Source organism: Arachis hypogaea, chromosome 12 (genome assembly GCF_003086295.3).
Source record: "Arachis hypogaea cultivar Tifrunner chromosome 12, arahy.Tifrunner.gnm2.J5K5, whole genome shotgun sequence".
Lineage (NCBI taxonomy): Eukaryota > Viridiplantae > Streptophyta > Magnoliopsida > Fabales > Fabaceae > Arachis > Arachis hypogaea.
In genome coordinates, this window is record NC_092047.1 from 119,932,192 (window position 1) to 120,003,262 (window position 71,071).

A 71,071-nucleotide genomic window follows, 5' to 3' on the forward strand; every position below is an offset into this window, starting at 1 on the left:
CTTAGTTTCAATCTCAAAATACAAACGTATCCCTAAAAGAAATAACTTTGCAGGGCAACAAGTAGTCAAAGTCAAATAAAAGGCAAAAAAGAAGTGTGAGTAAATGGTGACTTTCTGGAATTGAATTTAAGATTTTGCCAAATAAGGTTGTACATAGCATATGTAGCTTGGCTCTACCATGTTATTAACAATACAACCTCTCTACTCTCATCTTCCATTGATGATGCACTTTTTCAACTCTCAACACTCTTCTCCCATCTCATATAACGTGACATTTGATTGCTCTCAGAAACTTTCTTGCATGCTGAGATTGGGGGCCTATCAAGCTTCTCTATCTATATGCCTGCACTTTTTTACTATAAATATTGTTTTCTACATATTTATACTTTTTTTATAAAATAAATATTCTTCAAAACTAATTTTTAACTTTCAAATGGTATCAAATATTAAATTTTAAAATCATTTTAGAATAAAATAAACACAAAATAAAATTAACAAACTTTGATTAGTCAAGTAGTGTTTAACTCACTAATATGCTAAAATAATTATTGGTAATTTAAATTTCGTTCTATATATATACGTAATATGTAGCAACTCATTAATTAGGACAAATTGAAAATTTTTAAATAAAATTTAAATTTGCGATAAATTAATTTTTGTTTTGTTGAACTAAAAGATATTATGCAAACTATGTAAGATGCTTAATAAAATTATGGTTAAGTACGATTTTGGTCCTTAAAGTATAGGACGAAAATTTTTTTTCGTCTCCAATATTTTTTTTGCATACAAAATTATCCCTAAGGTTTAACTTGGTTTCAAAATCATCCTTAACTCAAGGACCAAAATCATACGAAAGTGACGGCAGAAGTAGAGGTAGAGGTAAATCGTGGATAACTTCTTCTTTTTCCTTCCTCTCCCCTTCTTCTTCCCTTCCCTCTTTAGAGAAGCACAAACACTCTTTTTTTTTATTTTATTTTCTTAATAATTTGGTCCAAACTTTTAATATTTAAATAAAAGGACAATTTTGTATGCAAAATAAGATTAGGGACGAAAAAAATTTCGACCTATACCTTAAAGACCAAAATCGTACTTAACCTATAAAGTTAGTATTACATAAATCATATATTAATAATTAATTATTTATTTAATGAAAGAATAAAAAATTTGATGTAAATATTCAAAGCATAAACACTAAGTTAATATTAAGCAAGTTTAATAGGGAAAAATTTTAATTTCCAATAATAAATTAGATACTAATTAATAATATAAGGATAAAAATAGAATAAAATTAAAAAAATAAAAAACTATTATATCTAGAATAAACTTTATTAAGGAATCAAATCAAATGTACAATATTTTTTGATGAAAAATGTAGTGGTGATGCTAGTTGTCCCATTCCACAAGCCAAACCCTTTTTTCATGTTGGAGGACAGATACCCTAAAGTGAAGGGCACAAATCACACAAAGAACTGATCCTTAAGACATCACTGTACGGCAAACTTGAAGTGGGAGAAAGAAATCCAACACTTACCTTCAAATATATATTAATTAATTAATAATTTAATTTCATTAGTACTAATCTTTTTACTTGATCTCATCTATCTCCTAATTAAAAAGATATATTTTCTCTTTCAAAAGCTGGCATTATTCACCCTAAAACATACTTTCTAATTATTGACACAACGCTAGCACTAACTAATTTTAATTAAACAATTTGTTTTTTATTTTAAAAAAAATGAAAATTGAAGAGGAATTTAGGATTGTCAGAAGTCAGAACTATATAGTATATGAATAACATCATCCACGTTATTGGCTTTAAAATTTTAAATTAATTCAAAGCGTGATTAAGAAGGTGTGCTTTAATTTGCAGCCTCCGAAACAGATATTAGTAATTTAATAATGTGTGAAGATATATAAATTAAGCATGATCAATGTTCTGAACATCTTAATAAATTTGTCATTAATAAAAAATTTTAAATATTTTTATTTAATAAATATAAAATAAATATATTAAAATTTTAAATTTTTTATTTTTTAATATTTTTTAATTTATAAATTTAATATGTGCCATTAGGCCACAAAATAGATTTTTTTTTTAAAATACTAAATGGTTTTATTTGCTGTCATTTTCATTAAAGAATAAAATTTTTGGAGGAATCCCAAGATATGTCGACGATTTTGCCTGACAATCTTGCTGAATAGTAGTGCTTTGATTTCTTCAATTTAATAGCATAAGATTCTTAACATGTTACAATGTTTTAATGATGAATAATGAATGATGCTTGAAATTTTAGATTTGCAAATTGCATTCTTTTTTACAAGCGAATGACGTTTTCAGGTTTTTGACCGCATTTTTGCTGTTGGACTAACTAAATAATTAAAATCTTAATTAGTTAGCAAACTTTCATGTTCCTATGGATCTTGAGCAATAATTTTGGGGTGGCTCAATAATATAAATATTCCCTCTTGTTATAAATAAAATTTCAATTGTACAATTAAAAAGCTCTTGATTTGAAGTTTTTGAGAGAATTTTACTTGGAAGAGGAAATTTGTTTACTTTAGAAAGGGATTATATCTTTTATTCATGAGATTTTTTTTGGTGTCTAAACAAGGAAAGAAACAAAGCAAAAACTATCCTAAATCCGAGCGGATGATTCGTTGAAGATCAACACAAGGCTCAGACCAAATAACATGATTAGAGTTATTCTTGGCACTATATTTAGCCATCCAATCCGCAGCTCTATTTGCTTCTCGGGACACCCATTCAACGTGAACAAGCCAAGGACGAGATAAAAGCTCCTGAATCTTGTGAACCAAATCTGTTACTTCAGATGAATACCCACTTGTAAGCTCATGCATGATGGGCAGAATGTCAAGGCAATCCGTTTCACATATAATATCCCTCAAACCGCAATCCCAAGCTAAAACCAGCCCCCTCCAAGCAGCAAATAATTCACATCTGATTATAGACCAAGGGGGAATGCTTCCAGAGCAGCCCGAGATCCAATCTCCCTTAGAATCTCTAATAATACACCCAAATCCCGCTAAATTTGAATCCATATACAAGCTTGCATCACAATTAACTTTAAAACTATTACCTACCGGTGGTTCCCAACACAGGCAATTTCGGAGAGACCTAAAGGCATTGCTTCGATTCCTGTAAACCTGTAAGTCCTTGGCGGTAATTCTGGCCAAGGCAACAACCTTGTGGTCTGTCCAAGGGTTGTCAGTATTGAATATGTCATTGCACCTATGTCTCCATACCCACCAAAGTCCTGCACCAAAGGACGCCTCATTGTTAGCCAAGGCCTTCCGAAACCACTCTTCAAGAGCAGTACCAGTCGTCGAGTCCAGGATACTAGGATCCAACATATACCAAATTGCCTTTGATCGTTCACAGTCTCTAAGGCAATGCTCCATAGTCTCCTGCGCCTTGTTACATCTCTTACACATATCTGAAGAAGCTAAATGCCGCTTGAATCGAAAGGTCTCAGTTGGTAGAGCATCATGTAAGCCAAGCCACATAGTAAATTTGAACTTCTCTGGAATGTTTGTGTTCCACAACCAGTTCCAATTACTATTGGCATTCCAATTTAATGCTTTCTTTAATAACCATCTGTAACCCTCCCTTGCACTATACTTTTTTGATGCTGCAGGCCACCACTCCCACTGTGGCTCCAACTCAGTCGAACTAGGATATCTCAGACCACAAATAAACTGCTTAATCTCATGCGGAATAGGCGTGGTAAGACTATCAACCTCCCAAGACACCCCTTTCCACAAGTCAGCCACCATGAAATCTGATTCAGAAATATGTACATAAGGAACAAGGTTGCAAAGTTTACCAAAAGGAGTCCACTCATCATACCAAACTGATTTGTGGACATCTCCAATATTCCAATGAAGCCCTTCCTTGAGATGCTCATAGGCACTAACAATGTTCTTCCAGGTAGCCGATGAAGAATTTCTACTGTTTCCGTTCATACCAGATTGATTCCTGAGATATTTATGCTTCAAAACCTGCACCCATAACTTCTCACTATTGTTTAGACAATCCCATACCAACTTTCCCAAAAGCGCCATGTTAGCACAGGAAGTATCCCTAATACCCAATCCTCCTGCCTTTTTAGGAGTTATGGCGACCTCCCACCTGACCAGAGGCAGCCCTTTTCCAGTCGCTTGGCCTTTCCACAAGAACTGTCTCATTAAGGAATCAATTTTATTACATGCATACTTCGGGAGAAGAGAAATTTGCATTTCATAAACTGGGATAGAGGTCATAACCGATTTAACAAGACAAAGCCTCCCTGCCTTATTTAGTAGGCGTCCTTTCCAACTGGAGAGCTTTCTCGAAATTTTTTCAATAACCTCCTGAGCCGTCTTCCTGGAAGCTCTGGCATGACCGATGTTAATTCCCAGATATTTACCCAAATCATTGCAGAAACGGATGTTAGAGACCCCTGAGAGAACCTCTTTTCTCCTCTCCGACACCCTCTTGGAACACTGGGCCTTTGACTTATGAAGATTTACCTTTAAACCTGACGCTCTAGAAAACAAGTCCAAACAATGCATGACCTCTATTACTTGAGCTTTTGATGCCTGACAGAAAAGCAAAAGATCATCTGCAAACATCAAATGAGAGAGTCGTGGTCCGTTCCTAGAAACCGCAACTGGGTTCCACAAACCTTGGGAAACTCTATGAGAGATAAAGCAAGCAAGCATTTCCATACAGAGTACAAATAGATAAGGAGACATAGGATCTCCTTGCCTCAACCCTCTCTTTGGATTGAAATTTTGGAGCCTGTTCCCATTCCACAAAACTGCCAATGAAGAGGAAGTCACACAATTCAATATAAGATTAATGGTAGCCTTTGGAAACCCAAACCGGACCAAAGTAGCTTCCAAAAAACGCCAGTCTACCCTGTCATAAGCTTTTTCCAAATCAATCTTGAATGCCATGGTCCCTTTTCGAGACTTGGTGTTCCTCATGAAGTGCATAATCTCCTGAGCAATGATAATATTCTCTGTGGTTCCTCTTCCTGGAATGAACCCTCCTTGCAAAGGACCAATGATCTCCGACAGGAAAGGTCTGAACCTGTTAACTAGAACCTTTGTGACAATTTTATAAATTACATTACATAAGCTAATAGGCCGAAACTCCCGTAAGGAAGAGGGAACTTCCACTTTAGGAATTAGAACAATTAGAGTATCGAAAATAGCCGCATTCATTGGCTCACCCTCAAAAGCTCGCTTGACCAGTCCACACACATCGTTGCTAAGAGAGTCCCAGAACTCTTTGTAGAAAATTGCTTGAAATCCATCTGGCCCTGGGGCTTTAAACGAACTCATGGTCATCACAGCTCTTTTAACCTCTTCAGACGTCACCGGTTCCACTAACTTTTGACAAGCCTCAGTACTAAGAGACGGACAAGGAAAAGGCCCCATGGCGTCCAGGTCAATATCCTCCCTTGTAGAAAAGAGCTTTTGAAAGAAAGAATTTGCCGCCATTTCTAGAGTCGTAGTCTCCGTGGCCCAAGACCCATCCTCCAAAAATAACCCATGGATTTTGTTCCTCTTTCTCCTGATAACTGTCTGCAGATGAAAAAATTTTGTATTTCTGTCTCCACATCTCACCCATTGTTCTCTAGATTTTTGATACCACAACAGCTCTTCTTGAAGAAGGACAGCATTCAGTTCCTGATGCAAAACTTGCTCTTTTATCCTAAGCTGTTGATCCTCCCGACTCTCTAGAGTAATCTGGACGTCATTCAAAAGCCTCTCCAACTCCCTTTTCTTAACAAAAATATTACCAAAAACCTTTTTATTGAAGCTAGTTGCCTCTTTTTGAACCTCCAACAAACATTTGACTACATCCGGAGCTCCTCTATTCCAAGCTGTATCAACAACATTCCTAAAAAGAGGATGAGTCATCCACGCAGCCTGGAATCTGAACGGACGATGGCCCTTGGTAGCCCTCTTTGCCATCTTGCACCTAGTGAATAATGGGCAATGATCAGAGTGAAGGCGCGCCAGCACCTCAGTATAAGCCTCCGGAAACATTAGTCGCCAGTCCTGGTTGATGACTGCTCTATCAAGCTTCTTAGCCACCTGCACCCCACCTTTCACCTTCCTGTACCAAGTGAATCTTCTCCCAATAGCCCCCATATCAAACAGCCCACAATCCTCTAATATTTCCGCAAATTGTTCTGCTCTGGCAAGTCTAAACTGCCCCCCTCTAACTTCACTCTGCCACAGAACATCATTAAAGTCCCCTAACACAATCCAAGGTCCGTGGATCATATTAGCAATCCTTGTCAAGTCACCCCACAGTTCTTTACGCCGATGTATATGCGGATTAGCATACACCGCACTGCAGTAACTAGATGTATTGCCCATAGTGATTTCAAAACTGATACATTGATCAACTACATCCAATACTCTCACAGAAATATTTGAATTTGAACATAAAACCCAGATACCCCCACTATGACCATTAGCCTCAACAATACCAACACCCTGGTAACCTAGATTATTCCAAAAAGATTTCATCCTCTCGAAAGCAATATGGGTTTCAAACAGAATGAAAAAAGTAGGGTGAAATTTATTCACTAACTCCTTACTATGAACCCGGGCCAATTTATTAGAGGCACCTCTAATATTCCAAAATAGAAAGCTTAAATCTAAATAATCCATAAAACAATTTGTATTGTAAAATGACCAACCTCAGCTGAAGTCCCTAACGAGATGATGAAGATCCACCATTATATCCCCCTGAGACTTGCTTGTCCTTGTCCAGTTGTTGCCCAGTTTGTCTGTGTCCCTCCACTAACAACCCTTCCAATTCACCGATTTGCTGCTTGCTGGTGTCGCCAAGGCAGTCCGGAGTCGACGGCGAATTCTGCAAAGAAGAAGGGCGCAACCTCTTGTGTCCGTTTTTGATAATGGCAGTGAAAGTCGGCACCGCAACGGAGATAGCTTTGCCCTTCACCCCTTGCTGTTTGGAAGATGCCATGCGTGCCTTAGATCCGCTAACCGACCCGGTCTTCACCCCTGATTCGACTCCTCTCATACGTAGCCCAAAGTCACGGTTCTGGTCAAATTTCTGATTTGAGCGCACCGGCACTTTGTCCTTAGAGGTTTGTTGGACTTTATTTGATTGGCTCAATTTTCCTCTCCTTTTACCGCTGACTTTGGTCCAGCCAGCCTCATTTTCCAAATGCTGGGACCCCACTTCCTTCCTATGCAACGTATCATCTAATTCCTCCCCAATTTCTGCAACTATCACTGACTCTTTGGGATTGCATCCAAATTCAAAAATTTTCTCTTTTGAGGCTTCCTGTGGCTGCACCACTCGGGCCGCCGTCTCGGTCACTGATGTTTCCTTTCGATCCATCCTTTCTGACTCTATTGAGGTCATTCTGCAGTCAGTTGCTGGATGTCCGAAACAATTGCACTTGTCACAAATAAGGTGTAAGCATTCATACTCTACCTTATATTCAAACTCATCGACAATCACACTCCGGACCACCGGCAAACCAAGATTAATTTGCACGCAAGCCCGAGCAAATTTTCAACGTGAGATATTACGTGATAAATATGGGCTAAAATTTTTATATATAAATAATTTCAACGTAAAATACAAAAATATTTTATTATTTTAGTTTTATATTATTGTGATGATAGTATAAAACGTCAATAAAATTTTTTGTCTAATTATAAACGGATGTTTTATAATAAAAAATATTATTTTAATTATAAAAACATAAAATACCAATAATATTTTGTAAATGTCCATAGCAATATTTAGAGTAAAGTATTGTTTTTGTCTCCAACGTTTGGGATAAGTCTCAAAGTTGTCCCTAACGTTCGAATCGTTCTATTTAAGTCTCTAACGTTTTAAAATTGACTCAATGTTATCCTGCCGTTAGGATCTGTTAATGGAATTGACGGCAGGACGAAAGTAAGACGATTTTGAAATGTTAGGGACTTAAATAAGACAAAAACGATGGGGACGAAAATGATACATAAAAATAAATTTTAATTTTATCCTTCACTAATATCAATCTTTTATGATACATAGTTATTCAATTATTTTTAATCACATTTAAGTAAATTACACTTAATCACATTATTTTAATTCTAAATATTTTTTTATAATTTTACTCTTAAAGGTTTTCTCATCATGAAATATTTGTAAAATGACTAGAATCACAATACTTTATTATATATTTATCATTTTTTTCCCACAAATTTATGTACTAGTCATTCTACAAATATTTTATGATGAGTAAAAATTTTTAAGAATAAAATTATAAAAAAATAAATTTATTTAGAATAAAATTAATGTGATTAAGTGTAAGTTACTTATATGTGATTAAAAAATAATTGAATAACTATGTACTGTAAAAAATTGATATTATTGAAGGATAAAATTTAAATTTATTTCTATGTATCATTTTGTCCCCAACGTGTTCGTCCCATTTAAGTCCCTAACGTTTCAAAATCGTCTCAATTTTGTCCCGCCGTCAATTCCGTTAACAGATTTCTAACGGCAGGACAACATTGAGTCAATTTTGAAACGTTAGGGACTTAAATAAAACGATTCAAACGTTAGGGACAACTTTGAGATTTACCCCAAATGTTGAGGACAAAAACGATACTTTACTCCAATATTTAACACATAATTTGTTCATTATTAGAAATTTCATAAGGGCTATCACTACGCTAATGAGTAATAGCTCAAATGGCATAGTCTCTCCATATTCAATTAAAAAATTGCGAGTTCAAGTCTCTTATTTTTGGTAAAAAAAAGGGCTATGACTACTTATATATAAAGATAATATATTATATACAATATTTATTCATTTATCATATTTATTTTAATATTAAATTGTTTGTTATGAAAAGTCATAATTATATTTATCAAATAAGTCTTACTATTTTTTAAATAAATAATCAATAGAAAAATTAAACATGGATATGACTCATGTTATATTAGTATTTAAATTTGTAACGTTAACACTTAACCGGTTATATTAGAACTTAACAAAGTAAATAAATAGCAAACCGAAATAGAAATTCTTTAAATTTTGTTAGATAAAAAATATTTTATAGAGATAAAAAACTTATTTAAGCTAAATGCATATATTTTTTATTAATTAAAAATATCATATATTACATATTTTTGTTAAAGATTATATTTATACACATTTAAAAATTTTCATAAATTTATTTTTAGAAAAATATATAAAAAGATTCAAATAAAAAAACTTTAAACATAGATAAAATTTAATAAAAATAAATAAGCTGTCAATTCTTTCCATTTTCATTAATAAAAATATATCAAATTGGTAACTACATAATTTTATAATTAAAAAAGAAGATTGGTCATTTTAACATTTCAAAATTCTTTTCATCAATACCATAATCTTCCGTAATTTATTTTGGTAGTTTAGTGTATTTAATTTGTTTGATAACTTTAGGAAAACCTTTTTAAGTGGAGCTTTCAACCCTTATTTATAACTGTCAATTCTACCTAAATCTCCAAATTCAGTAATGGAAGGTACACATAAGAAAACTTAACAAGATACGTATGCCACATTGTTAATTACTATTTAATTTAAGTCAGTAACGAACTTGCTTGTTATGTATATTAAAATCTTACCAACCCACATAAATTCTTATATATTATTCTTTTGTTGAAATTCACATAAATTTATCAGTAATATTAGAGAAAAAAAAACTCAAACTTGTCTTATTTAATATTTATTAATTATAATTAATTTTTAAAAAATAATAAATAAGATAAATTTAAAGAATTTTACTTTTTTTTTTCTTCCAAGAAAATCAAGGACATGAAATAGATCATGGTTCTGCCAATTAGACTAAATTGACTGGTTTAACCTGATTAATAAAAAGTGATTACTAAATTAATCATATTCAGATAAAAAATTATTTAGTAATAAATCAATCAAAAATAAAAAAATCAACTAAATTTGTACATATTTTTATGGTTAATTAATTTAAAATAATAATAAAATATAAAAATATTATTTTATTTTATTATATTTCATTCAATTTTAATTAAATTTTTAATTTTTAAATCTCTACCTTTATCCATTTAATGACTGATTGGATGTTTAAAATTTGGTGGAAATTTAGGTGCAGTTGACTTCACGTAAAGTTGATAACTGAGAATCGTTAGATGATTTTACTGATTTGACTAAATTTTTATCTAATGACTCTTAGTTATTAACTTCACGTAAAGTCGACCGCACCTGATTTCACCTTAAAACTTTGAAATAGATTTCTGGATTGGGAGAAGCATAGTGTTGAAGCAAATGGTTTGAATTATATTTTTTGTATGAAAGAAAAAAGTTGTCTAAAAAAAGAAACTATGTTATGATGATATTTTCTTTTCTTTTTGTGAGTTAAGTCAAAAACTCATCTTCAAGTTTTGGCACAGTGTTGTTTGTCGGGAGTGTAATCAAAACTCTCTTTCTCTCTTTCTTCTCAAATTCCCATCTCCCATGTCTCAGAAATTTCTTCTTTTTCTCTGAGCAGGTTCTCATCACCATCTGTCACTTTCTTTTGTTTTCCTTGCTTTACACCAGAACCAAACCGAATAAACAACATTAACCCTCTCAAACACACAGTAACATCATATTCCACGTGTAATTCCATGTAGCTCTACCTTATACTTCACTTTTTTTTTATTATTATAGAAACATTAACCATGAGATATTAAAATAATTATATTATTATTTGTTAGTATTGTAAGTGTGAGTAGTGTATGAAGTTAATCCCACATAAAAAATTATAAAAAAAGCGAGAGATTTATAAGATGAAAGACCTATTAATTTATTATTTTAAAATTTTAAATTGGATGTAATGTCTTCTCATCTTATGTTCTCTTACTTAATTGAACTCTTCACGATGGCCCAATATTATTAAGGTAATAAGCAATTTTCACGTATCAATTATCAAGTAAACAGTAGATGAGATAATATAATAAAAAAAAAAATCTCTGATTTTATAATTTAAAGATATATAATTTTTTATTAATTAAAAATATAAAAATATTTTTTATTTAGCTTAAATGTCTAATAAAAAATATTTTTATATTTTTAATTAATCAAAAAATTATTTATCTTTAAAATAAAAAATCAGAGAATTATTTATCATTTTTTCGTATAATAATTATAATAGTTTCAAACAATAGAAATTCTTCCACTCCTACTCATATATCACGCACAACAAGAAGAATGAAAGAATAAAAAGTGAAATAATGGGGAGAGAGAGAAGGAGAAAGATCCCTTTATTATGAAGGGATAAAATAATAGTTTATTACCCAAAATAAAAAAAATATATTGAAAGAGAATATATAACAGAAAAAATGATATTTTTTATTTGAAAAAAAAGTTAGAAAGATGAAGCTCAATAAAAGGGAGGATATAGAGTTAGAGTAAGATAATAAAGGAAGGTGGGTGGGGTGTGTGTTACTAGCAAGAACTATAGCCATAGCTAGGGAGGGTGGTAGAGGTAGTGATAGTGGGAAAACTAAGAAGGTGGTTCATTAAAAGCTTATAATAATAAGAGAATTTTCCTTGTTTTTTAATTGAAAATGTCACAACAAGATTCTGAGGAAGAGATAAAGACCATTGAACATTGGAAATGGTCTGAAATGCAAGGACTTGAGCTTGTTCCAGGAGAATCACAACCACCACCACCACCAACAACAACAAGAACAGCATCAATGGAGCAAGAACAATACAAGGAGCAAGAAAAAATGGTGGGGAAGGTCACTTCAGAAGCAAATAGAGATGGTGGTGCTGCTACTAGTACTAGTGGTGGTGGAGAAAAAGGTGAAAGTGTTGAACCTGTTGGGTTTGGTGAGCTTTTCAGATTTGCTGATTCATTGGATCACATCCTAATGGGAATTGGAACAATTGGAGCAATGGTACATGGATGTTCATTGCCACTGTTCTTAAGGTTCTTTGCTGATCTTGTGAACTCTTTTGGTTCCAATGCCAATAATGTGGACAAGATGACCCAGGAAGTTGTTAAGGTGAAAAACCAGAAGCAAAGTCCAAAGTTTGATTCTTTTTGTTGATTCTGTTGTGAAGATTGAAGAGTGAGCTTACAATATTTTTGGTTGTTTGTGTTTGCAGTATGCATTTTACTTCCTTGTTGTTGGTGCTGCTATATGGGCATCATCATGGGCAGGTGAAGTTTCTTTTTTTCCCCTTTTTTTGCTCCAAATTGTTGGGCTAATGATTTTGTTTTTGTTTGCAGAGATTTCATGTTGGATGTGGACAGGTGAGAGGCAATCAACAAGGATGAGGATCAAGTATCTTGAAGCTGCTTTAGAACAAGACATTCAATTCTTTGACACAGAGGTTAGAACCTCAGACGTTGTTTCTGCAATCAACACTGATGCTGTCATGGTCCAAGATGCCATTAGTGAGAAGGTGGAGCAATAAAAGTTAAAAGCACTTCTTTTATGTTCTTGGAGTTTGGAATAATAATAAAAATTTGATTTTTTTTCTCTATTGTGCAGTTGGGTAATTTCATTCACTACTTTGGCACATTTATTTCTGGGTTTGCTGTGGGATTCAGTGCTGTGTGGCAATTAGCACTGGTCACTCTTGCTGTAGTTCCTATGATAGCTGTCATTGGAGCCATTCACACAACCACTTTGGCCAAGCTCTCTGCTAAAAGCCAAGAAGCTCTTTCTCAAGCAGGCAACATTGTTGAACAGGTCAATAATACACCAAAGTATTTATCTTGGGAGCTTCTTTTAACTTTTTTTCACCTGGGGTGGTGTTGTTATTGTTGTTGATTTTGTTGAGGCTTTTTTTTTTTTTTTGCAGACTGTTGTTCAAATCAGAGTGGTGTTGGCATTTGTTGGGGAGAATAGAGCACTGCAAGGTTACTCATCTGCACTGAGGATTGCTCAGAAGCTTGGATACAAAACTGGATTTGCAAAGGGAATGGGATTGGGTGCTACTTACTTTGTTGTTTTCTGCTGCTATGCTCTTTTGCTTTGGTATGGTGGATATCTAGTTAGGCATCACTACACCAATGGAGGATTAGCCATTGCAACCATGTTTGCTGTTTGTATTGGTGGATTGTGAGTACTTAATCAATTCTACTTTCATGTTCAAGAATATAACTTGTTTCAGAAAATGATTCCTCTTTATATGACCTTAGTAATTCAATTGTTTAACCATAGTGATTATTAAGGATTTTCATCCGTACAGGGCTTTAGCCCAGTCTGCACCAAGCATAGCTGCATTTACAAAGGCCAGAGTGGCAGCTGCGAAAATTTACCGTGTGATCGATCACAAGCCGGCTATAGAGAGAAACAATGAATCCGGTGTGGAGTTAGACAGTGTCACAGGACTAGTGGAGCTGAAAAATGTGGACTTTTCATATCCATCTAGGCCAGATGTTAGGATTCTCAACAATTTCACCTTGAGCGTGCCTGCCGGCAAGACCATAGCCTTGGTGGGAAGCAGCGGCTCCGGAAAGAGCACGGTTGTGTCCCTCATAGAGAGATTCTATGACCCTTCATCAGGTAAACTCAAAAGTTACAATTTCTCACTTAATTTGAGTGATGGCTAAGTAAAGTTGCATTCTTGTTTAGTATGTAGTTTACTTGTTTGTTAAAAAATCCGGAACTGAAGTTATGCATATTAATTAAAGGCCATATGATATGGTATGGTATGGTATGTGGCACTAATTAATTGAAGAAATTGCGTGTAGGACAAGTTTTGTTAGATGGGAATGATGTTAAGAGTTTGAAGCTAAAATGGTTGAGGCAGCAAATAGGACTAGTGAGCCAAGAACCGGCTTTGTTTGCGACAACAATTAGAGAAAACATACTCTTAGGAAGATCTGATGCTGACCAAGTTGAGATTGAAGAAGCTGCAAGAGTAGCCAATGCTCATTCTTTCATTATCAAACTTCCAGAAGGTTATGAAACACAGGTTAGGCAATGCTTTATCCATTTTTGAAGTGTCTTTTTAGGTAAAAAAAGGATTTTTGCATTTTGTCTCAAAGAAACAATAACAAGTAAATGCATGTTTGTGGTTGTGGTGGTTGTGCCATGTGAAAAGAATCACATTATTTGATTTTAAGATCTAACACTGGCATACAAGCATGGGTTGTTACCATCATTGCTAGTCCAATTCTAGAAGTTTTAAGTAAAATATATGGCTAAATAAAAATGAAAATGAAATTGCATAACAAAAATAATGATGTATCTCAAAATAATTATTACAGTAGGTAAAGATTGTTGTGCAAAAAGAGGATAATGTCTCTATATTTTATGGCAATTTTGCATGGTACAAGAGATGCATATTTCTCTAAATCTTATCATTGTAAAAATGTGAAACCCAAAGTCTACGGATCTTGATCATGTTTCTTGTTTGGTTAGTTATAGGAGTCAATAATTGCAACTCTTTTTTTTTCTTTTTTCTTTTTTTTTTTAAATCAAGGTAGACTGATTTATTTAGTCAACACAGCAAAGCTAATATAATTTTTTAAATCAATTTTGTTTTATTTTTGCTTAAAGTCAAAGCCAGAAAATGACTGGTCAAAATTGCATTTGGAAACAAGAGAGGGTAACATGCTTCAGTCAACAATGCATGTGCATGAACACAGAGAGGAGGTGGAATATATATTCTTAAATAAAGACTTACCAAACCAGGGATTCCTAGAACATAACAACAAAAGAAATAAAGAATAGCATCAACCTCACTGTGTAAAACAGATAAATAAATAGTTTATGTACAACTCTAAACTCACTAAACTATGAATTACTTAAGAAAACATATACTTTGCTATAGTATAATATAATATATGATCATATATATTGTTTGGATTAGCTTTTAGTATGCAAGTTAAGGGAAAAAAGTATCAGTAATAACAAAAAAAATTACTTAATCTGAAAGGCAATTTTATATGATGACTAGAAATCTAAGCCTGAACTAGTATCTTCATTCTTTTAACAACTCTTTAGAAAAGTACAGTTGTTGAATTGAACCAATAATAAGTAATTTGAAATGGCAGGTAGGTGAAAGGGGGTTGCAACTTTCAGGAGGCCAAAAGCAGAGAATTGCTATAGCAAGGGCAATGCTGAAGAACCCAGCAATTCTTCTCCTAGATGAGGCGACAAGTGCGTTGGACTCCGAGTCAGAAAAGCTTGTGCAAGAAGCACTTGATAGGTTTATGATTGGTAGAACAACACTTGTGATTGCACACCGCCTTTCCACGATTCGCAAAGCTGATCTTGTTGCAGTACTTCAGCAAGGAAGTGTATCAGAAATTGGAACTCATGATGAGCTTTTCGCCAAAGGCGAAAATGGAGTCTATGCCAAGCTTATCAGGATGCAAGAGGCTGCCCATGAAACTGCCATGAGTAATGCTAGAAAGAGTAGTGCAAGGTAGCTTATATACATTGATATCACTGGAAAAGTTCATTTTGTACTTCATATGAATTGTTTATGAAAGTATATAGATAATTTTGTATTGTAAAACTCAAACTTGTGAACTCATTTGCAGGCCTTCGAGTGCAAGAAACTCTGTAAGTTCACCTATTATTGCTCGGAACTCTTCTTACGGCCGGTCACCATACTCAAGAAGGCTATCTGACTTCTCCACATCGGATTTTAGTCTTTCCATTGATGCATCACATCCAAATTACAAGCTCGAAAAGCTTGCCTTCAAAGAGCAAGCCAGTTCCTTTTGGAGACTTGCAAAGATGAACTCTCCTGAATGGCTCTATGCTTTAATTGGTTCTATAGGTTCAGTTGTTTGTGGATCCCTTAGTGCCTTCTTTGCTTATGTTCTTAGTGCTGTTCTCAGTGTCTATTACAATCCGAACCACAGACACATGATCCGAGAAATAGAAAAGTACTGCTACTTGTTAATAGGACTTTCATCCGCAGCTCTTATCTTCAATACATTGCAGCATTTCTTCTGGGATATTGTTGGTGAAAATCTCACAAAACGAGTGAGGGAGAAAATGTTCAGTGCAGTGCTCAAGAACGAAATGGCATGGTTCGATCAGGAAGAAAATGAGAGTGCTAGAATTGCAGCAAGGCTATCTCTTGATGCCAACAATGTCAGATCAGCCATTGGAGATCGAATTTCGGTAATTGTGCAGAACACTGCACTTATGTTGGTTGCTTGCACTGCAGGGTTTGTACTACAGTGGCGCCTTGCTCTCGTCCTTGTAGCCGTCTTCCCAGTTGTTGTTGCAGCCACTGTTTTGCAGGTTTGAACTTTTCTACATACTTGTCTTTGGCATGTTTACATGCTCTTTTTAAACCCACATTTATTATGGTGTATGGATACTAATTGAACTGACTTTTATAACAGAAAATGTTCATGACTGGTTTCTCTGGTGACCTTGAAGCTGCTCATGCTAAGGCCACACAACTTGCTGGGGAGGCTATAGCCAATGTAAGGACTGTTGCAGCCTTTAATTCGGAAAAGAAAATCGTAGGACTTTTCGTCTCAAACCTTGAAATTCCTCTAAGACGCTGCTTTTGGAAGGGACAAATTTCTGGAAGTGGATATGGGATAGCACAGTTTGCACTCTATGCTTCCTATGCACTTGGTCTTTGGTATGCTTCTTGGCTTGTGAAGCACGGAATATCTGACTTCTCTAAAACAATCCGAGTTTTTATGGTCCTCATGGTCTCGGCTAATGGTGCTGCTGAAACTTTAACTCTGGCTCCTGACTTCATCAAGGGGGGTAGAGCCATGAGGTCTGTCTTTGAACTCCTTGACCGCAGAACTGAAATTGAGCCGGATGATTCTGATGCTACACCTGTTCCTGACCGGCTTCGTGGTGAAGTTGAGCTAAAGCATGTTGACTTCTCTTATCCTACTCGGCCGGATATGCCTGTTTTCCGGGACCTCAGTCTTCGTGCAAGAGCAGGTAAAACTCTAGCCCTTGTAGGGCCTAGTGGCTGTGGTAAGAGCTCAGTCATTGCACTTATCCAGAGGTTCTATGATCCATCCTCCGGCCGAGTCATGATTGATGGAAAGGACATAAGGAAATACAACCTTAAGTCCCTAAGAAGGCACATTGCTGTGGTGCCTCAAGAACCATGCTTGTTTGCTACTTCAATATATGAAAACATTGCTTATGGCCATGACTCGGCTACTGAAGCCGAGATCATTGAGGCTGCTACTCTTGCCAACGCGCACAAGTTCATATCCGGCCTGCCTGAAGGATACAAAACATTTGTTGGGGAGAGAGGAGTTCAGCTATCAGGAGGACAAAAGCAAAGAATAGCTATTGCTAGAGCTTTTGTGAGGAAGGCAGAACTCATGCTTCTCGACGAAGCAACAAGTGCACTAGATGCAGAATCTGAGAGGTCTGTGCAGGAGGCTCTAGACCGAGCTTGCACTGGAAAAACAACTATCATAGTAGCTCACAGACTATCCACAATCAGGAATGCCAATCTCATTGCAGTGATTGATGATGGGAAAGTAGCAGAACAAGGATCACATTCACAGTTGCTGAAGAATCATCCTGATGGGATCTATGCAAGAATGATTCAGTTACAAAGATTCTCAAACAACCAAGTCATTGGTGTTGCCTCAAGTTCAAGCTCCTCAACAAGACCAAACGATGATCAAAGGGAAAGCTAGCAATTCTTATATAGAGGACTATATGACATATAATACCAATGATAATTGTTTTGGTAATTTTTTCTTGTTTTGACCATAGTATAGTTTTGTGTATCATCCCTCTTCACCTTACATTAAAGAATGTATCTTTGTATTTGTGAATCTTACTAAGGAAGACTACACAATTGAAGATTGAAATAGATATATATAGATGTCCATCTTTATGAATTTATCCAAGGCCCCTTTGGTACAAATGTTAGAACAGAAATGTGAGCAGTGATATGTTATTGGTTACAACTATTATATGTTAATGGTTAATACAAATTTTGTCTCAGCAAGGGACTCTTCATTAGATTGACTAATATACAGTAAAACTCTTCTTTTAAATATATGTTCTTAAATAGTTAAATCAACATAGAGAACTTAGAATGATCACATTAACAGATTAGAGTAATGCTTTATGTATACAGTAATTCACTGGCTAACAACAAATTCGTAAATGAAACCTTTGACAGGTTAGTCCTTGTTATATCGGGTTAAAAATACTGTGGGCAAAAAAAAAAAGGATTGATCAATTAGTTACATTCTTAATAATAAAGTTTGGATATTGGTTAAGAAGCAGTTTTTTTTAAATAGCACTAATGATAAAATGTGACTGTTAGAAAATGTTGGGTGAGACATGTATTAATATTCTGCCAATTGCTAGTTTCCAACATTGATATAGCACTTAATGATGGTGGTGGCCTTAACTGAATATACCAAGGGTGCTAGCACTTTTGGCACTTGACAATTGCACACACGTTGCAATCAAATCTTGAAAGCTGATCCTGTGTCATCATAAGAGTTCTAAAATCTTCTGCTTATGATATCTCTCTCTAGGGGTGCAGGTGCATATATGTAGGGAAACACACTCCATTATTGAGTTTAACCGAACATAATTGTGGCACAAACATGCATGACATTAAAGATGCATATAATATATAAGAATTGTGAGAATCAGACAAGGATCTAAATGTGGGAAGAGTTGTGGACAAGAGTGGGACAAAATGTAAAAGAAGTAAAGGGATGAGAAAATGACAGAGCAAAATGGGACAGTGTTATCCGTTATTATGTGGAGGGTCCATACATTGGTGATTGGTCATTGTGTTTAAAAGTATCATGAATTTTGATTGGTTCAAAGTAGCACTATGTTACTCCAAACTCCAAAATTTGGTGAATGCTTTCACCTCTTGTAGTAATAAGATCATTTTGAATGGTGTATTTTTAGAGTATTACTTTTGATACTTTTAAAAAATAAATTGATTTAGAATTGAAATTTGCAATAGAATTGATTAATGAATGAAACCGATATCACTTTTATGGATAACCAATAAAATTTTACCATTTATATAATTATGTGAATAAAATAATTAAACATAATATAAAATTTTAATTGAATTAAAACTAAATATTAGAAAAATTATTTTTACTTTTAATTTTAAATCATTATTATAACAAATAGTCCTACAAATATTTATGTATCATTGTATATGACTCAAAAAAAAAATTGAAATTAGCATTAGAGATGCTCTAATATATCTATTTCATATTTTATGCCATAATCCACGTAACAAACTATCAAGATAATATATGGTTTAATTTTTTATACAATTATCTAATTAGACTCATATTTTATGTGTTTTCTTTAATAGGTAAATTTAAAAATTAGTTATTTTACTAATATTAATATGATAATATATAATTAATCAGAGTCTTCACATCCGAACAATTTTGGCATTCAAGTTCATCCAAGCAACTTTAGGTCATGAGTTTTTACTATTTTCTTCATTCCTCACGCTTATTCTCTTCTTCTTCTCTTCTTCTTCGCGCTTCTTCTTATTCGCATGCTAGTTTAGTTTTCTTCTTTGCGTTCCTCCTCCTCATTCTCCTCCTTCCTTTTTGCGTTCCTTTTTCTTCACGTGTTTTCTTTTTATCGTCATTCTTTTATTGTTGCTGCTGCTGTATTTTTTTGTCTTTTTTTTCTTCTCTTCCTCTTCCTGGGGAAGATGCAGTAGGTGAGGAGTAAGAGTTTTAAATTGTGTTGAACATGTTATTATGGTGAAACAATTATATAGTACTAAATGAATGTAACATTATCCATTATATAAATTCAAATTCGAATAGCTTTCTGTATAATGAACCAAACACGTATTCATGGTGAAACAATTTTATAGTATTGAATGAATTATATAAAATCAAATTCAAACACCTTTCTGCATAATGAACCGAACACGTACTTATGGTGAAACAATTGTATAGTACTTAATGAACGAAACATAATTCATTATATAAAATCAAATTCGAAACACCTAGAGAAGGAGGAGGAGAAGCAGAAGAAGAATCTGCGTGCGCGAAGAAGGAGGTATATGTGAATTTGAAAGAAGAAGAAGATGACTCATGTATTTGAAAGAAGAAGAAGCGGGGAGATAAAGCACGTGTAATGATGCTCTTTTAATGAGAGTAATTTTTGTTGGTATTGGACCTACTTGAATAAAATTTAAATGAAAAAATACTTGAATGTCAGAATGTGTAGCATAACCCAGATATATCTATAATTTTTTGTTTTTTTACATTGACAATATAAATATATGATAATTAGTATGGATAAAAAAGTTAATTTATTCTTTATTGGTGGTTTTTAATGTTTTTCTTTTTGAGCGCCAACTCTATTGTACTGTTCTTCCTGCAGCTTAGCTTAGTAGAACCCTACACTGAGAAAAAACCCTTCTTCTTTTAAGGGTTTTTGCTTCTTAGCTTCGAATTTCAAAATGGGAACTGATTCCACTCTCGCCGGCAAGGAAGTCCCCATCATCGGAACCGACGTCTTTCGGTGGATCGAACTCTCCGTCCCTTCTTCCTCCTCCAACATCCCCACCGCCGTCGACGGCACCAACGCCACCACAATTGCTCCTCCCACCGTTGACGACCGCGCTTCCTGCTTCGTCCTCGAAGATCCTTCAGCTTATCTAATTTGGTTCGATATCTCTTTCAATTTTGCTATTTGCATTTCAAAGTTAGATAATTTCAGTAACAAGTAGTACCAACGTTCTTCGTGGAGAAAAAAAGGTTCTGCAATTTACGCATTTGCATTAATTAATCTCAGTTAGTTAGGGTAGTTTCTGAGCTTGTTAGCATTGGTTAGAGTTAGTTAGGGTAGCTATAGAGTTTGTTAGCAATTGGTTAGAGTTAGTTAAAAGGATTCTGTCTCATTGTCGATCTCATAATGTACACAGGAGAATCCACAAGTTGCAGCCTCATGCTCTTGAGCTTCTTGAGCTCAATGCTTCGAAGGAATTACCCAAAGCCGGTCTCAGATTCATATTCCCTTACCAGCTTTGTCCATTTGCATTCGTCTGCAAAAATGAGGTTGCTTAAACTATTCACTGCACTTGTTATGTTTATTCCGCCTGAATGAGCTTTTGGATTATGTAAAGAAAGCATAATGTGAACATAATTAGTCTCCGCATCTGCGTGATAGGAGAAGCATCTAGAGAGCTTCTCATTTTCTAATTCTTCTATGTTGAATGTGTTTTTTTTATAAGCTTATTCAAATTCTCTATTTACCTGTAATTTAATTTGGTAGTTGTGTTTTTCTTTCTTTTGGATGCAGATTAGTAGGAATTCTAGGTTTCCTTACTTGTTATATGTGTTGACTGTGACTGGGGTGGCCTATCTTTTGAAAATTCGGAATGTTTCGGCTTATGCATCGAGTGCCCTCTTCCCAGCAGAGGATCTTTTCGAGCTTAATGTGTGCGATTATGTTTCTAATCATGTGCCGATAACTGCTGTTACTGCAACGGCTGGGTGTGTTGTTGTTGGCAGAAGTGATGGTTCTGTGTGCTGTTTCCGCCTTGGCGTGATTGACACAAGTGCTCCTGGTATGATTAACTTGGCTTGGCAACTTGATCTCCAGTTACTGTTACCATGTGTATGTTACTGTGTGTATGCTACTATGCTTCTTCCCTTTTCTCTGACCTTTCATAGTAAACCATACTTGTGTAATTCTCAAATTTCTCCAAGAACTTGAGGCTGCATTTTGGTGCAACTTTCAGTTTGCGTGGGCTGGTTGTGTGTTGTTTGTTGGTGGATTAGGGAATAGAGATGGTTTCAACTATGTTGCAACATAAGCATGGCTTTGATAATGTGAAATTTCTCTATTTGAAATTTGCCTGCTATTGATTTATCATTTCCTAATGGTTTGTGATGAATATGTTTTCCTTTAAAGGTTTTGTGCATGAGCTGAGAGATGAAGCTGGAGTCAGCCGTTTGTGGGGTTTGATGTCACGGTATTATTGTTTTAAATTCTAATAATAAATAGGCAAAATACTATATATAATATCACTTATGTTAGTTTTCTTTTGGAATTTCAGTTTATTCCCCTCCCTGCTCCCATGTTCTGAACTGTAATGTATTTGTTAAACATGTCTTCCAGGGGTAAAATGGTGGGTGCTGTACAGGACATGGAAATATCTGAGTTACATGGGAAAAGGTTTGTGTTTGTGCTTCATTCAGATGGGACATTACGAATTTGGGATCTTTCATCTCATAGCAGGGTCTTTAATCATACCGTAACAGGTATTTACTGTATATCAAATCTAGCTCCAACTTGTATGCTTTTCATATTTATGTTACGCCTTGGATGTGGGGATTGGAAATGGTAAGCATCATCTCATTTGTGCAATATATCGCATACAATTGATCATTGCCTTTCTTTAGTATCATGCACTACCGCATTCTTGTGTTTACTTGTATGCTCAAAATGACAGATTTGCTCTTCACTGACTTTGTTATGTAGGTGCTACCTTTCGAAGGTTATGGGTGGGTCAATTTGACCCTGATTCAAGTACAATTCCTCTGTCAATTTTATACAAACACGGTTTGGTATGTAACTGAAGACATTCTGTTTTCTGTTGCTCTTTTTTCTTTGTTGCTCCATATCTTTTGTGCCCCCCCCCCCCCCCCCTCTTTTCCCAGTTAAGATTAAATGATTCTTCCATTATGAACTTTGGTTGCATTCGGCAAATATTGTTTAATGTTTATACAATGCATATTGTCTTAAATACAGATTGATGTCTGAAGGATTTGTTTCATACCTGGAGTTGTGGAAAAAAAAATGCAGTTTCATTTAAAAGATTGTAACATCATTTGCAGTATCAGCTACTTTGTTGATGTAAATATCAATATTATACTCTAATATGCTATCTTGTATTGCTTCCTTTTGTAACTGGTTTTTTTGGGATTGTGAAGGATGAAGAGTTGGAGATGATTTCTTTACATAGTATCCGATATAATTTTGGGGAGAGAAATGTTTTTTCTATGGATCCTTCAGTGCAAAATATCACCTTGGAGGAGGTAATCCACTGGACTTAAGCTGCTTGATTGGATGACGTTTTTTTACCCCTTGCTCTGGATGTGAGACTGCTTTAGTTTTGTGCAGGGACAATGCCTTGACGTTAAAATAACACTGGATAAGATATGGATATTGAAAGATGATGAATTGGTTTCACACATGTTAACAACAAACGTTGAGGAGTAAGTAACATTCTCTTTGTTCATGCCAAGCTGTTCAGCTGATAAATTTTTATATTAGTTATAGTATAAACTTGGTATTATCTCTCCAGTTGTATCTGTATTTTATGAAAGAAAGCAGTTTGTGTAAAATATGATATTAGCTACACTTTTGCCAATTGGTATTTGATAGTGGTCTTGACTCTTACTTTATATAAATCTAGCCTGGATATTAATGAGGGTGAAGTGGTTCTTCTTGCTTAATTGTTATCCTATGTCTTGTCAGGGTAGAAGCATTTTCTTATGCTTTACAAGAAGAAGTTGTTGCTGATCAGCTGTTTCAAAGTTCAGAACATCAAGCAGATGAAATCTTGCAAATTGCATGTTCAATATTTTCATCTTCAAAGGTATTAGGTTAGATCATCTATAATTTTTCTCCGGTCCTTTTAGTTTTCAGGAAGTCAAGGTTCTAATGTAACATGTAAGTGTTGTTTGCTATCATGCTAGGAGTTCTCGTATGTTCAAGATAGCACTTGGTGCTTTCACGTTTTTTTTTGGGGTTATTATCCATGATTTTGAAGAGGATGACTTAATTATTTCTTTTATACAGGAGGATGTTGTGCCATTTATATCTTCTATATTCCTGCGCAAACTGCTTCTTCCTGGGGTGCATCATAATGCTGCTTTGCATGCAACACTTGCTGAATATAGCAGGCATTTGCCTGAATCTGACTTACAAGCATTAACTGCTGATGGACTAAAACAGGAGGTTCTGTCACTCATTGAACATGAGGTCATCATTCTTGTATCTATTTAATCTCTCTTTTGGTATTTATCCTTTCTTTAGTTTTGAGAAGAGCATGTTATGGTAAACTGACAAGATTGATACTATTGTAGGTTGGTTCTGAAAAGCTGTCCATACTGCATTCTTGGAAATGTTTTCTGACCCGCTATTTCCACAATTGGTGCAAGAACAATGCAATATATGGCTTGCTTGTTGATTCTTCAACTGATGCTGTTGGTTTAATCAGAAAAAGTTCGGTTTCAATTTTTCGGTCTTTGGAAGATATTGAGCGGATTGTAGAAGGTAACTAATAATTATGGATACCTCTAGTCTCTAATCTATCTTCTCTCTTTCAGAATTCTTGTATTAAAAATAGTTTTTTTTTTAAATGGTACTTTCTTATATTATTCTGTACATTGTTTTCGTATGCTTTCCTTGAAAAAATGTTGAGCTTTTTCCATAACATGTAGGGTCTTCAGATGAAGTTGGTGAGCTCACAGGCCTTGTGGATTTACTTGATGATGATCTTGAATGTGAAATTCTGGTCGAATTACTTAGATGTGTTATGAGTTTCAGCCAACAGTTGGGCAAAACTGCATCCTCTATTTTTTATGAATCAGTTTTAACTGCACCAGTGATTTCATCTGAAGACATTGTTCACTGTATAGTGAAGATTCTGGAAACTGGATCTTGTATATCAGGGCCCAATGAGAAGGAGCTTATAGATCACAAAAGCTTGAGAAAACTTTCTGCTGAAATGTTCTTATCTCTTCAAAGCTTGTACAGAAAGGCTTCTGCATGGAGCAGAATTTTAAATGTAATTCAGGGTTTCTTGAAATTTTTGGTTCCACAGAAAATAATACAAAATTTTGATACTGAAGTGTCATCAAATATAAACTCCTCCATTATAGTGCATACTACTTATCAGATTTCGAAAGTGATGTTTGAATCTGCCTGGGATTTCCTTCTATTTTTAAGTTATCTGGTGGACATCGGTGGTCAGGTGAGTTTTCCATGTGTAGACATTGATTTTCTTATTGTAAAATCAGTTAATTGAAACAGTTACGTAATTACATAATATAGCAGTTTTTCAATTGTAATATTTGTGGAGTACCTGGGCAGCCAAGGTCATGTACCATGTTTACATCTAGTTTTAATTCTGCAAAGAATTTAGTTTGTATTTTTTAGTGAATTGTTACTACAACTTTGGTTTCATGTTAACTTTATATAATACAGGTCCACTTGTCACATGATGATATCACCAAAATACAACTTGAGATAGTTCCAATGCTTCAAGAAATTATTTTTGAATGGCTAATCATCAACTTCTTTGCCATCACACCATCTGCACCAGCTACAACTGAGGACTTCAATTCTAAACTTTCATCATTACATATAGGTTCGATTTATTTTTAATTTTTAAATCTTTAATCATTACACATGCCAATATATTAAGGTTGACATGAATTACTCATCCTTAAGGTGACAGACTCACAAGATCACCCCCACTCCCAAAATGAGAAGAAATAGAAATTGAAACTTTATTAAATTGACTTCCCAAAAGCATGCTTTCATTGTGAAATCAATAATATCTAGACTAGTGTCCCTTTCCTGACTTGTGAGATGAAATATCACAAAACAAGTGAGACTTTATATACTGCTGATATTGTGTGTTAATAAGTTTGGTCATGATGCAGATTGCAACACGGGGAAACAATTATGGAATGAGAAGCTTGGTAGACGCGACTTTACATTGGCTTTTATATTGCTGCTAAATGTTAGAAGTTCATCAACAGACCATGGCCACCTTTTAAAAAGATTTCCAAATATGCAGAGCTTTGTTAACAGGATGAGAGACTTTATCAGTTGGATCATATGGGGCCAGTCTGGTGGATCATCTAATTTCCTGAGTCGTTCAATTGATCTTGCATTTATCCTTTTCAAGCATGGCCAGTATGAGGCTGCTGAGGTCATTTACTTGCCTGGTTTTCTTCTTAGAATGGACATTATTTTGACTTTGTTGTGCTATTAAGAAATTCATTTTATTTTATTTTTGGAACATCTAGCCCTTTTTTATTATTTATTTTAATTTTTTAGTTTTTAAAGTAAAACCTCTTAAAAGGGATATTTAGAGGTAACATTTTTAGTTTCTAAATTTTCCTTTTTGGTAACATGATTAAACTATAAAATATATTTTAAATATTACATCTAAATATCATGAATTAGATTTTAATTCTTTTAAAGATCTGTTAAAAATTGTAACCTTTTCTTTTTTTTTTTAAATAAAAAAGGGGCTCATCAAAATCTCATCCTTTATATTTTATTAGTTTTTTGTACCCTTCTAGTATCTTTACTGAAGGAATACTATATTTCAATTTCATATATTTCAACAGCAATTGCTGATGATGGCGGAAGCACATCTTCTAAAGGAGAAGACATCCCAAAGTATTCAAGAATCTGATGGTGGATGGTGCATACGCCAACATCTTCTAGGATGCTGCCTCCTTGCACAGGTGCAGTGTGGATTGCATACAACACAGAAGGACAACAAGGTTTTTGATGCCATTCGCTGTTTCTTCAGGTGCAATAGTTCACATTTGAAATATTTGTTTCTATTATTTGGATGATCCAGACTTGCATAAAATGATTTTCTTATTTTTCATAAAATGAAATGGTATTGGAAACTTTTATGACATCCGATACTATAGAAGTGACTACAACTTCCCCCTTTTTTTTTTCTTTGACAAATATGGTAATCATATATATTTAAAATCAACTATATGTTTGGGAAAATTCAGTCCTCAAATTTTAAGGAGAGCAAGGAGTAATAACTTCTTTGGCTTAAGGGGGAAGATATGAACATGTATGCACCTTCATTTTAAATATCTGAAGCACCTTTGAGGAAAATTCAGCATTTGGAGCAATCAGTCTCCATTGATAGTAGTATTGAAGTCCTCTGCATATAGGCTTTTGGTTGCTTAAAATTGTGTCCTGATGCTATTTGTTGGTGTTTTAATTCAGATCTTCATCTGGAAATGGTGCATCCGAGGCTTTGCAGAGTTTGTCTGAAGATGTCGGAATTCCGTATCTTGGTTTTAGTGAGTATCTTTATCTCTAAATTCTAAAGGTCTTCATCAAGCAGATAATCTTAGAACTATTTTTTTCTTATCAATTCGTATGCTTTCTATGCAGGTGGTTGTGCATCAACGGCTGCTTGGAAGCTTCAATACTATCAATGGGCTATGCAGTTATTTGAACGATATAGTATTAGTGAAGGTGCTTGCCAGTTTGCTCTTGCTGCACTTGAACAAGTTGATGAAGCTATGAAAGATGAGAATAACCCGGTTAATGGATCCATTACAACCACAAGGGGCCGACTATGGGCGAATGTCTTCATATTTGCATTAGACCTTGGTCGCTATTATGATGCTTATTGTGCAATAGTTTCAAATCCAGATGAGGAGAGCAAATACATCTGCTTGAGGCGTTTCATAATTGTTCTTTACGAACAAGGTGCTATAAAGGTTGGAATTCGGATGAACTGTGAATTTTCTGCTTTTCCTTTGTTAATTGGCTTCTATTTGTTTACCTAAAGAACTTAAGATGATGCAGAAGATACACCGAGATAGATGTGGAATTTTCCATTTTAGAACAATATTTTTTTGGCCATATCCTCACAGGTAGATATAGGTTTGTTTAATTATTTACTTTTAGTGAAGCCTTAGATCATATTATTGAAGATGCACTCTGAAACAAGCCTCTGCCTAACATGAGAAAGCATTTGTGCATTGTAATGTTTATACTTTCTGTTTTGCATATTTTCTTTAGAATCTTCGCCCAATCTTTTTCGTTTTTGCTCTTCACAGATTCTTTGTAGCAATAAACTTCCCCTTATTGGGCTAGTGGAAAAGGTAGAGCAAGAGCTTGCTTGGAAGGTATGCTTTGATCGGGCAGATTGAATGATGTAAATTTTGCAGTTCTCTTCCATCCATAGAATGTTTACTGTGTAATATGCAGGCTGAACGATCAGATATTTCTGCAAAGCCAAACTTGTACAAGTTGCTCTATGCATTTCAAATGCATCAGCATAATTGGCGACGAGCAGCAAATTACATGTATATGTATTCAACTCGTTTGAGAACTGAAGCTGCTTCAAAAGATTACCAAGGCAGTTCATTGATGTTGCAAGAGAGGCTGAATGCACTCTCCGCTGCTATCAATTCACTACACCTTGTTCATCCTGCATATGCCTGGATTGATCCACCAGCTAATGGAAGTTCTCTTCTTGGTGAACATTACCCAAGTAAGAAAGCTAAAAGAATACCTGAAGATCATTGTAAGTAGCTTTACAACCAAAGTTGTGGTGCTAGTTTGAATTCATCACTTGTTTCATATTTCTAGCTGAATGAAATATGTGGGGGCATTCCTGATAACCTCATTGAGGCGTTGGGTAGCTTTTCTTTATTAGTGTTTTGTTTTTGTTTTTTCTTTACTTCAGTTTCCTTTCTTCATCTAAATTCCCACTTATTAACTTCTGTATTAATGCTTTCTTGTAAAAAACTAAATATTGTTTCCAGTGTTGCTTGCAGTTTTAGTGATATCATTTTCTAACTTTGCTGCAGCAGCTGATAATGATGCTGAGCCTGAAAGGTGGCAGTCTTGTATTGATGTTGAAAAACTCGAGAATGAGTTTGTGCTAACTTCAGCAGAGTATAAGCTATCGCTGGTAAATGTCAAGTGGACATTTTCTGGTTAGTATACTTTCTCATTCTTTAGCTTTATGTGAAGCATATGATCATTGTAAGGTTTGCCTAATAATATGAGGTTTCAATACTGTTTGTTTTTGTTAGATATCAATTTGAACGATGTTTCCCCTTTTCGTTTTTCTTTAGGCAAAGATGGAGCCCTATCAGATTTGGCTGAACTTCTTGTCAACAATAATTTGTATGATATGGCCTTCACGATCCTTCTCAGATTTTTCAAGGGTTCAGCACTGAAGAGGTGGACATACGCACTTAAGTTGCATTTTATTTTATTTTGTTTTTTTTTTTTTTGCGAGTAAAGGGAGGATGTCAAATGAGAGGAGCAAATATTAACTCTTTATATCATCCATGTATATTCAAGATTGAAACTCATGACTTTCTTTATACGATGTTTTAAACCTTGAAAAACCCATATTCAATTTTTTGTGTGTATTGCTATACTTATCTATGTAACACTGGTTTCTGTTTTAGGGAATTGGAAAGAGTTTTATCTGCTATTTCATTGAGATGCTGTCTTGATAAAGTAGAATCTACTTGGGTTGAGTAAGATAACCTAACCATCCTTTTTTTGGCACTTTTTTTTGGCACATACAGTATCTTATTTTATTTCTGCTTATTCTGCATTGTATAATCTATTCATGTTTTGGATGATTTCAGGGAACATGGCCAGTTAGTGACGTCTTCTAAGCTTGAGATGGTTGTCCATGGTTCACCTGTTACACATCACACAACTCCACAAACTGACGGTAGTAGTTGCTGGGCAACTCTGAAGATTTACCTTGTATGCACATTGAAAACTTGTGGTCTGTTCAAATATATTTTTCTGTCTCCATGTTTCAACCTTTCTTTTGGAACTGCTCCTAAATTGCAGGAAAAATATAAGGAATTTCATGGGAGATTGCCTGTTATTGTTGCCGAAACTCTTCTACGTGCAGATCCTCAGATTGAATTGCCCCTTTGGCTGGTTCAGTTGTTCAAGGTGATATTCTCAGCTGAATTTGTAGTCACTGATAGCTCGTATCAAAATCTTGTTGTGCAAAATGCACTACATAAATTCTGTTTTCAAAACTACCTAAACATCCCCACATGAATATCTGTTCATAAATTTCTCTGATTTTATTGTGATATTCACTTCACTTATGACAGGAGGGACAAAAGGAAAGGATGTCCGGTATGAGTGGCCGGGAGTCAAATCCTGCATCTTTATTTCAGCTTTATGTTAGCTATGGTCGATATACAGAAGCTACTAATCTTTTGCTCGAGTGCATACAATCGTTTGCTTCAGTGGTAAATTAATCTTTTCTGTTATTTATGGAAAGTACTAGCGGTAGTATGTCAAACTTGTATGATTAGGCGCTATGATTGCTTAATTTAATTGGTAATTACTATTTTATCCTCAATTTTGATGGCATGATGCTAATGATATCGTTTTCGACTAATGTAAACCTTCTGCAGAGGCCAGCGGATATTATTAGAAGGAAAAGATCCTTTGCTGCTTGGTTCCCATACACGACAATCGAGCGCCTACTATACCAACTTGAGGAATTGACTAGAAAGGGTCACATGGTAGAACAATGCGACAAGCTCAAAAGGATGCTTCTCAGTTCTTTGCAAAACCATCTAAAGACAGTAAGCCCATGTCTTTTCGATATTTTTTGTTTTTCTACTAGGCACTGAATTTTCTTCTCTTATTTTTCTCTGCTTTTCAGCTAAAGGTGGACTCGGAAGATGCAATTTCTGTATCTTCATGATTACTAGCTTGTTGGTTAGTGGTTACCAGATGCTGTAAAGGGTAGCGATACAAGTATATTCACTATTTCTTTTTTATGACACTTCCTAAAGATGATTACCTCTGTTAACCGGTCTGTCTTTACGCTTATGCCTTTGGTGGTTTCCTTTTCTTTTTGTTCCTTGCACTATGGTCTATAGTTCTTTCCTATGAATTACAATTTCTCTCTTGAACAGACGCGTAATCCAGCAAATAGAACGTTGACACAATGTTCCAATGTTATGGATGAAGTCATGGCAGAAAGAGGATGATATACAAAACCGATATTGTCATCTTACCGCAGGAACAGAAGCGATTAACTTTAAGATGATAATTGCCTCATCTAACTGTAAATTTGGCAGTAATAATCGATGTCCACTGCATACTTGTCTAAAACTTTGTACGTGTATTATAACCAAGACATATTTAACTGTGGGCTAGCTCGGCACAATCTCGGTTTGACTAATTGTAGGAAAATTTTCACCAGAGAATGAAGAGTCAATGATTGTACATCCTTTTTTGTTTCTCATGCTTTTGGTATGCATTGGATTATTGGAAAGATCCTTTTAACATTAATGACTGAGCCTTTAAATGTAAGACAATAAGAAATTCTCGCGAGTGGCGAAAGGAGACAATACCTTTACGATTCTGAAAATACTGAAATTAACGAATAGCATATGTTTGCCGTAACTTGACATAACTAGTGTAAAATTAAGTTTTATATTTTCAACAAAATTACATTTACTTCCGATGGTTACACAATTATGCGTTTTATTTGTATGTCGTTTATATCTTCGTCTAAAGAAAAATCGTGAATAAGATTGTCAAATAAATTGTCAGTTCGTCATTGCACAAAATAAAATGAAACCTTTCGTTCACGGGCAACCAATATAGAGAATATAGTTTGATTAATCCATAAAATTCGTATTTTTCAACAATTACCTATTAAAATTTAAAAAATAGTTAAAAGATATTAAATTATTGGACAAATGTGACCAAAGCACAGTATAAGTCAAATCGCTTTGGTAACATTCCAGAATCCAGATGATACAGCTTTGTGGTTAACAATGAAAATATAACGCGCTAAAATAACAACCTATGCAGAAACGAGAACGAACATAATATATTGGTAGAAATAAGATAACATCTATAGCATCATAAGATATCAACTTAGCATCCAATCTCATTACACAAGGCTCAAAATTTGTATAATCAATTTGTCCCATAAATAAGTTACATAGACATCAACTTTGGTCCATTGTCTGGCATTCCCATTCCAGCAGCTAGTTCAGCATCAAGTTGAGTATGAGGTGCAGGACCCATCATTTGTTTTACACTGCACAAGCAATCAACACCAGAAAGAATAAACTACCATTCCTACCCATAATAGTTCAAAATGCTGATAAAGGTGAAGACTCATAGAGTTATCTTCATGTGAAGTTAATAGCTGAAAACCGTTAGACGATTTGATATATTTGATTAAATTGTCATCTAATGGTTCTCAACTATTAAAGACAACTGCATGTGAGCTTCCACCTCTGACAAATCTACCTAAATGAACGAGACTAACTTTGTACTCACAAAAGATGAGTAAATTACAATTTCTACTAGTAGATAGATTTGTTGGAGTTCCAAATTTTCATGGATAGATATTGTAGTTTGCTCTATCAGAAACGATATCATTCAAAGCACACCAATTTATAGAATGTGTGAAAGCTGGTAGCATTATTGTTTTTGCATATACCATGGTCATCAATATAGGGAAAGCTGAACTATGTGTGTATGTGTGTGTAATAGTATATACACTAACGTAGGTGAGCATTAATCAAAGTCATTCAGCTGATTAAACACACTCATACAGAACAGAACAGAACAGAACACTTCAAAGCAAGAGTAGTACAAAAACTAAAAGCAATAATTCAATCTAATCACCATAACCATTACTACAAAAGGGGATTCTTCACCAGTGAATAATAGGATTCTTCCCAAATCAAAGGATGCAAAGAATAGGAAAACACAAGCAAAAGTATCATACCGCTTCTTGTGTTTTTTGGTCTTAAAATGCTCATCCCTCACAGCTACATTGGAAAAATACCGACTGCATATTATATCAAAAGAGTAACTATACTTCAGCATCCTTAACAAATAAACATGACAATATAAAACAAGTAAAACGTGAATTGATGAACAACAAAGCAATTTCTTATTCACTTTCCCATCAATTTGATAGCGAAGTGTTCTACTAGCAATTCGACCCCAGATAATAAAATAAACAAAGTTGCAAACTTTGAAGTGAAAAACATTAAACAACATGAAAAAAGCAAGTATAATGGAATTAGTTACAGACTCGCAGTGAAGGCAATAGTACTGTCCCATCCCAGGCAAATCTTCATCAACAGGTAAAGGTCTCTCTTCATCAGCCTTGTTTAGCTGATCGTAAACCATGTCATCACGTTTTCAATTGTCAAAGAATAACAACGAAAATCGAATTTCGGAAATAAAAATCGAACAAAAAAATAAATAAAAAAGGATATCTTTGATGAGGAATTTGGTGCGGCGTGCGGTTTTGTGAGAGTATCTCCTTTTCTTGACGCTCCTGTGCGGACATTTACCCCCCATTTTTGGCGTTCCTGAATTGCTCTAGGGTTTTTGAAGCTGAGTTCCTCTTCCACACCCTGCCTGAGAATTAGGGTTTTTTGTTTTCCCTTTTTTTTTTTAAGTCTTCAACATCTTTAACACACTGTTAAGTTTAAACGACACCGTTTCGTTTATTTTGGTTAGGGTATAAATGTTTAATACTTACTTTATTAATGTTTGCCTTAAAAGAAAAGCTTTACCTTATTGTAATGTATCTTAGTGCCTCAATAAAAGTCTTGAACTCTATTCTTATTTGGGTGAGGATGGAATGTCTCGATAAATCATGCTAGTAATAAAATATATCTTTTAAATATTTTTTAATAATTATTAAATAATTTTTTTATTTATTACTCATACCCCGTCTTGTGTGGACCAGCGTTTATGAGGTATCTTTTGTCTTTGGCTGAATTAAAACGAGTCATGAAATTTACAGCCATGTGTCTGATACAGTAAGCATAGAATGCTCTAGAAGGATGCCAACCACTATCATCGGAGCTGAGGGTGGCCTTGATGGCCTGCGATCTGTCGGAGATAACCAGCAGGCCGTCTTGTGAGGTGACACGGCGTCTCAGATTAGTAAGGAAGAATGACCATGATTCGGTGCTCTCGGACTCGACAATGGCAAAAGCAATAGGTAGGATGTTGCTGTTGCTGTCTTGTGCCACCGCAATAAGCAACACTCCACTGTATCTACCATATATATGCGTGACGTCGACGGAAACAAACGGCTTGCAATGCTTGAACGCCTCAACACATGATGGAAAAGCCCAAAATGCTTTGTCGAACATGCTACAGTCGCGGACTAAAAGGTGTTCATTGTAGTACGGTCCGGCCCGTAGAGCACAAATGGTTCCAGGAAAACAACTCTGCAGTGCCTGAAGCAGTTTCGGCACCTTGTTGTATGACTCTTCCCAATTCCCATAGATCTGTGCAATTGCCTTCTGCTTCGCCATCCACATCTTTCTGTAGGAGGATTTGAAGTGATAGCTTGCTCAGACCGCACCTTGCAGCACGGTAATGCTGACAGAGGGGTTGGATTGTATCAACGGCAATATAATCTTGCAGATGAGACTGCTATCCAACTGACGATGGTCTTCGGACATGATGGGTGCTAAACAACTGTGTGCTCCACCAACCCTCCGAATTTCCCTAACACAATAAAACAGTATTGGTTCAGCCATATCTCAAACCTACTTAATATATTGCACAGAAGTATTCAAAAGTACAATTACAGTTCAACTTACCAGTAGTCGAGGTTCTACCGAAGGGCCACACGGAGGCTCCATTGACTCCCATTCGCAGCTTGACGGCACTGCACATGGTACTTTAATCAATCCAATGCGAATACTGTAGTTCTTCACACCCTGCAGCACTGCATCTTGGCATTTGAACATATGGCCGATCCGAAACTCTACCTCACCGTCTAGGTTATAATCCTCTTCTCCCGTGTCAAAAAACGGAGTCCTCTCATGCATGGCGTCCAGATCCAAACTATAATAGTGGCTTGGTACTGCCGATAGCGCCGGAATTGGGTGAGGTGGAAGCAAGACATGGCGCACCACAGTCTGGGCGGGCGTCTCCACTACAAACTCCTCCTCATCGTCCCCTTCAAAAGAATCATTGTCAGCACTATCCGCCACGTATTCTTCGTCTGACTCCTCGTTGCCCTCCTTCGCCTCGTCTATTGGAATGGCCACATGAATGGGTGGTGGTGCGAGAGGTCGGTTGTCCTGTACATAGGTCGAGTGTACAGAACCACCATGACCAACATCTCCAACCTCGGCAGAAAGCTCCATCACCTGTTCCGCCATGATCCTCCCATGGATGTTAAACATGAGTCGCACATGCTCGTCCTCTAGAAGGCGAAATAGTCAAAATTGGAAAACTCCATTACCCATGGGTGCCAGCAACCTATACCCCACCCTTCCAACCTCCTTCGTTTCTGTACCACCTATGTTGCTCAATATCAAACTCTTCAACTCCGACAATGTACTTACACGCTGAGTGCGCAACAGTATCGGATTCTCACACTCAAATATCACCCAGTTGTTGCCATATCTCATACGACAATTGGGATAAACACACAACTATGTATACGTTGTAACTGGCCATTGTTACCTTGTTTTTGTGAGAAAAACGAGACAAAATAAGATATGAAATGTGTGTGGAGAATGCCAAGAGTTACACATCCTTTTATGATCGTTGAAAATTTGTCTTCTTGTATCTTATTTACACTGTAAACGAAATACGTGCAAAGGTATTGTGATAAGTTCATTTCATTTTTTATAATGTTATTGTTTATATCATTTTATGAAGGATATGTTGTTTTCTTATGTCTTTTTATCTAATAAACACTATAACATTATTGTTTTTTTCTATATAATTGTCCTGAGTCTAAAATTGTAAAAATCGAATCGGTCGATAAACTGATAGAGTTAGAAGTTTAAAGGGTTAAAGGTTTAACTGGAGTTGAATTGGATATAATAAAATAGTATTATTTGACCTAATCCCAAGGCTAATCATATTTTTCGTTACATGAATCAAGTCTCACCATCAATTGCATCTATATAATTGAGATTCAGTCATTATTGTGAGTGTGATCATTAATAATGCATAGTGTGGTGGAAGACAAGGATTTGCTAACGGAAATCCTTCTCCGGTTGGCGGTTAAAGACTTGCTCCGATACAAATGCGTGTGCAAAAAATGGTTGTCTCTGATCTCCGAGTCCCAGTTTTGTAATCGGCACACCCTTGGACTATGCCACAATCACAAACTTTATGCATCTGGAATGTTACTCCAAGAAACAGAGGATTGCCTCATCCTTAAGAAGGCTCGCATAACCCCATTCAGCAATAACAGCAACAACAGGTTCACCTACCTCCATGTTCATAATGAGTTCGATGGACTACTATACTATCTTATTCTTCAATCATGCAATGGTCTACTACTCTGGGATATGTTAGTGTTGCAAGTGTGAGGAGTGTTAAAGTTAGTCTCACATCAAAGAAAGCAAGGAAGAGTGAGGAGTTTATAAGATGAGAGACTCATTTACTTGACACCTTAAGGTTTTGAGTTGAATGTGGTGTCTTCTCATCTTATGTTCTCTCACTTGATTCTTTTTCGAAGTATCTCCGGTTGTCGAGAGCTCTCCATGTTCGGCCCAACAAAGTTATTTTTATATAAGCAATCCATCAACCGGTCATTGTGTTCGTATAGACCAATTTGGCTATGAATTTCATCCAAATTTTTCTATCACTTGATTCTTCTTCGAAGTATCTCCGGTTGTCGAGAGCTCTCCATGTTCGGCCCAACAAAGTTATTTTTATATAAGCAATCCATCAACCGGTCATTGTGTTCGTATAGACCAATTTGGCTATGAATTTCATCCAAATTTTTCTAATCCAGTTCTTGTCTTTGAACCTTGGAAATCTTCTCACTATAAAATTATCTTTTTCGCTAAAGTCGTAGAACTCTCAACCAATAAGATGAAGATGAATGTTTATTCATCAAACACGGGTTCTTGGAGCAAAGTTGATGTTCTTACTTTTCCAAATGATATTCGCTACTTCTGTAAGAATGGTGTTTATTGCAATGGTGCTATACATTGGTACGATGTTGTTGATGATCGAAGTAAAGTGTATTTCGATATTGATTGTGCAAAAGAATGATGACCCGTTAAAGTTAATTTATGGTATTTGGGAGTTGAAAAAAGATTATAGTGAATGGATTGTTAGATTTCATGTAGATCTAACTACTTTCGAAGCAGGTACTTTTGATGTTGATGCATTTGATGTTGTTAGGCAACCACCAAATAATGAACACGAACAGGAAGATTCAATACTTGCAATTCTAATAATTAATCGTACAAAATTAGTGGCTTATAATTTGAAGGATCATAGCTCGAGAATTCTCTATGAAGAAGATAGATTCTATCCACCAAGTTTTCATCATCACTACTTTGAGACTTAGACAAGTATTCTACCGAGTTATTAGTAATATAGAATAATAAGATTTTAATTTTTTTTTCTTTTTCAGTTTTTCCATGCTGGGAAGATAGGTTGATGCACCTCATTCTATTTGGTGAAATTTTATCTTCTTGGATATGTTTTGTTATTTTGATATACTTCAATAGGATACTATATTACCATATGACTGAGTTCTCTTACCGGAATAATCTAAGAGTAATGTTAGGACCAGCAACATTTGTGATTGGTAGTCATCAATTAGCCAGTGTAAGATTTCATCCAATGGTTCATATTTCTCTGCTGGTTATATGTTGGCCAAAATGTAATAAAATTGCTAATCCCCTAGATTTTTTCATAATCTAAAAAGAAATATTAAATCTATTAGATGTATTTGTTTTAACTTTTTTTTATTGGTAAAAACTCAGGTGCAGTGAATTTCACATGAAGTTGATAATTAAGATTCGTTAAGTGGTTTAAATAATTTAACTAAATTTTTATCTAACGACTCTCAATTATCAACTTTACATAACTGTATTTGAATTTCTACCTTTTTTATTATATAATAAAAGACTGATTAAATGAATAATTTGAAGGATGTGATAATTGGGTTTTTTAGGCAACATGAAGAGACGGCCTTTCGGGCTTCACAGTTTTTGGGCAATTATAGTAAAATTTTTGTTTTCAGCCCAAAAAAGAACTAATGTTTTCTTAACGTTGGAAAAAGAAAATCGATGAATGTAAATATGAGAACCGTAAACCAATTTAAATCGGCCTAATTATTAGTTTATTAATCTATTTAACTAAATATTAGATATTCGAATTTTATTTTATATATATATATATAGTAATTTATTGACTAACAATAAATTTTTAAATAAAATTCTAATTAATGACAAATTAGTCATTGATTTATAGTTGGAAATTATCCTGAGAAAAAAAAAACAAAATTTGTATTTCATGAATATTCCAAATGTATTAAAGAAAATAAAAATATAATCAAATGTTTATTAGGAGGATTAGGTATATTGAAAGGTAAGGAAAATGCTAGAAATGACAAAACATATATAAAAGGTTGGTTTATAAAGTATTATAAAATTTTGAAGAAGCACTTTTTGATTTTGACCCATGTTACACATTTTTATTGAGGAAGAGTATAGAGTATAATCACGTACATCACAATCAGCATATGATGAAATATTATGAAAATTGAAACAACATAACGGTTTCCTGGAAGTGTGATTTGGTTCATTTTCATTAAGACACAAACCATCATTGTGTCCAGCTTCTCAGAATCTGCTTATTCTGTTATCATAACTTCCATTCCTAATAGACAAATTTTACTTTTATTTTAGTCCTACTCTCTCTCTCTCTCTACCTTATACGCTTATACACATTTTCTTTTTGTTGATTTTGTAGCCTATGAATGAGTTGTTTATGTACACTGTTCATAATAATGTATGAGTATCACTAATCTTTTTATTTATCATCGGAGTACTTTTGTATGCATGTTTGTTTTCATTATTTAATAAATTTGATCTTATATTAAGATAAAAAAAAATGATTTATTACTATTAACAAAATAACAATCATCATTTATACACTGGTATATATATATATATATATATATATATATATATATAGGATACATTTCACACATACCATGATGCACGTTTTCTAGCAATTAAATTTAATCATAAAACTAGTTTTAATATATACATAATTAAAATTAATAACTAAAAATATTAGAATACCTAATATCATAGTACATCTGAAATGTTTCCTATTTGGATTAATTAACTGGTTATATAGTAGATGACCATGTTATAATAATGTTGCTTCTCTTAATTATATTTTGATTAAATTATTATGTTAGTCTCTATATATTTTTTTGTAATTATTAAATTTTTATATTTTTATAACTTTTAATTGGTCCCTACATACATTTAAAATTTGTAATTAGATTTTTTTAGGATTAAGTAAGATTTTGATTCTTAAAGTAGGGGCTGAAAATTTTTTTCGTTTTTAATTTTTTTTGTTTACAAAATTGTTCTTAAGATTTAACTTAATTTTTAAATCGTATTTTTTTACCGAAATTTTAATTTTTATTACTAAATTACCTATAACTAAACAAATATATAAAAAAAGAAAACAGAATAAGGAAAAAGGGGAAGGAAATCACCCTGCCTGCTGCTGCTCGTTCGGTCCTCGCCGCTTCTCTTCCTGACAAGCGTCGCATCGTCTGCCCAGTCTGCATGAACCTCAACAAGCGTCATTTGCGTCGCCACTGCCCAGTCTCTCAACAAGCGTCACATTGTCGCCGAAGTCACCCTCGACCGCACTCTCACCCTCTTTGCTGCTGCCGTCGTTGTTGCTGCCGCAACGACGGCATCCTCCGCCAAGTCTTCTCCATCACCACCACCGGTGATTTCTAATTTTGTTCGGGTTCCAATTTTGCTTTTGTTTATGGTTTTGTTAATTAATCATATTGTTAATCACATATTTCTAATTCTGATTTTGTTAATCCATCAATTTTGATTCTGATTTTGATTTTGTTAATCACGTTGTTTTCAATTTTGATTCTTTAATTTGTTCTTTTACTTCTACTATTTTCACATCTGATTTTTCTTCTATTTCTAATTCTGCATCTAATTTTTTGTTCTTTTAATTTTGTTACCTTGTTTCTGCTGTTATTTTTATTTCTAATTTTGCTTCAACTTTTGTTTTTAATTCTATTTATGCTTTTATTTTATTGAAAAAAAAAAGAAAAAAATAACTTCATTGTTTTAGCTTTTGATTTATTGTTCTTGTGTTTCATTGTTTTTTTCTTATAATTTATTATTGCTAATTTTATTGTTGTTGTTGCTGGTGATTTTATTGTTATTGTTGCTGATTTTCTTTTGATTCATTATTTTTTTTATTAATTAAATGTAGACTAAATTTTTATAAAAGTACTAACTTTCTAAACTTTCTCAAACAGATTACATACTAGTTTATATTATCTCTTTTCTGCTCTATATTCGTACTAGTTCAAGAGTTATAAATAAATAAATAAATAAAAATCTTCTGCAATCTCACTAACCCAAATTCACTTTTGAACTCTAAAAGTGACATTGATTTACATTTCTCTCTCTCAAGGTCTGCTAAACCAACACTACTTTGGAGTTTTGAAGTGATGAGAGATGCATGTATTTAGAAAAGTAAAATACACAATCCTAATCATCATTTATTATTATGAACACAAATTTTGAAAACCAGATAGATTTTTCTTTTTAAATAACAATAATGGTATATATGTGCTACATTATATGGGTTCACTTAATTATTAGCTAGTATTATTACTAGTGACTTTCTCTTAAAAATTGTTGCCCTACATCTCATATGAATTATATATAATAAGATCAGATATCTGTGGTGCAAGCTAAATATGGTCAAAAAGGTTTTGCCACCTTCCCCAAGATTCCAAGAAATCAAAAGGTCTTAAAAGGTGGAGCCATTAATGGCTAATTGGAATTGAATTCGGATTCATCAATCCAAATGGTGGTAACGTCACCAATGTCGTAGCTACTTATTAATTAGGTCTCTCTCTATATATAATAAGTCAAAAATTCTTAATTCTCCATCAATTTTGCATGTAAACCTTGCCCTTAATTAGAGCCTCTCTTCTTAAGTTCTACCCTACCACAAAAGTAAAAGATACAACTATAGCTATAGTTATATGTCTATCTTCATTCTTATTAATTAGTTACAACAGTATTTATGACGCTTTTTAATTTAAATATGGAAATAAGAATGGTGTTAAATTCGGTTATGGAGAAGAGAAGTGTTTCACAACGTTATGATATCAGCGGAACAGAATTCAAACTCTGCGAGTTCTCTCTCACTAAACGGACGGTCCGAGTTCTCTCTCATAAAAAAGAAAAACAATCCAATTTTCATCTTTCGAAATTCAAATTTCTCCGACTACAAAACGGACCATGCGATTTGTTATGCAAAATTTTAAAATCAAAAAACTCGCATAGTCCGAGTTTTTCTACCTCACACTCACAAAAAATTGTACTACATATTTGTCTTGTACTCCATGATCCATATCAAGACAGAACACAAATTTTTTATATTCAAAAAATTGAGCCTATTTATGAATACAAAAATATTTAATAACCAAAAAAATTAATTAAAAATAGTTATAATTTATTTTATTAATTATTATAATAATTAATAAATATTAAATAAGACACATTTTTTTTTGTTTCTTTAGTATTAACGATACGAATAAATAATATATAATCTTACACTATCAACATAAAGTCATAAAGGCTAGAAACTAAAAAAGAAAAAAAAATTGTAGTGGTCAATCATTATAACAGATAATCACATATATCATAATTTGAAACTTTTTCTAATTTTATTAGTTGAGAAATTAAAAGAAAAAATTGCACATGGTCGTATAAATAAAATCAAATGCATAAATATACATATGAGGCAGCCTTATAAGAAAAATCAACCAGCAATGCAAGCACATGTAGAACACATGCATGTTATATATATATGGTCATTTCATTTGGGAACGAATCATTTTATCTCCATATGGAGAGCAAGTAGCAACTTGATCATTGCCAATAGATGTGGTCCATATTAATTATATTGACTTTCACGATATATATATATATTATCTGATAAAAACTTTTTTTAATTAAAAAATAAAGTTCATTTTTAAAAAATATTAAATTTTTTTTATTATTTTAATAATATATTATTATATATAGAATTAGATTTTATTTTATACTCTTTAATATACTCTTTTTTACTCATCCTATTCCTGGACCGAAGATTTTACACAGTACTTTTGATCGAAAAATCAATATGATTTATTTCATATCTTTCGATCAATAAAAAAATAGATCAATTCTACAGGATCATATATATATATATCGTGACTTTGTAAATATTTTAATAATGCGAATTAATAAATTTTTAGTATATATAACAAATAATAGTGAGTATATAGAGAACATTTTCTAAAAATAAATTTATTTTTTTCTTAATTTCTCTCCCTTGTGGAGCCAATCGCTTTATGGCCGCACCATAGATTGTGTAGAAGGTGACAACCTATACAGAGCCAAATTAGGAACACAAAGAGAAATTGATCCAAGTGCGTGGTCCTCACTCCATCGATCTCCTTAGTGGTTACGTAGCTTCAAGATATTTTAACAATATGCAGATTATAAAGTTTTAATTTGTAGGTAAAATGTGTATATATGGAATGCAATTAAGTGCGTATTGTGAATTTCTATGTTGTTGGGGACCAAGGACGTGTGGCTGGCTAAAATAAAACGCTGAAAAATTAATTATTTCTTAAAAAAAAATAACCGGTTAAATTAGAACACGTAAATGATCATATATATGCATGTCTTAACAATTTTTGTTCTGTATATATATAATGAGATTTTTTCATTTAGACATTGTTCTTTTCACACAAATGAGAAAAAAAAAAAGAGGACAAAAAATGAAGATATTTTCTATCTATTTGACTCAATGAGTATTACGATTGCACGCATAGGCAATAACAAGCAATTTTGATTGAAAATTATGAGCAAGTGCTACAAGTATACTATCTATTTTTCACGATGTAAACCTTTAGAATAATTAATTTCGTAAAATATATACTATTAGAATATTTTATGATTAAAAAGTGTAAAATTAATTTTTATATTACTTCTAAAAAAATTGGCATAAAATAACATAAAAAGAAATATATAATAATTCATGTGGTAAGGTATGTGCCTCTACCATGACACACGATGCGCGAGAAAAATTTTAAGTGTATCGCGATATCCCAATTATTTTAACTGTTAATTTCAATTAATACATATTATATATATTTTTTATAATTTAAATCAATGGATAAAATAATTATAATATTAGTATTTTTAGTATACTTGAAACTCTTTTCAATGCGTGTATGGTAATTAATTACTTCCATCTATGATAAAGATTGAACTTAGAAATTATTAATGTGAAATTAATAGAAACAACAATTGATGGAAAATGTCTCAACAACAATCTTAAAATTCTCTGGAAAATCTGTGAGCATTCAATGAACGTGCAAAAGAAGTATGTAGGTGCATTGCCTTTGTGATATGCACCGGAATTAAGCTCAAAAATGCATGAAAGATGATGAGTAAATTTTCCAGAAAAATAAATAATTAATGATGAGAAAGAGGGTGAGAAAATAGATGGAAAAGTGTGAGGCAATGTTAGGCAACAATTAAAGCCTTTACAGTAAATTCAATGTTCATGGAGAAAAATTATTAATCAAATATGTACCATCCACCAGTCCAATAAAATCACAACATGTGGATAATAAAATAAATTAACTAAAATATTTTTTATTCAAAATTAATATAAAATGTGACATCATTGTGAGAGACAGCATAACCGAATCCACATTATGTTATTATATATATAATAATTGGTTTATTTGGTTAATTATTAATTAAACTTGATCACTTTTTGGCAAAATGTCAGGTAAATGAACCGTTTGGTTTGGTAAAAAGTGAGATTATGTATATACATATATGTAGGGTATAACACTACTATAACTATAGTAGAAGATAAGTCATATTCATATATGAATATATGATGATGCCGTTGCCGTATTTTCTAGATAACAAGCAAAGTCTTAACCGGCGGCATAACACATCACAGCACACAAAATCACACATGCCACTATTCATCCAGTTAACATTATAATATATAGTTTCAAATTAACTTCAATATTTTATTATTCGTACTAGCTACTATTGCTAGCACTATAGTATAAAGTAGTACAATATAGTCATCATCCATATCCATATCCATATGATTATGATTTAACATACATGTATGCATGATGCATACATAACATGAAACCCATCCACCGATAGATCTGACCCAACTAACCCACAATATTAACCCCACCAACCAATATAACTCCCTCTTTTTATTTATCTATAAATATAATCCTCTCACCCTTTTCCTCAATTCCCATTCTCCAAACGAAAACAAATATAACATTCTTATTCTTCTTCTTATTATTATCTTAAGCTATCATGGGAGAGGTTTGTTTTGATTCTTATTCTATTCTATATTTCTATTCCATGCATCTAATTATATTTGGCCTTTGTGTTTCGTATCTGATTTTTGTGGCGGTTTAATTTGTTGTGGCAGAAGCAAAAGGAGCAGCCAAAGAATGAAACGGAGGAGAAGAAGCCGTCGTCTGAAGAACCAAAGAAAAACGACACACCCGCTCCTGTCGTTTACAAGCTTGACTTGCATTGCGAGGGATGTATTAAGAAAATCAAAAGAACCGTTCGCCATTTTGATGGTATGTAATTACTAATTAATTAATTAATTACTTAACTAATTAATTTAGATTTATATAATTTCAAAATAATTATATATATTGTGTGTGTAGGTGTGGAGGATGTCAAGGCTGATTTAACGGCTAACAAGTTAACGGTCACCGGAAACGACGTTGACGCCGTTAAGCTTCAAGAGAAGCTTATCGTCAGAACTAAGAAGAAGGTTGAGCTACTAACCCCTCCGCCGCCAAAGAAGGAAGCCGCTCCTCCTCCTCCTGCGCCTCCGGCCGAGGGAGAAAAGAAATCCGATGAGAAGAAGCCACCTAAAGAGGTATTTAGTAATAATAATAATAATTAAATTAATTAATAATGTTTTAGTTTAATTAATTAGCTTAATTAATTTAGCTCACCGACTTTTATTTTTTATCATTATTATTATTCAGAGCACGGTGGTTTTGAAGATCAGATTGCACTGTGACGGTTGCATTGCGAAAATTAGAAGAATCATCCAGAAGTTCAACGGTGAGAGACTTGACCTAATTCCCGATGATACCAAGAGAAAAAAAAATAACAAGAGATTAATTAATAATTAAACTAATAGTACTAGTACTAGCTAGTAGTATTTTATTCCTTTGAATAATCTTTTAATCAATCAAATTATTATAAATTAATTAAATAATTTGTGGCTGGCGGGTTCAGTGGATCAATAAATTAATTAATAATAACTAGTGAGATTTAATTTTATTTTATCATAATAATATTAAGATAGGATGAAAACTTAGGTGTAGTCAATTTCACATAAAATTAATAATTAAGAGTCATTAGATGAAAATTTAGTCAAATTAATCAAATTATTTAACGGCTCTCAATTATCAACTTCAGCCAACTGCACCTGAGTTTCTACCTTAAGCTAATTATGAACGAAGATGTTAAACATTGTTTTGTGTAGGTGTTGATTCGGTGAGCATTGATGGAGGTAAAGATTTGGTGACGGTGAAGGGAACCATGGATGTGAAGGAACTGGTGCCCTATTTGAACGATAAGCTCAAGAGGAACGTGGAGGTGGTTGCACCGAAGAAAGATGAGGAAAAGAAAGAAAAAGACGGCGGGGATGCCGGTGCCGGTGAAAAGAAAGAGAGCAAAGAAGCCGCCAGCGACAAAAAAGACAGCGGAGATAAAAAAGAAAGTGGAGGAGGAGGAGACGGTGACAAGAAAGAAAAAGCAGCAGCGACAACAGTGACAGCGACGACAGAAACAAAGAGTGAAGTTAACAAAATGGAATACCACGGGTACCCGTTGCCATCCCCAATTTATTGGCACAACAATAATGAAAATTTTCATCAAGGTCAAACAAGTTATGCTATGGAGGTTCACCCTGGGTATGCAAACCATGGGTACCACTATATGGAGCCACCACAAGGATACATGACCCAAGGGTATGTGATGAACCATAATCAAGGGTATCATCATGTTGAGCCAGGTCCATTACCATTCTACATGAACCCTAACCAACCTCACCCTCAGATGTTCAGTGATGAGAACCCTAATGCTTGTTCCCTCATGTGATGATATGAATTTCATGCTGCTTAATTAATTTTGTCAGTGTGTGTAGTACACTATACTACACACCTAATACACATGTAATTGTAAATAATCAAAAGGGGAAAAAAATAAAATAAGTTGGACTATATACAAATTGAGGGAGGAGGTTCAATATTATTAATTAATAATTGGTTAGTTTATATTTATAGAGAAATTATATATGTGTAATATATGGTAGAATATTTTGATATATAGAGCTTATTATATGGCCGGCTGGAATTGGAGAATTCTATTGTCCAGAAAATGAGTTGCTTTTAGTTTGGTTCATTCTTTGTAATATATATTTTGTATAAGTAATTTCATGAATACATATATAAATATATTCCAGTTTTATATATGTTGTACTTTATAGAATAAAATTTTCAGATCTTATGTTTATGGTTTTGGTTTGTGACCATGTGGGAAAAGGGTTGTTTATTTATTTGTCTCATTTGAGAAAGAATTTTATATTTATTTATTTATTTTTGGGATTGTTAACTCACATGCATCATCACTTGGAGTTGAGTGTTGACAACGTCCTCCCAACAGAAAATTAAATATATAATTAAAAATAGGGTGTTGCTACTTGCTGGGGTTGTAAGTAAAGTGAAAAAAATTTACCAAGAAGAGAATAATGAATTAGATAACTGAAGTACAAAGGAATCATGACATTTTGCTACTATACATTAAAGCAATATTATTGCCGTACACATTCATCTCTCAGACATTTACTCCAAATTAAAGCAAGTAGCAACCAATGAAATGAATAATAATTAATGTGATTGAAATTAAAAGAGTTTGATGGGAGAGGGTAGTGAAAAGAAACTTGATGGGAGTGTATAGGGGGTCCATGACTCCATGTTCATCTCCTATAATTTTTGCTATAAAAAGTTGGAAAATTTATATTGCGCCAGGACCAATAGTGCATAAATGATTGTCTAAATGCATATAATATAATAAATTTAAAAAACTATTTTTTTATTTTATTATCATGATTATCTTTTTTGATAAAATTTGAGTAGTCTAGTTTAATTCAAGTCCCACATATATTGAAAAAGGCCAAATTAATTTAGAACCTTATCACCCTGCTATCTTTCTTTAAAAAATTTGTACTTTTGTTTGTTTTTCTATATTCCTACTCAAGATCTCCATCCCTTCAATTTTATGTATGAACAAAGAACAATAAAAGAGACAAATGAAGGTCCAGCTTTAATTTGTTTGTTACTTCTTGATCGAGGAAGAAGTCACCACCAGCTAGCTAGCAACTCTTCTCATGCATGCTTCATGAGGCCATTGCTTCACATTATTTATTTATTTATTAATAAATATTTGAATGATTCTTTTTATATGGCACCATCACGGTCGAAATTAAATGATGATGATGATTTTTGTGACTTTATCTATTTTAGTTTAAGAGTTGGTGGAAACTTAGGTGTAGTCAACTTCACACGAAGTTGATGGCTGAAAGCCGTTAGATAAAAATTTAGTCAAATCAGTCGAATCATTTAACGGCTCTCAGTCATTAACTTCAGGTGAAGTCGACTGCATCTGAATTTTCACCTTAAAAGTTTTATTTGGATACAGTGTGTAAAGTATTTTATACGCTTATTATAATAATATTTATGTATTTAGATGATTTTTAAAACTTTGAGTTTGAAAATTAGTTATTGTATATTGTTAATGTGACAATTTATAAATAGTTGTTTGGGAGAAATATTTTTACTATCCTGAATTTAACTTAAAAATAATTATTTTTCAACAAATATCAGTTTATTTTTTTAAAATTATTCTTTTATTTTAAATTTAAATATTAAATTTTAAATTCTAAATTTTAAATCTTCAAAAAAAAAGAATAAAAATTAATTATATAATAAAATATAACTAATATTAATAATAAATTCCCAATACGTATGCATATATACACCCGCCTTCATTATCATTCATTTTGTGGTCCTTTTTAAATAATAATGGAGCATTTGCCTTAGAACCGATAACACCATCTTTCTATTATTCATATCTACACTAACCACTCTCATAAATCCAAAACTTTATTTATGAGAGGTCCAATTTTGTAGGACCATATCATTCACTTTTTTTTTTCCTTTTCTTTTCATCCATACAATTTGGTTAAGGATCTCATATTATTAGTAAGATCAATTTAGTTAAGTTGGTAGTCGTAATTTAGAATATGGATTTCTATAGTACTATATAGCCTTTCATTTCATTAAAATACAGATAGAGTAAAAAATTGATGCCAATGTACACTACTATTATTATATATTATTTTATAAACGTGCTAAGATATATATAATATCAAAAATTCAAGAGAACAGTTAAATTATTTTTTGAGTAATATTAAGTAATTAATTTTGTTCAATCAATATTATCAGTCAATATTTTTAAAATTATTTTATTTATTTTAAATTTAAATCTTATATCATAAACTCTTAATTTTAAATCTTAAATTATTAACTTAAATTCTAAAATTAGATAATACTAATTAAAATTTAATTTCTTATTGTTTTAGGTAATTGCTATAAAAAGCAATCTACATCGATATCTAAATAAAGATTTAATAATGTTACATTACTAAAAGATATTGATGTACACAAAAAGTAGTAAATGGTAGAATAATAGTTTCATGCACCCACTCAAATGCACACACACAATATTCCTTTAGTTTCTTGGTGCTTTTTAATATATCACCTTCTTAGTAGAAAGGCATGATGAGAAATAAAGGAAAATAATGTGATGATGAGACAAAAGTATACCCTGCCCCTTTTCCTCCTCCAAAAGACAAATTATAAACAAGTCTAATTACATGAGACTTTAATTTGCCTAGTGATTATAGTTTTATTATTTTTAATTTTGGTTTGATATGTAGTTGGTTCTATATATATAAAAAATTATTACAAATTTATTTATTTATTTCATTTTACATTCTCAAAACACAGTAAAACAAATTTCTAAAAATTATTATTCTATTATTTTCATAAAAAGACGATTCTATGAAAGAATATCGCCAACATCAATGGGAGTCACTTAGATAAAGATGTCAAAAATATCTTTTTTTTTTAAATATTTTTTTAAAAATTAAAATTTAACACATATAATTAATTAAACTGTGTTATTTTTATTAAAATTAGACCGGACAAATCAGTTTAGCCAAAAAATTAATAAATTAAATTTTAAACCGATATAAATTAATATATTTTATAAAAAATGACTACAATATTCCTATTATAAAAATTAACTAAAATATCCTTATTATATATATATTGAAAACTCTAAATTCTAACTCTACGATAACAGAGAAGAAAAGGACTAGAATTTAGAATTCTCAAAATTAATATATATAATAAGAGTATTTTACTTATTTTTTATAATAAGAATATTGTAGTCATTTTTATAAAAGATAATATTAATTTAGACCGATTCAAAATTTGATTCACAATTTTTTTATTAAACTAATTTATTTGACCTAATTTTAATAAAAATAATACGATTTAATTGATTATATATTAAATTTTAATTATTAAAAAATATTTTTTAAAAAGTTATTTTAAACGTTTTTATTGGATTGACCCCCCAGTATTAATACCCATACATTTAGCCCCTTACATATCCCAAAAGAAATGGAGAATTTTAAAATAAATAATTTTTTTTATAATAATCTATCTTAATTGTCACATACGACGGGGCATGCAGATGAAATATGAAACGATCGTCAGCATGCACGCCTTCATATATATTACTATATTGCTATATTATTAAATATTTAAATGAATCATATCTAGTATATAGGTTATTGTTATTAATTTTGGTGAAAGGATTCTTTTCTTGTTTCCTTTTACTTAGGTCACTACTTAATTGGATGTTGAGAGGGAAAGCATATTTTTCTCGTTGACTATTTGAGTGTGCAGTTTGGTTTGGGTAATAACTTATACTTATATGCATTTATATATAATAGTTGAATATAAAAAAAAATAAAAAAAGTAACGATAATGATAATAATAGAGCTTTCCTAGCAGAAGGGCCAAAAACTACATTGCCAGCATGGGCTTTTCTTGTTTTTTTATATATTGCATTTTAATTATTCATATAGGACGACGATTAAACCTCTAAACAATTTAATATGGATTAGTTCAAAATAAGAATAATATAAGAAAATTGATAGAATAATTAAAAATAAGAATTAGGTTTATCTATTATTAAATATGTTATGATTATCGTGTATATCTATCTATATTTTATAATAAAAGAATTTAGAGTTGATTTTTATTGTTTTCGAAAAAAAAAAGTCTATGCACGTACAATTCTAATTTTGAGAGTTCAAACAAAAATTTTTTGCGTGAAAAAATATATTATATACAATCATTGAAATAAATATTAATGTTGATAAATTAAAATAAAATGCACATAAATTTTATTAGAATTGTATAGTTAGACACATTGATTAATATTAGTGGTGTAGTAAAATTCTGTTAGAGAAGGAGTAGTGAAATTTTGTTAAAGGAATTTGATTATTTTTTTTCTTTTTTTTTTTGTAATTATAATAAATAGTTTACAGCATTTTTTATATTGTCATGATTATTCATTTAATTTAATCATTGAATATTCATCAATTTTTCTCTTCTTTCCTTCTCAATTTTCTTATCTTCTGTTATTATTCAGAACAAAAACTATAATTTAATTTCTTTAGCATTATATTCTGGTACCATTTTTCATGGTATCAAAACTTGTTGAATCCATAAAAAATAATAACAACAAAAGCTCGAATCCAAATGATGAATCTAAAGCCGCGGCAGATTTTGAAAGGTTTACAATGTTTATAAAGCAATTCTCTCAATTTAAAACACATATATCAGATTAGGAATGGCAACGAGCCCCATGAGGGTGGAGACATATCTCCCACCCCCCGCTCCCCGCCTCCAAAAACACTCTCCGTCCCTGCGACGGGTAACGGAGACCTGGTATCTGCCGGATATTTGGATATCCGTGATTATCCACGAATTTGAGAGAAAAAAAAATCAGAATCAATAAAAATTTCAAAAACAGTTCAAAGTAAATTCAGTATATGTTTCAATTTTACAAATTCAAACCCTAAATCAAATTTTACAGTAACAAAATCTAACTATGAATTCAAATTTATCAATTAACAGAATCAAAACCATAATCCTAAACCCATAAATCAAATCCTAAACCCAATTTCATCAATGAAAAATCAAAATAAATCAGTATATGTCTCAATTTTACAAATCCAAACCTTAAATCAAATTTTACACAATAGAATCTAACTCTGAACTCAAAATTATCAATTAATAAAACCAAAATCATAATCCTAAACCCATAAAAAAATCCTAAATCCAATTTTATCAATGAAAAATCAAAATATATATTAAAACCAATTTTATCAATCAATAGAAACTAGCTATGGAGCAAAATCGTCATCGTCTTCCGCTGACCAGAGGTGATATTGGAAAACAGTTGTCGTCGACGTCGTAGATCTGAGGTGTCGTCACATAGCAGAGGCGGAGGCAACGACAAAATTGTGAGCAGCGAGCGACGCAATGAGAGGAAGAAAGTGAGCGACGACGGAGGAAGGTAAGGGACGATGATGTGAGGGGCTGAGAGGAAGAACGTCAACAATGCGGTGAGAAGGAAGAAGGATTGAAGGAAGCGATGACAAGTGAGATTTTGAGTGAGAAAGAGAGGCTCCTATGAGAGAGCATAAGAGAGCGACAGAAAGAAGAGAGTCAAGTGAGTGAGTGACGGTGTGATTATGAATTAGGGTTTTAACTAATATATATATATATATATATATATATATGGTTAATTTTGTAATTTTTTATATATAGTTATTAAATGGGTACCTACGGGACGGGTACCTCTATCCCCGTCCCATTTATTACATGAGTACCCGTATCTGTTTTTCATGGAGAGAAAATTCTCCCCAAACCTGCTCTCCGGCGGGTAAATCCCCGTAGATACCCGTCCCACCGGGGAGAATTGCCATCCCTATATCAGATTATTTGAGTCTTTATTTCTTAAATCCAGTAGAAAATCTAGGAACAACACTCATTCTTCTCTAATTCACATCTCATAATTATTATCAGTGGTGTTATGATATGTGTAGAGCTCTCAGATCTAAGAATAAAGTAAAGCTTTTTAATGGATCAATAATCAAACCAGTGGAGTATGAACCAAAGTATGAAGCGTCGGATTGATGCAACAATTTTTTCATTTTCTGGATCAATCTGTCTCTTAGTCCAGAAGTTGCAAAGAGTATCATGTAAATCACTTCATCAGCTGCGGATCTATGGAAGGATTTAAAGAATCAATACTCTCGTGGTGATGTTTTCAGAGTTAATGCTTTAAAAGAAGAATTCTATGCTGCTAAATAAGGTGATCTCTCTATTACTTCATATTTTGCACAATTAAAGTCAAATTTTTGGTATGCCAAATTAAGCCATTTGCCTCGTACTAGAATATTACATTAAAATAATCATTTTCATTCATAAAATGCGTTAATTCTTCTCATGTCTATTATTCTTGTCATTATGCAAGACGAAAAAAGCTTCCATTTCTATTAGTAATACAAAGTTAGAAAATATATTTAATTTGTTGTATATAAATATATGGAGACCACTTTCAATCATTTTTACATTTGGACACAAATATTTTTTTATCATTGTAGAGAAAGAAATTAGATTCATCACATGGACATACTGCATGAAATTAAAATAAAAAATCAGAAAATTAATTCAGGATTTTATTAAATTAGTTTAAACTCAATTTGGTAAAAATGTTAAATAAATTTGAAATGACAATGACCTTGAATTTAAAATGGATTCTTATTACCTTTCAAAAAAAATCGTTTATGAAATCTCGTGTTGAGACTCCACAATAAAATGGTGTTGTAGAAAGGAAATATCAACACATATTAATATAGCACGAACATTTATTTTTCATTCAAATGTACCCAAATATTTCTGGCAATATGCAGTGTAATATTCAGTACATATCATGAATAGATTATCGAGTATTGCTCTCAAAAAATTAAACTCCTTATGAAGCATTGTTTAGTTCAAAACTAGATTTAATGCATTTAAAGGTGTTTGGTTGTTTAATCTTCGAATGCACACTTACTAGCGGAAGACAAAAATTAGATTCAAGGTCTAAAAAATGTGTTTTCTTGTGCTACAAGCCTGGAATCAAACAAAGTATACTCTTGAATTAAAAAATTAAGAAAATTTCTCCCAAAACACTAAATTTTATGAATTGGTTTTACTTTTTAAACAATCTTTGTCTACTAAAATTGTTATTGATAATCCAACATTTCTACCAATTGAACAAAACACTAATTCTGATTCTCATTATGTACGAATTTTTTTCTTATTTTTCATGATTTTGGACTATTTTAAATCTATTTTACTTACTGCATCAACTGTAATTTTTGATGATCAACTTCAAACCTTCACACCTACTGATTTTTTAATTAAATTTTTATTCCCAAAACATTTTGCTTATCTTTTGTCCAAACTGTAATTAATTACTTGATCTACATAAATTAAGTACTTTCAGCTTGTAAAGGAATGAAATAAATATTGATGCTAATAAATTAAAATAAAATTGAGGTGAATTCTGTTAGAATTATATAATTAGACACGTTGGTTAGTATTAGTAGTGTAGTAAAATTTTATTAAAAAAATTTGATTATTTAATTATTTTCATTCTTTTTGTAAATATAAATAGTGTATAATATTTCTTATATTGTTACGAGTATTTATTCAATTTAATCACTAAATATTCATTAATTTCTCTCTCCTTCTCTTTTCAATTTTCAATTTCCTTCTCTTATTCCATTGCTATTAAGAGCAAAAACTTCAATTCAATTTTTTTTAACATCACATTCTGGTACTATGTTATAATCATTGTATATTTTTGCCGGTTAAGTTGAACATTGAAATACCTTTTACTTTAAAGTTTTCAAATAAAGAATCTTATTTAAAAAATAACTATTAAAGTATATATACGTGCACCCACATAAATAAGTCGAGTAGATAAGAGTACGCTGGCATAATAGTTGCATCTAATTACGTAGAGCTTTCAATTTTTAGAGGAAGACAAAAGAGCAAACCAATGATTTTAGGTTGCGATAATGCAACAACCAATCATTTCAAGGATAGGGAAATAGACATTTCATTACGTCATTATACGCATGATCAATGCCTTTAGGTCCATTTATTTAGTTGGAAAATAAGGAGGAGCCATTACGTGAAATGATAATGACCCATAATAAGAATAATTCTTATATGTTTCATAATATAGATGCTTTTCTTTTCTTTTCGACTATCTGGTGGATTTGGAGAAGCAGAAATAATGACTTATTTAATATAGATGATTCATGGAGTGCTAGTAAAGTGGTGAGTTTGATTCGTAGTTCAGTAAGGGAGTTTCACACTATTTTTGCTATGCATCAATCTCTGTCTCCTCCTTCACTTTGTTTGCATTGGGTTCCACCTCCAGTTCATTCTGTTAAATTGAATTGTGATGCTAGTTGGTTTGCTCCTTCTGGCTATACTGGTTTTGGTTGTATTATTCGCAATCCTGATGGATGTTGGTTGAAAGGTTGCACTGGAAAAGTCGAAGTGTGCAGTGTTCTTTTTGCTGAATTGTATGCAATTTGGAGAGGTTTACTTCTTGCTTGGGAGAGTGGATTTCGTGAGGTTATTTGTGAAACAGACTGTTTAGAAGCTCTTTTCTTGGTAAACCAAAGAATGCTTAGTAAGGATATTCCGGAATGGGATTTGGCAAAGCATATTCAGGAGGATATGAATTGGAATTGGAGAGTCTCTATTCTTTTAATTCAGAGGACTGCAAATAGTGTTGCAGATTGTATGGCTAAAGCAGCTGCTTCTGTCGCGGACATTCACTCGAATTGGAGCCAACCATGGAGTGAATTTCAACATCTAATAGATTTAGATATGACCCTAGCCAATTAATTTGGTTTTGTCTCTTTTTTCTTTCTTTTCTATTTAGTCACCAAAAAAAAAAATATAAATATTTCATTGTTTGAAGCCTAACTTACTATTTCATAATATTCTTCTATCCTTGGTATAACCAAAAATTTTCTAAAATAAGAAGATATTAAGCCTTAAAGGTGTCAATTTTAAACTATTGACACTAAAATAAAATTAAATATATATACTGATTATTATTTTAACTGCATTATTGCAACTAAATACAAAATATCAGAAAGAGTAAATGAAAAGAGATAAATTATAATTTTAGGTGACGGAATATATTTAAATTTCTCAATTATGTTTAAAGTTTATATGATCTTTTAAAATTAAACAATTATATTATTTAGTGTAAAAAGTAGAAACTATATATACTACAACAAAACAATATTTTTTACGACAATTTATTTATTATTTAAAGATAATTTTATCCATTACCAAAGTTTTTCACAACAATTATAAAACTGTTGTAAATTTGAACCTGCGATTTTATACAATTATTAGTAAAACTATCGCTAAATAATTTGCAATGCTTTTGGAAATATCAAACCGTCCCTAATTTGTAACATAATTTATAGCATTTATTAGATATTTTTTTATTGTTTTTTGCTGCGGTGTTATCTTCCCATCTCTTCTCTCTTCTCATCTCGAACAATTATTAGGATTTTTTATAAAATGTATATTTTTCTTTTTTATAATTTTTTAAATTTTTTTAATTTATTTTAAATTTTTTATGTTAACTAATATTAACTTTATCCATTTTAAAAAAAAAATAAATTATTTTTTACAAAAATACTCTTTAACAAAAATTTTATTCTTTTGTCATTAAATTTTGCTTATAAAAATATTCTTTAATAAATTATTTTTTATTAATTAAATTATTTTCTTATCAAAATATTTTTAAAAAATTTAATAATTAAATTTTTTAAGAAATTCTTCAATAATTTTTAATTATTAAATTGTGATTTTATAAAAAATTTTATTAACAATTATTTTTATATTTTATTATTATTTTTTCGATATCATATTATTTTAACATTAAATAAACAAATCTTACCACTGTTAATATATATAACAATTAATATATATTGATATAAAAAATAACCTTACTAAGATTTTTGTTATTTAAGGTTAAAATAATATATTGATATCGAAAAATTAATAGTAAAATATAAAAATAATTGTTAACAAAAATTTTAATAAAATCACAATTTAATAATTAAAAAATTATTAAAGAATTTCTTAGAAAAAATAATTTAATTATTAATTAAAAAAACATTTTGATAAAATACAATTTAATCAATAAAAAATAATTTTGTAAAGAGTATTTTGGTAAGCAAAATTTAATGACAAAAAAATAAATTTTTTGCTAAAAAATATTTTTGTAAAAGATAATTTATTTTTTTAAAAATAATAGATAAAGTTAACATTAGTTAACATAAAATTTAAAATAAATTAAAAAGGAGATTTTTTTTTAAAAGTGATATGGGAGGAGAATGTACATTTTAAAAATAAAAAAAAATGTCATTTTAGCATCTCTTAAAAAAAAGAAAGTAGAATTTTTTCTATAAATATTATAACATTATTTAATGGAAGCACTTAATTAAGGATCACAAATATATATATATATATATATATATATATATATATATATATATATATATATATATATATATATATATAATAACTATATGTATAATTTGGTGTAGTGCATTAAAAAAGCAAATCTTATCAATTAATTTTAACCTTCCTTTATAAGTAATTAAAAAAATCAAATAGAAAAGTGTATGCTACAAACAATATCGCAAACTTTATTTTTCTTTAAATCAATTCATTTGTGTGGTGGGAACCAAGTGAATCAAAAAGGTAATTAATGTGATCAAACTTTGCAATTGATTAACTTAGAGATCAGTATCTTTTATCATTACAACTTGAAACTTTTCAGCCCATAATTTCAATAATATGTTGATGATCATTGATTATGTGGAGGCATAATGACAACACGAATCAATAAACTAATTAAAAAGAACGGTTAAATTAAAAAGAACCAAACTAGTGTTATTACTTTTTTCAACCATATCAATTTAAAATCCTTTGATTTTCCACCATGAGTGAAACTCTTTGCATTACAAGTTGTTGTTGTTGATTGATTGTTCATCATAAATGTCAATCAAATACATGTGCGCACTTACGTGACATCTTTGAACTTATTATAACCCTTCTAAAAAAATATCTCAAAATTTAATAACATTAAGAGGAAGCCTTTTACTTCTATTTGCAGCCATCATCATAGATTCATAGCAAAATTTTGACACTTGTGAAAAAGCTTGGGAGATTTTTCTATACATAAATAATTAGCCACACTTTGTGTATGTGTTACACAACATTCTTGCTCTTGGATCCGTAACGTAATTAGCTAGAAGCTTCATTCATATCACTAATTAACCATAATATATACCATGTTTTGTTAGTTCCAAAATTTCTATACTATACGAAAATCTTTCACGTTTTAAACTTGAAATGAAATGACAAATTTATTTACATTTAATTTATTTTTGGTCCCACGAAGCATAAATTAAACCCGTCAAAACCACCACCATAATTATTAGTTGAGTAAATAATTAAATTAATTTTTGAAAGATCACTCATCTTTTAAATTAATTTTTAAATTTCTTTTAATTAAATTCATCCTTCAAAAATTTTAAATTAGTTATGTTAGTCCTTCTATCACTTTCGTTGCTAAAGACGTAAAAGTTTGTCGATGCAACATGTTAAATGACACATACACAATACACACCTAGTAGTTTTAATTGGCAGTTGACATAGTAAGTTTATGAAATTAGATCAAATAAACCTCAATTTGAAAGATTTCAATGTCTCAAATTTTTTCTTCAAGTAGAGTTTGATTTGATCTAGTTTCATAAATTTATCATATTAATAGCCAATTAACACTGTTATATGTATTGTAGTATTACTTACCATGCTATATCAATAAATTTTGTCATTGTCAATAAAAAAATAACAGAAAAACACACGCAATTAATTTAAAATCTTTAAAAGACGAATTTGATTAAAAAAATCGAAAACTAATTTAAAAAATAAGCGATCTTTAGAAACAATTTTGACCATTTACCATTATTAGTTTTATGACAACATATATACTTAATAATTGTTATTTCAAACATTTTACTATATTACTCTAGCATATTCATTCAAAAAACTTATACTTAATATTTAATTGTGTTTATGATATTAAGTACTTCAGATATATGAAATAATTACTTTTATATATATACTAACATACTCGAAAACAATAAAAATAGTAACTGTTAAGACCCAACACTAAAACTCAGGTCCAAACTAAAGGCCTAATTCAAGGATTGATCAGGGATGGCAATTTCCCCCGGCGGGGCGGGTATCCGCGGAAAATTACCCGTCGGAGGACAGATATGGGGAGCATTTTCTCCCCGCGGGGATGGGGGGCGGGGACCCATATAATAAATGGGGCGGGGGCAGGGATAGAGGTCCCCGCCCCGTACCTGTTTAATCCCCGTTATATAAATAGAAAAAATACCCTTTATATATATATATATATATATATATATATTAGTTAGAAAACCCTAGCCCCCTTCAATCCTGATTTGTGATTTCTTCTTTGGTCCTTTTCTCTTTTCTCCCCTCTCGCCTCTCCAGTCCGCCTCTCCTCTCACCACTGTCCGCCACTCCGTCGCTCCCCAAACCCTACTCATCGCTTCCTCGTCTCACTCTCAAGGTAGCTGCAGCACTCGCTGGCTTGTCACGCGCCTGAGATTACCTGCTCGAGAAGAACCTCGTCGCCGCCTTCACGAGAGCGTCACCGTCGCCGTCGCCGTGTTCCCAGTAATAGTGAGTTGTGTGCATCGTCATTGCGGTTTTCGTCGCAGTAGTGAGTGTCGCCATCATCCTCGCAACAACCTTCGCAGTAAGCTAGTAACCCTCAGCTCTCTTCCATCTTTCAATTATTTTGTGATTGTTATAATTTCTTCTGATTTTCTGTGATTCTGGTGATTACTGTGATTTCTGTGAATCTGTAATTTCTCCTGATTTTTTTGTGATTATTGTGATTTCTGTGATGTCTTACCCTCAAGGTCACTGTAGCAATCGTTGGTTCATCGCGCGCCTAAGACGCCCCGGCCGAGGAGAACATTGTCGCCATCTTCACGGGAGTGTCGCCGTCTTCACGAGAGCGTCCCCTTCTCCGTCGCAGCAGTGAGCGTCGCCATCGCAGCAGTGAGCATCAAGGTTCACCTTCTTCCGATTTGATTCTTCTATTCTATTTCTCTGTGTCAATGATCTTCTTCCTTAAAAAATTTTTCATTAGTTTCTAGGTCATTGTAAAATTCATAGACTCTGTTCTAGCTAATAAGTTCAAGTTTACACCCCCTTTTGAAAAAAATGGCAGTGATTGATGAAATAGATAATTAATTCCTAAAGGAATGCAGGTTTTTGCTGTTGATGATGATCGAACATGTCTTATGGTTTTAAAGATTTTATTTAAAAGTGACATTTTTTTCTTCAGTATAAGTTAATTTAATTTGAATCTATATGTTATTTTGTTGTTTGGTTTTTCATGTAACAAATTTTATCATAAGTTTTGTTTGATATGCATACTCTTTCAATTTTAAGTGTGTGCTCATCTGAAGTTATCAATGAAGTAAAGCAAATTCTCATACAAGATAAGAAGGATCTGCCTATTATTCAATTAACTAAATTGGTTTTGGTAATGAAATTTTCTTCAAATATTAATTTTTAATTTTTGTAAAAATCCGTAGAGATCCGCGGAGACTCCGATCCCCGGCCGATATGGGGTCCCCGTTATCCGTCGCTGGGATGGGGCGGGGACGGGGACAGATTATGGAGGCGGGGGCGGGGAGCGGGGGGCATGTCTCCGCCCCCATGGGGACCCGTTGCCATCCCTAGGATTGACCCTCATTCGACATCAACCTTCTCTTAAGAAGTCGGATCTAACTTCGACCTGCTCTAAGGAAGTCAGGAGTAAAGATTAGCTGGCAGATAACACCTATTTAAATAAGTAACCGTCCCTAAAATTTCTCAACTCACTTTCAGGAGTCATATCCCAACTTTTCTAAGATAAAGGGACGGTTATCCTCCTTAAAAAGTGGAACTACTCCAACAGTAGTTATTGGTTCACCACTATAAATACACTGACACCCCTCAGGTATCACTAAGTTCCAATACTCTCAAAACTTGCTTAAACTCTTGCTGACTTAAGCATCAGAGTGTCTTTGCAGGTACCACCCCTCATTATCTCATACACACAAATTGGGCAGAGACTCCCAGATGCGGACCAAGTCAAAAGGCTCCCTCTTTCAGATGATTGGGTTAATCCAGCGAGTCCAGCCGACTAATCTCCGGTTACCCATCGTAACAGTAACATTCATTAAAAATGTTTTATTATTAAAAGTAATAAATAAATTAGTTGGTTTTAAAATTTTTAATATTATTTAAAAATAATTAATCTAATTAGTAAATTATCTCTTTAATTTTAAACCGTTAACATAAAAAATAATAAGTATAACATTTCTTATTTAGTAATTAATCGCCCTATTGATACACATTACTATTAATTACAAATAGCATTGTGTTATATATATATATATATATATATAAAGAATTATTGTAGAAATAAGACCACCTTTTTTGAAGCCAAGTGTTTAGTCTCATTATGATTATTCAATATTGATTAAAAAAGCAATTTGAATTTCAATTTGGTGTGGTTTCTCTTTGGTGGTGATTGTTGCTTGTAGGCTATTGGCGATGTTGGGAACCACGTCATGTCTTACGTCATCACCCGAAGGTTCTTTTGTTCAAAGAGATGAGGGCCTAGAACAATCCTATTATTGTCTATTTGGATTTAATGATGAGCCCACCCAACTCACTTCCCACCGTTTTTTCGTAAAAAAAAAAAAAACATTATCTTCTTAATGATTTATTTATTAATTGGGAAATTTGTAGTATATTATATGTCACTTAGTACCATCGGTATCCAAGTCATATCAACATAGGTTTAAAGAGTTTCTTATGGAATTTTTTTCAATTTTAAACATCCGATTTCAAAATCTAGAATCAAAATACTTATCACTTTGACAATTTATGTTAGTATATTTACAGGAATCTACAATAATAAAAATATAAAAAATTATTTTCTCATAAAAATATTTATTTGGTCACACTTTAAAAATATAATTATAAAAAAATAACGCTTTTAAATAAAAGTAATATTTTTATAATATACTAAAATCAAATCATAAAATTCATTATTCAATAACAATTAAAAACAAAAATTTTATATGAAGATATTACAGAATTTTTATTAGAGTATTCACTATATTTAATTATTTATAGAGTATGGGATATATATTGTGTTAATTTACACTCTTTTTTGTCCTTAATTATATTATTAGATTAATATGAATTTTAATTCAATTAAATTTTATATCTTATCCAATGATATATGAAGTGTGAGTCGGTATTATGTTCATATACAAATTACCAAAACATAATTTAAATTTGCGGCTTTTTAGGTGGCGTCACAAAACTTTGTGGATTCATACATGGCCTAACCAAATTAGGTGACTAATAATTGATTAAAAACAATAGGAAAAGTATACATTATTTAATTAAGCTGGCCAAAGTCATAATTTCAGTAATTAATACTAGCGGGTTTGGGCCGTTTAGCTAGAAACAAAGCATTTTAGTTTTGTAAAATATCATTAGAGATAGGGGTATTCAAGCACCGGATCCGATTTGCATACCCGCGATATTTATTTGAATTCGATTTGAAAATTACGGATCTCGATTCGATCCGCAAAATTATTGGCTTGGCTCGGATTCAATCCACAAACGTTGTCAGATCAGATTACGGATTTCATGTACATATCTGTATATCTGCGAATTCGCAAAAATAAATAAATAAATAAGTAAATATTCTTTTTATGTTTTATTTTAACTAATAATTATCATATATGTTGTATTATTTTATTTTATTATTTAAAAAAAATATATTTAATAATATTTTAAGAATAAATATATTTAAAAGAGTAGAAAAATTAGTATTTTATTAATATTTTTTAAATAAAAATAAGATTTTTAAATTATTTATATATTTTGCGGATATATCCGAGATCCGATAAATGTGCAAATCGAATCCAAACTTAAAAATTACAGATATTAGATATGATCCGATCTGATAACTTTAGTGTAAATTGAATCGAGATTTTGACTATATCCGATCCGATCCACGTTCATCTCTAGTCAGAGAGCTGCTATTTCTAGCGGTTTCATCACTATATTGTTTCCCTTTTAATTTTAAATTGCGCCCACCACTAACTTAGCTTGTTGATGATCACTTCAAAAATATTGAACGTGTAAAGTCTTTTGCACATTGCATGCATCATCGTCGTCGCATAATTAATATTGTTAATAATATTATTCAAATAAGAAGGTGCGTGTAGCATAGTTAAGACTTGTCACATTTGTTTAGAAGAGCACGAGGACAAGAATATATATGATTTTTTTTTCTTTGGAAAAAAAATTATAGAATTTTATTTTTTATTGTTGTAGCCATCGTGATAAATAGACAGACTACTCAATCATATTTTATAGAAAGTTAAGGTAAGTTCTTTATTATTAACCACCGTACGTATCAATGTTCATCACGTATTCTTTTTTTTTTCCAACTATATTATTTAATTTTATGGTTAGCCTTATCGACGTACAGGTATTATTTAATTTCATGCATCATATATTCATATGAATAAATTATACTTCATACTCTTCAGTTTTTAACAATATTATTGTGAGGACTATAACGGCAATTATGGGTCATGCATATTATTTGTGTTTATACTTTATAACGAGTGACACAATTAATTAATTACCAACATAATTCAAAATCTGCTGGCTTGAACGTAGATTTTAGACTTTTAGTATTACAAATTCAAAATCATTTCTGGATATTATAATTCTAAAATTCAAGTTGCTATCTGTCATTGAAACCAATTCGTGTGGCGAAGTTTGTCATTGGGGTAATAACTAATCACAGTCAAAATCATGTGTATGTAATACAATAAGAGCCACAAAAAATAGGATATTAATTTTATTTATGTAACTTTTAAAGCAAGATAATAAAATGTAATATTTTACGTGCAACGCTTTTGGATTCATGCATGCTAATAATAAATAATAAATGTACGTGAGGGTTAATGTGTGTGTGTGTGTGTTTTTTTCCTTTCAATTAAAGTTATTATTAGTACTTAGTCCAATGATATAATCTTAAAAAGATAAAATAAATATTTAAAAAAAAAGTAAATAACAAGAAAAAAGAGAGACCAAAGAAGAAACTATATGTTGGCTATATTCAACTAATATAGGTTTCACTAGAGAAGAACAAATAGATATATAAACTCATCCACTGATATGGAAAAAAATGTAAATGAAAATCAACAACTTAAAATTTTATAATAAACAAAGAATGATATGTATATAATAATATATATGAATGATTGATATATCCGTCATCAACTAAAATTATTTAAAATTGCCTTTAGAGGAGCTAATAAATTGATTCAAGACAAGTGTAATGATCAAGTGTTAGGAGAGCATATCCTCAAATTAAATGATGGCTAAACATAATCATAAGCCCAATTTAATTTATTAACTAGCTGATTATTCTTCATAATTCTTCATTATCCTTTAGCTTTGTTAGTACTTAAAGCGAAATACACATTTATCAAATAAAATAAAGTAGAACAGTAGAACACATTACTATTCATAATTCAGATTCAGTGTATTAAGTATAACAAGCATTGTTGTTGTTGTTGTTGTTGAAACAAGATTTTGTAGATTCAGTAGTTTTCCTTCTTTTCTTTTCCAATTATACTTTTATTTTGGTTGCCAAAAAAGGGTAGTTTAGAATAATATAATAAATTATGATTCTGGTTATATTATGAACTAGGTAGCTAGTTGAGTTAGCAACAAGAAGTTAAGATAATGATATTTATTATTTGAAAAGGAAATTTGGCCAAACAGCAATACCAATTCCTTTGCAATTTGTCAAAACACAGAATTGAAATTGTAAGGACCTTGTTGTCTAGTTAAGACCTTTGAGGGAGAGGAAGGTGAGTCATCAATGTGGGTCCATTTTGTGACTCAGCCATGACTGTAATACGCACAAATTAATATGTCGGTTATTATTATGGCCATGTATTTGATGATGCATCATATCATACATACATCATCATTCATCCATTGCCATGCATCATAACATGGCTAATACACACATCATGGATCATGTGAATCCTTTTGCCGGTTACTTCTCTACCCTACTGCATTACTACTATTCTACTAGCATATATATTATAAAGGATTAATTATTCTACTAAATTTTTAAGAAGATTTTTAGATTATTTTTAATTTTGTAATTCATTTTTTAAAAAAATATGTAATCAAATATTTAATTAAATTCTTAATTATGAATATCTTTAATTTACAGATAAATATTGAGTTAATTTTAATAATTTTCATACTAAAAAAGACTTAATTACAAAACTAAATAATGTAAGAATTTAATTAAAAAAATATATAAAAATTTAATTATAATTTAGTAAAATAACTAAATCTATTATAAAATATATTTATATAATTGATAAGGAACATTAATTTTTACTATCAATATAAGAGTTAGTTAATGAGTGATTTTAAGAAAATGTTAGAAAATTAATACTTTTAGTTTAAAAGCAAATTAAATAAATATAAAAAATATTAATCACTTAGAATTTTTCTTCTCTTTATTCTAAATATTACGAGCCTAGATGAATGTCTAAACCTCATGGAATATTAGTACAAAATTTAGCTAATTTTTATTAATAAAAAATAATTACATACAAAAGTGCATTGATGTTGGTAAATTTGAGTTTGAAAAAGGTTTAGGGGTTGGGACCCTTTTGTGTTTGTTCCTTTTTTGACTCTTATAAATTGTGGGTAGCCACCAGACAAGGGGGGTACTTGTTGGGTCCCACTCCACGTCAACAACACATGTGGATGTATGTGTTGGTGTTTGATTTTGCACGCCATGCGTGCCTCTCCATAACTTTAACACGTCTCTTCCATTTCATGCATTAAATTTTATGATATGATTCATACACAACTAGTATGCTCTCATCTAATTAATATTAAGAAAAAAAAAAAACAGCTCAATCTATTTTGTTTTTCATTCGCAAAAGTTGAATTTATTAATCATAGTTATATGGCTTCACGAAAATACACAACAAACTTAAATTTGCAAATTAAATATGTAAATAGAGATTAAACGGTTTAATTAGATATCTAAAATTCAAAATACACATAATACCTAATATATTTCTGTTGAAGCCCGTGGTCAAACTTCAAAGAGTGGAATTCTCGTTTAAAAAATGACCCAAAACTATTGTTATAGTTCAAAACCCACGTGCACTCCACTCAATATTCTTCTTTCTACTACTATTACTACAGCTACAATTCCAATTTTTCAATCTCAAAAAGCATGATACGCATGCAAAAGCTTGCCTATTTTTATGGGTACAAGCACAACTTGGTTTGAATTATAAATTCGTTATGTTGAGATGAAAAATTTCGACGCTGTTTTTGTTTCATCTATGACTTTTTTTTTCTCTTCTATTTTATTTTAATTTGGTCATGTGGATAAGGTTTAGGATTTGGACTTCAAATTTTCTTCAGCTTGACCAGCACCACCCGTGAATTGTATTTGGCCTTTTCTAGTCGAAGTAGGTATTATTATTTTAACATCAATTTTGTGACGCAATACTCAAAAATAATGATTTTCCTCCCTAAGTTTCATACTAATTAATAAGGAAATAGACATTTCCTTAAATATCTTGCAACAAAAAAAGCACCCCACTTCTTTGACTAATCGTGAAATGAAAAATACAAGGGTTGAAATGTAAGCATGATTATGTACCATTAATCAAACTCTACTAAAAGCTACTTTTATCTAAGAAAAGTTCACCTTTATTTCTACTCAACTCATCCTAAGGCCGTTGTTCATCTATTAATATTAGAATTTTAATAATAAACTTTTTCGAATATAACATTTCAACGTTTTTATATACTTTAATTTTGTATTTCTAAAAAAATACTTTAAAAACTAAAACACTTGTTATTTATTTATTTATGAATTATATAGTTGACTAACTTAACATAACACATGTCAATTCACATATCAGTAGTGCTAAGAATCAACATATTTTATGATTTATAATCATAAATTAATTTGTTATAAATATTTTTAATAATATAAAATTATATATTTTTTAATAATTAAATACAATTTTAATAAAAATAATGGCATAACGGCTGACGCTTTCGCTTCACATATTAACTATGATTTTATTATAAAAATATTTTCATATGAATAACTACTAATTTTGATAAAATAATTTTATATTATCAAATTCTTCTTATTTCTTACTAAGCAACTTCACTCTTTCAAAAACTGAAAAATACACATAATTCTTAATAGTTTTTTTTTTCTTTTTGGTGACAACACATAATTCATAATAGCTATTGTTTGTTATATATGAACAAAATACTAAAAAAAAAAAGAAAGAAAATACATGAACAAAATAGTAATTTATGAACATGGAAGATTAACCTGTGTTTTGACGATGATTGTGAATGACAACCTTAATGCCTCTCTTCCTGAAAGCATTAACCACTGCCCACACCTTAGCCCCGCTATCCTTCTCCTTCTTCTCGATCTCTCTCTCTAAGTCCACGTGCACCTCGCCGCCCATCCCCACCGTCACCCCCGCCGCCTCCTCCGCCTTCAGCCGCATCGCCAGCACCTCACCTACCGCCTCCGCCGCTTTCACGTCGCACGCTCTTCCCCATACAAACGCGCCCTTGATCGCATGCTCCACCGTCGACGCGCTCGCCACCACCCTTCCGTCGTGGTGGTTCCCCGCCACCACGTTCGCCGTCATGTGCTTCGCCGATGTGTATACCCTCAGCAAGTACCTTCCCAGCATCGTTAACATCCAAGAACCCAAATTCCATAGCTCCCAAATCGTATTTACTTTGGGCCTTAATTGGGCCATGGCCCAATATTAACTTTTGCAACACTTTGATTCCTGGGCCTGTGGCCCAAATAGTAAACTTTTCTACCACTATCTATTAAAAAAAAAAAAAAAACAGGTGGAGGTACTAGCTTGACTAGCTTCTAGATAGTGGGTCTGTGGGTGGGAATGGCATCAATTCCGGCGTCGCGTTGGGTGGTTCCGCCACGGTTACTTTCGCATTGGATCAATGCCATTGGCTCGTCTAAAACTAAAACAGCTTCTTATTCTTATTCTTATTCTGGAATAATCTCCGATTCCCATTCTCATTATTCTTATATCCCTGTTCCTATTCCACGACGTTGTTTTTCCGCCATGGCAACTCCACAAGACTCCGCTTCCACCAAAACTGAGAGGGTCGTTGTGAAGGGGAAGGTGCAGGGTGTCTTCTACAGGAACTGGACCATTGAGAACGCTACCCAGTTGGGCCTTAAAGGATGGGTCCGTAACCGCCGTGACGGCTCCGTCGAGGCCCTCTTCTCCGGCCCCTCAGACGCCGTCCAGGAGATGGAGCAAAGGTGCCGACGTGGCCCGCCTGATGCCATCGTCACCGGTTTCGAGGCTTTTCCTTCCACGGATGATCCTGGCAATGGCTTCGAACGCAAACCAACTGTTTGATGAAATGACTAAGACAGAAAAAAAAGGAAAAAAAATGTTAGTGTTTGCTGTTTGTTATTTTTGTTTACCACTTACCAGTGTAATTTCTGTTATGTACTAGTGCTTGTTATTATGAGCATTCCACACTGTTTTGTCCTCGTTGTGAGTAATTGCATACTCTATACCTGCCTTTTGGTTATGATAGATCATAGATGCTTGCTTCTTGGCTATGAATTATGTGATTATATAGCTTTGAATATTTTTTCATGGGAGTTAGCTGGTTAATGATTCTTATTTATTCAAAAAGTAGAAGTTTGTTTTGTTGATTCAATGCCTAAGAGTAGTTAGGATAGCGAAAATGCAATGCCACTTAAGATTGGAGGAACTAAAGAAGATCACCACATGTGTTCAATAGTCTCTGTTTCAAGGAATCCCCACTTGTGGTGTTTTCTTTTTTAACAATGCTATGATTACTATCAGAATTGAACAATAGATGGTGAGTGCCTTTGGAGAAAACAGTAGATGTGTAGCAACCATGCCGTAATTTGGTCTGTTAGTATTACAGGGATTGGTTTGTGGAAGGGTGAATGGCACAAGAAAAAGTTTATAAAAAAGAGGGTAATACTATGGTGAAGAGAGAAGTTGGGTGAAGTGTGAAGATTGTTTGTTTTACAATAGAAAAAAATAATAAAAGAATAAAAAAATCATGTTCAATGCACACTCCATTTAAAAATTTAGTTATGATCTTCACTCTTCACCAAAGAAGTTCCCTAAAATAGAAGCACAAGTATAGGACTAAGTAAGTAACTCATGCCATGCACTTAAGGTATTTTTTTGTTCTGTTATCAGAATAATGACTACATTTGAATTCTTAATTTAAACCGGAAGCAGGTTATGAGTTAGAGTTTTAGAGACAAATGAAGTGCTTGAAGAGTTCCCTCCCTTCTTGGCTCTTATATCATTGCAGCTGAAAACCATAATCCAGGAAAAGGCAAGAGAGTTACTGATATTTTGTAATGTTTCAAGTACTACTAGTGTTGTAATAATTTCTTCTTCGTTGTTTCTGCTATGATGTTCTAAATATGTACTAGTCTGGGACTGAAATGATTGTTTTTTATTTTTGTGTTCTCTTTGTCTTCCCCACTTTTAAATCAACACAATCATGTTATATATATATGGAGTTGTTGGGGGATATTAATTATTAATTATTAGATGGAACAGTGATCACATGCGAATTCTTTGTTACAGAGGTTTTCCTCTCTAGCCATATAGTCATTGGAAATAGATATTTAATAAGCCATTTTATATATTAGAGATAATCACAACATTTTGCCTAGCAGATTAACTAAACAAAAGGAGAATTATAAAAAAAGTCACTTACATCCAAAAGTTTGATATGGTTACAGTTCACTCCCTTACCTATCTGAGTATTAGTCCTAGAAAACTATTGTTACGTTTTGTCTATGACACGGTTTCTTTAGTTTATTCTCGATTAAATAGTCTACGTGAAATAAAATTGTACATGAAAATATCTGTGTGGCTGATCTTTTGTTAATAACATGTGATTATATTGTTAAGCTCTCTCTTTTGTTGTGTCCCTATCCCCTTTACCTTCTTTGCATTGAACACTCCCATTTTATTTAGTTTATGCATTGAACACTTTCTATTATTTAGATTATGCATTTAACTCTTAATCCTAGCTAAATGAACTCGATTTTAGAGTTCCATTTGGCATCACCATCATAAACTTGTGCTAAACAATGTTGATTAGGACGCTTGATGATTGAAGAAGCGGATTTAAACACAACCGCTGACCCTTGGAGTTCATAACTTAATATGTTGGCCCTGGTTGCTTTTGTGTTGTCACCCTAATCTATGTTTCGTCTCTTGCATTCAAATTGCAATACTGAATGGAAAGATGATACTTCAAGGGTATACAGCTACCTTAGTCACAAAAATGTGGGAAACAGTTAACACTAGCCGCTTATTAAAGTTCACATGTCACTGTCCCTTACATATACTTATCCACCAGCAATATATATTTATGATCTACCATACATTTTAGCTAGCATAGCCCATTATATATATATATTTTCTAGTGTTGCATTCACAATATCAGCAAAAAGATACTTTTCCAATTTATTGATATATTGACTAGAGCTTTGTCCACCTGATCATGGCAAAGACTAGTGTTTGTGGAAGATTGTTGAAGGGGGGCTTTGGAGGAATGTTGCTCATAATGAGGAAACTGAGGACTAGCTTAACACATTCAAAAGGGGTAAAACAAGGTCACTTTGTGGTGATTGCAACTCAAGGGTGGAAGCCAGAGAGGTTCTTCATCAAATTGAGCTATTTGGATCACCCTGAATTTGTGAAGTTGCTAGAGCAGGCTGAAGAAGAGTTTGGATTCTCTCAGGTGGGAGCATTGGAAATTCCTTGTGAGCCTGATGAGTTGAAGAGAATCATTAGAAGTAAACTAACAAAGCATTGAAATAATAAGGTTTATCACATTGTTAGTTATTGAGATTATGCAACAGGTACAAAGGTTTGTTAATGCAGTAGCAGGGCCTTTTTCTTGTTGTATATATAGGTGTTATTTGTCTACTTTCCCTTCTAATCATGGTATATATATATACCATAATTTGTATAATTTTAATGGTTCTCTGTCGCTTTCTAGTAATTCTGACCTGCTGATATAGTTCAATAAGTCCACATGTAGCAAGGATGGTCTGATGAGAAATAGAATGGCTAAGATATGTAGATTTAATTTTATATTGATTGAACTTTTATAGGAGTCACTAAGAGTGAGTTTGATTGGAAGGAATGGAACAATGAAGAGGAAAAGTAAGTTTAAAGAATTTATAAAAATTTTATGCAAAATAATGTGTTTGAATATTCTTTAGAAAAAAAATTGAAGCAATTTTGTCGAGGGACTTTGACTATTAACAAATAAAAATGAAGAATTTTAGTTTTCTCAAAGGAAAAGGAATTTCAATATTTTTTTTTTGGTAAATGTTATGATACCTTTGAGATTGTGTCTAACTTACTAAAAAAGACAAATAGATAATATTTAATAAATTTTAAATATTTTATTTTTTGTTTTAAATATTTTATTTTTTACCTTTAAAAACAAGTTAGGCAATTTAGGTACCATAGTAAAAGATATCATAGAACTCACCATTTTTTTTAATCTCATCTTAGAGACCGTACTTTTATTATTTTTTGTCATCACTCGATCAGTAC

The 71,071-nt window shown here is 32.4% G+C and overlaps 8 protein-coding genes and 1 long non-coding RNA gene across 24 annotated transcripts; 6 read left to right on the forward strand and 3 right to left on the reverse strand.

Moving 5' to 3' along the window:
- The first annotated feature begins 11,206 nt into the window (after nt 1–11,206).
- LOC112728947 (ABC transporter B family member 1-like) lies at nt 11,207–17,879 on the forward strand. The gene is made up of 10 exons (XM_025779307.3): nt 11,207–12,067; nt 12,171–12,225; nt 12,295–12,470; nt 12,560–12,760; nt 12,873–13,132; nt 13,263–13,579; nt 13,768–13,991; nt 15,076–15,449; nt 15,568–16,282; nt 16,387–17,879. Exons 1-10 carry the CDS (start codon nt 11,624–11,626, stop codon nt 17,668–17,670), a joined length of 4,050 nt encoding a protein of 1,349 aa, XP_025635092.1. The 5' UTR covers nt 11,207–11,623; the 3' UTR covers nt 17,671–17,879.
- A 2,418-nt stretch (nt 17,880–20,297) lies between these two features.
- LOC112728948 (nuclear pore complex protein NUP160-like) lies at nt 20,298–31,025 on the forward strand. Of its 13 annotated transcripts, none has more exons than XR_003166338.3 (28): nt 20,298–20,662; nt 20,922–21,054; nt 21,299–21,566; nt 21,914–21,974; nt 22,121–22,263; nt 22,484–22,569; nt 22,936–23,040; nt 23,126–23,220; nt 23,483–23,603; nt 23,807–23,989; nt 24,094–24,283; nt 24,451–24,983; nt 25,217–25,379; nt 25,678–25,949; nt 26,374–26,561; nt 27,002–27,078; nt 27,173–27,504; nt 27,847–27,915; nt 27,998–28,316; nt 28,603–28,731; nt 28,873–28,981; nt 29,215–29,286; nt 29,401–29,524; nt 29,615–29,722; nt 29,890–30,030; nt 30,199–30,372; nt 30,453–30,605; nt 30,709–31,025. XR_003166338.3 is itself a non-coding variant. In XM_025779308.3 (27 exons), exons 1-27 carry the CDS (start codon nt 20,457–20,459, stop codon nt 30,492–30,494), a joined length of 4,443 nt encoding a protein of 1,480 aa, XP_025635093.1. In that variant the 5' UTR covers nt 20,299–20,456; the 3' UTR covers nt 30,495–31,025. The 13 variants fall into 13 exon arrangements, 7 of the variants coding, with proteins under 7 accessions (XP_025635093.1, XP_025635096.1, XP_025635094.1 ...); XR_011869063.1 differs by having other exon boundaries at nt 20,304–20,662; nt 27,998–28,283; XR_011869061.1 differs by having other exon boundaries at nt 20,322–20,662; nt 28,606–28,731.
- A 612-nt stretch (nt 31,026–31,637) lies between these two features.
- LOC112728949 (uncharacterized) lies at nt 31,638–33,413 on the reverse strand. Its single transcript, XM_025779313.2, has 4 exons — nt 33,046–33,413; nt 32,859–32,964; nt 32,547–32,609; nt 31,638–31,847 (listed from the first exon to the last, which is right to left on the reverse strand). The coding sequence occupies exons 1-4, from the start codon at nt 33,128–33,130 to the stop codon at nt 31,745–31,747; spliced, it is 357 nt and encodes a 118-aa protein (XP_025635098.1). The 5' UTR covers nt 33,131–33,413; the 3' UTR covers nt 31,638–31,744.
- Nucleotides 33,414–33,495: 82 nt separating this feature from the next.
- On the reverse strand, nt 33,496–34,101 carry LOC112730736 (uncharacterized). The gene has a single exon (XM_025780797.1). It carries the CDS (start codon nt 34,099–34,101, stop codon nt 33,496–33,498), a length of 606 nt encoding a protein of 201 aa, XP_025636582.1.
- A 1,656-nt stretch (nt 34,102–35,757) lies between these two features.
- On the forward strand, nt 35,758–36,817 carry LOC112730738 (F-box protein At5g07610-like). Its single transcript, XM_025780798.1, has 2 exons — nt 35,758–36,088; nt 36,555–36,817. The coding sequence occupies exons 1-2, from the start codon at nt 35,758–35,760 to the stop codon at nt 36,815–36,817; spliced, it is 594 nt and encodes a 197-aa protein (XP_025636583.1).
- Nucleotides 36,818–43,675: 6,858 nt separating this feature from the next.
- Nucleotides 43,676–46,391, forward strand: LOC112728951 (heavy metal-associated isoprenylated plant protein 6-like). The gene is made up of 5 exons (XM_025779314.2): nt 43,676–44,211; nt 44,321–44,477; nt 44,568–44,785; nt 44,898–44,976; nt 45,404–46,391. Exons 1-5 carry the CDS (start codon nt 44,203–44,205, stop codon nt 46,018–46,020), a joined length of 1,080 nt encoding a protein of 359 aa, XP_025635099.1. The 5' UTR covers nt 43,676–44,202; the 3' UTR covers nt 46,021–46,391.
- A 12,290-nt stretch (nt 46,392–58,681) lies between these two features.
- Nucleotides 58,682–61,140, forward strand: LOC112728952 (uncharacterized). Of its 2 annotated transcripts, XR_011869066.1 has the most exons (5): nt 58,682–59,019; nt 59,186–59,339; nt 59,870–60,276; nt 60,350–60,472; nt 60,866–61,140. It is a non-coding gene; the product is annotated as an uncharacterized lncRNA (long non-coding RNA). The 2 variants fall into 2 exon arrangements; XR_003166339.3 differs by lacking the exon at nt 60,866–61,140 and having other exon boundaries at nt 58,686–59,019; nt 60,350–60,822.
- A 5,623-nt stretch (nt 61,141–66,763) lies between these two features.
- Nucleotides 66,764–67,144, reverse strand: LOC112730739 (uncharacterized). The gene has a single exon (XM_025780799.1). The coding sequence runs from the start codon at nt 67,142–67,144 to the stop codon at nt 66,764–66,766; it is 381 nt and encodes a 126-aa protein (XP_025636584.1).
- Nucleotides 67,145–67,224: 80 nt separating this feature from the next.
- On the forward strand, nt 67,225–70,625 carry LOC112728953 (uncharacterized). 3 transcript variants are annotated; one of them, XM_029290992.2, is made up of 2 exons: nt 67,225–67,885; nt 70,014–70,625. In XM_029290992.2, the coding sequence occupies exon 1, from the start codon at nt 67,361–67,363 to the stop codon at nt 67,847–67,849; it is 489 nt and encodes a 162-aa protein (XP_029146825.1). In that variant the 5' UTR covers nt 67,225–67,360; the 3' UTR covers nt 67,850–67,885; nt 70,014–70,625. The 3 variants fall into 3 exon arrangements, with proteins under 3 accessions (XP_029146825.1, XP_029146826.1, XP_025635100.1); XM_029290993.2 differs by having other exon boundaries at nt 70,019–70,625; XM_025779315.3 differs by lacking the exon at nt 70,014–70,625 and adding an exon at nt 68,720–69,073.
- Nucleotides 70,626–71,071: the final 446 nt, after the last annotated feature.

What these genes read in the sequence shown, in the direction of transcription:
- LOC112728947 (XM_025779307.3), top strand. Translation starts at nt 11,624, where the DNA reads ATGTCACAACAAGATTCTGAGGAAGAGATAAAGACCATTGAACATTGG. An exon ending in CAGGCAACATTGTTGAACAG is followed by an intron (nt 12,761 to 12,872) that starts GTCAATAATACA and finishes TTTTTTTTGCAG; the next exon opens with ACTGTTGTTCAAATCAGAGT. An exon ending in GCTGTTTGTATTGGTGGATT is followed by an intron (nt 13,133 to 13,262) that starts GTGAGTACTTAA and finishes TCATCCGTACAG; the next exon opens with GGCTTTAGCCCAGTCTGCAC.
- LOC112730736 (XM_025780797.1), bottom strand. Translation starts at nt 34,101, where the DNA reads ATGGCGAAGCAGAAGGCAATTGCACAGATCTATGGGAATTGGGAAGAG.
- LOC112730739 (XM_025780799.1), bottom strand. Translation starts at nt 67,144, where the DNA reads ATGCTGGGAAGGTACTTGCTGAGGGTATACACATCGGCGAAGCACATG.
- LOC112728953 (XM_029290992.2), top strand. Translation starts at nt 67,361, where the DNA reads ATGGCATCAATTCCGGCGTCGCGTTGGGTGGTTCCGCCACGGTTACTT.
- LOC112728948 (XM_025779308.3), top strand. Translation starts at nt 20,457, where the DNA reads ATGGGAACTGATTCCACTCTCGCCGGCAAGGAAGTCCCCATCATCGGA. An exon ending in CCTTCAGCTTATCTAATTTG is followed by an intron (nt 20,663 to 20,921) that starts GTTCGATATCTC and finishes TAATGTACACAG; the next exon opens with GAGAATCCACAAGTTGCAGC. An exon ending in ACTTTCATCATTACATATAG is followed by an intron (nt 25,380 to 25,677) that starts GTTCGATTTATT and finishes GTCATGATGCAG; the next exon opens with ATTGCAACACGGGGAAACAA.
- LOC112730738 (XM_025780798.1), top strand. Translation starts at nt 35,758, where the DNA reads ATGCATAGTGTGGTGGAAGACAAGGATTTGCTAACGGAAATCCTTCTC. An exon ending in TATTCTTCAATCATGCAATG is followed by an intron (nt 36,089 to 36,554) that starts GTCTACTACTCT and finishes TTTCTAATCCAG; the next exon opens with TTCTTGTCTTTGAACCTTGG.
- LOC112728951 (XM_025779314.2), top strand. An exon ending in AACCGTTCGCCATTTTGATG is followed by an intron (nt 44,478 to 44,567) that starts GTATGTAATTAC and finishes TTGTGTGTGTAG; the next exon opens with GTGTGGAGGATGTCAAGGCT. An exon ending in AATCATCCAGAAGTTCAACG is followed by an intron (nt 44,977 to 45,403) that starts GTGAGAGACTTG and finishes TGTTTTGTGTAG; the next exon opens with GTGTTGATTCGGTGAGCATT.
- LOC112728949 (XM_025779313.2), bottom strand. Translation starts at nt 33,130, where the DNA reads ATGGGGGGTAAATGTCCGCACAGGAGCGTCAAGAAAAGGAGATACTCT. An exon ending in CACCAAATTCCTCATCAAAG is followed by an intron (nt 32,965 to 33,045) that starts ATATCCTTTTTT and finishes ACAATTGAAAAC; the next exon opens with GTGATGACATGGTTTACGAT. An exon ending in ACCAAAAAACACAAGAAGCG is followed by an intron (nt 31,848 to 32,546) that starts GTATGATACTTT and finishes TTGCTTGTGCAG; the next exon opens with TGTAAAACAAATGATGGGTC.